The sequence below is a fragment of the Physeter macrocephalus genome, chromosome 20, assembly GCF_002837175.3.
Source record: "Physeter macrocephalus isolate SW-GA chromosome 20, ASM283717v5, whole genome shotgun sequence".
Classification (NCBI taxonomy): domain Eukaryota; kingdom Metazoa; phylum Chordata; class Mammalia; order Artiodactyla; family Physeteridae; genus Physeter; species Physeter macrocephalus.
The window spans coordinates 115,020,883-115,092,971 of NC_041233.1; the positions used below are offsets into that span (position 1 = coordinate 115,020,883).

The window sequence follows — 72,089 nt, forward strand, 5'->3', positions numbered from 1 at the left end:
GGGAAATTTTCAAGTATAATCTTGTCAAATATTTTCTCGGGTCCTTTCTCTCTTTCTTCTCCTTCTGGGACCCCTATAATGTGAATATTGGTGTGTTTAATGTTATCCAAGAGGTCTCTTAGGTTGTCTTCATTTCTTTTCATTCTTTTTTCTTTATTCTGTTCCATGGCAGTGAATTCCACCATTCTGTCTTCCAGGTCAATTATCCGTTCTTCTGCTTCAGTTATTCTGCTATCGATTTCTTTTGCATATTTTTCATTCCAGTTATTGCATTGTTCATCTGTTTGTTTGTTGTTTAATTCTTCTAGGTGTTTGTTCTTTAATTCTTCTAGGTCTTTGTTAATCATTTCTTGCATCTTCTTGATCTTCGCCTCCATTCTTTTTCCAAGGTCCAGGATCATCTTCACCATCATTATTCTGAATTCTATTTTTTTCTGGAAGGTTGCTTATCTCCACTTCATTTAGTTGTTTTTCTGGGGTTTAATTTTGTTCCTTCTTTTGGTACGTAGTGCTCTGCCTTTTCATTTTGCCTGTCTTTCTGTGAATGTGGTTTTCGTTCCACAGGCTTCAGGATTGTAGTTCTTCTTGCTTCTGCTGTTTGCCCTCTGGTGGATGAGGCTACCTAAGAGGCCTGTGCAAGGTTCCTGATGGGAGGGACTGGTGGTGGGTAGAGCTGGGTGTTGCTCTGTGGGCAGAGCTCAGGAAAACTTTAATCTCCTTGTCTGCTGCGGGGTGGGGCTGAGTGTGCTTCCTGCTGGTTGTTTGGCCTGAGGTGACCCAGCACTGGAGCCTACAGGCCCTTTGGTGGGACTAATGGCGGACTCCAGGAGGGCTCACACCAATGAGTACTTCCCAGAACTTCTGCTGCCAGTGTCCTTGTCCCCCTGGTGAGCCACAGCTGCCCCCCGCCTCTGCAGGAGACCCTCCAACACCAGCAGGTGGGGCTCAGAACCTTCACTCCAGTGGGTGGACTTCTGTGGTATAAGTGTTCTCCAGTCTGTGAGTCACCCACCCAGCAGTTATGGGATTTGATTTTACTGTGATTGTGCCCCTCCTACCGTCTCATTGTGAGTTCTCCTTTGACTTTGGATGTAGGGTATATCATTTTTGGTGAGTTCCAGTGTCTTCCTGTTGATGATTGTCCAGCAGCTAGTTGTGATTCTGGTGTTCTCACAAGAGGGAGTGAGAGCACATCCTTCTACTCTGCCATCTTGAACTAATCCTCTATACATTTTTTCTAAGTCCACTAGGGGGCAATACTGCTCTTGGCTTTCTAGAAAGTGTCACCACCTGTCCCTGCAGGTATTTTCTACCTCAGCTCAGAACCAGAAAGCCAACACTGCCAAAAACTGAGGTGCAGTTAGGGCATTCTAGGACCACCTGCGCCTCTGGAAACATTCTCAGTCCCCTCATTGGCCCCAGAAATTCTGTTACTAAACTGGACGGCACAGAGGTGCCGACATGCCTGTCCACCACCCGCGGATTTGTCTAAGTGCTGCAAGAAGCCCTCAGGTTCTATAAATCGACCACAAAATCATCCATAATAAGAAAAAAGATGAATAGTGTTAATAATAAATACTAATAAAATAATGAATGTTATTAATAAAATACTAATAAATAATGACTAACAATGACAACAAAAATTGAGGGCCATCATAAAGATAATAATAATACCACCACTATTAATGATAATAAAAATAAACCTTAAGGTAATGGGAGATTAGAGTACAGACTCTCCTGTATGACTGACCAGGTACTAATTTCTGGTCTCATGGGATATTTTGGCTTCAGAGTCCAAGGTCTGCACAAAGAGAAAAGAAAGTAAGGCAGAATGTTGCAGGAAAAGAGAATACAAAAACAAGGAGGAGGAGGACACAGGTGACCTTGGGAACTCTGGCACAAACCCCGGAGGACAAATCTCACAGGGATGTCCTAAGGGACAGAGATAGAGGGACTTTGGTCCTGAGCCTGCCTACCCCTCCACATCCACTGATTTCAGAAGTTCTACCCCGGGAACTGCAGGCGAGGAATGCAGGACCACAGACCCACAGCCGGAGCACAAGCCCCAGCTACACCCACAGGAAGCCCCAGCCTCACCTCAGCCCTCACAGCTGCATGCCCTCTGCCACCTCCTCCTCCAGAACCCTGGGGGTCCAGACAGCTGGCTGCTGTGTATCTCAGAGGTAGGGTACAGGAAGGTGTCAGTGACAGCTGTTTCTGGACCAGCAGGGGGTGGCATAGGCCAACGAGTGGTTCTAGAACTCTCCGAGCAGCTCGCTCGCTCAGGCTGAGGGTCACACCCGCCGCGCCTCTCAGTGCAGCACCATTTCCAGGTAAGCGCTGTTACCATTTACTGAGGCACTCAGGTTAAACTTACTGGATTACTCACATGTGCCCACTTTCATTATAAACGTCATCATGGCCCTATACTTCGTCTCTCAAACATTCTCCATCCTCTCTCTCTCTGTACACTCACATTGTTTTAGACTGGAGCCTCACCTAGGGTCTATTACTGCAACAGCCTTCTTCCAAGTAGATTGCTCTGTCAATTTAGTTACTCGTCCTGGCCAATTCCGGGGATGTTTTTATAAAATTGGAATCTAATTTTGCACAGATTAAGGTGTGCACTTCACCTTTCTGTGCTGCACACAGGCAGGTGCGTGCACACACACACACACAAAATGTTGTTGTCAGTCATAAAAGCCAAGCATGAGTTTTATTCTAAGACAAGAGCACTTAGGATACTCTAATATAAGAGCTAGAAAGAAGCTGAGAGGTGATATAAGTTGATATTTTCCAGAGTATTCCAGAATACATTTTAGAATTGGTTCCTGGGAAATTCGTTAAAAATGCAGACCTCTAGGCATTAGAAGGCATACCTAGACTTGTAGGCACCCTACCAAACTAACATTGCCTGGAGTGGGGCGACGTGTCTGCATTTTGAAGCAACTTTCCCAGTTGTTTTTATGCATAATGATTGAGAGTCTCTTGATTGCGACCCAACAGATCTCAGTCTGTACGGGCGCTATCAAGATGCAAGGGGGATGGCGCTCCTGCCGATGTCTGGACCTCTGGTGAGGAGCAGGCCTAGAGACTCGGAACTTAGACCCAGACCCCCTGCCTTCATGTTCAGAGGCACCTGACTGCCCTGCCAGTGTTGTACGCACTTGATGCGCTTTTGAGAGTAAATGACCACAGGATTCAACTTCCTCCTCAGCCCTGAGAAGCAAAGCCTGGTCTTAACAATAGGGAGCTCACACCTTATTGGGAGGTTAAGCGTCTGTTAAGCAAACTAACATACGTGTGGTTAGTATATCCTGAGCAGAGCACTGTGGGCTTTCGGACCAGGAGTGAGTGGGGCGATTAATCACGAGGAGGGCTAGCAAAGCCTGGGAAGTACTCACTAACACAATGTCTAGTCACTAACTAAACCAACTGGCTGCTGTACACAGCCCGACTCCTTGTAACTGAATATAGATAGCTCTTTGCTCGGACACTTTACCTGGAGCCAAAGTGTTTGTAGCTTATGTTCCCATTTAACAGGGTTTTCTGGTCAAAAGTGTGTGCCCACATCTCTCTAATGAACTGAGCGTCCAACAAAACAAGGATTCTCAGCCTTCTTGCAAAGGCCATTCTGTGCGCATAGAACATTTCTGTCCACAAGTACCCTAATGAGGTACAGGAGGGCACTTGATATCTGGCCAAAGACATTCCGCTGGTGCCAGGGAGCCACAGACGGAAGTTTTCTCTGCCTCTTGGAAATGAAGCCAAGCTTTCTCCTCTCTCTAGTCACGAGGACTGCCGTTCCCCCGCTTACCATTCTCTTCTTTACGGGCCAAGTCCCACCAGGTAACAAAACAAACTCTGCTGAAGCTTAGGTAAGAGTAGGGTGCCTGAGGCCTTACAGGGGTCCAGTGTTCACAGCAACATCCGCATCACCTCTGCCCTGAGCAGGGGTCTCGTGGGAAACCGGGGAAGTCCTGCAGCCACCTGACTCAGGAGTTCTCCACAGCAGCTCTCAGTTAGATGACATGAAGCCAAGGGCGTTTCAAGCGCTTGAAACCCTCTTTGATCCAGCACTGAAGATGAATTATTTAGGCAAGTTTACTAGCAGCTTCTAGATCTAGGTAACAAAAAAATGAGGTCCTTATTCTACTAAATCTTGGTCTCCAAAACTCCTCTACTTTCAGCAAAAATTAGCATCCTAAGATACTGATATAAGTGCTATGCCAAAGTTATAGGACTGGCGAGGGGGGTCTCCTTGAAAGGCTTGCTCTGAGTCCGAGAGACCTCCAACCCGCTGCCCCTTAATACGGTTGGCAGCCCAGCCTTGATGATGCCCCTGAAGGCTCCATGCCAACCTCGGGCTATCCTCTTCCTTTTCAACATCTGTTCTCCTAAAGTAGAACTTTAAACACAGGGGTCAATATGGCACTGCCGTGAGTGCACCCCCTGCATTCTGCATGCGAACGTGGATCACAGGTACAGGCACAGACGACGTATATCTCCAGGACATGTAGATCTAAGGAGGGATGAGCGACTTAACTGCTTTACATCAAGAGGATTGTCTCACCTTTTCCTGAGAATTCAGGGTCTCAAGGGTTGGGAAGGAGTAGGAAGGTAGACAGATGCGTGAACGGGGACAGTCCTCAGATAAAGAGCGGTAGTCTACTTAATACCAGCCCTGTTATCCATCTCAAATTCCTTGCCGACTGTGGGGTAGTGGATATATTTCACTATCTTCTGCATTCACACACATAGAATATTACTATTCTGGTTACAGGTAAAAACGCAGATGAAAACCTTGAATAGACAGCCTCAAACCCTTAGGACTAATGAGATCCCATGAGTTTCCTTCCAAAGCCTGCTCTGACCATCAGATCCTTCAAGGCTTAGCGCCTTAAGCTTTCAGTCCCTGCGACACTTCTTTTGTCTCTCTTTCAGTCTTGCTTTATTTCTCTCTGGCTCTCACTTATGAAACCTCTCCCTCAGCCTTGTGCCAGTGCCCTATTTTGAGGGCTAGCTGACTCTTCCCTGGACTATCTAGCAACCAAGGTTGCTGGCCTATGATTTCTTGGAAGTCGAAGGCCATCGTATCTTTTTTTCTTTGTATGCCTGCTTCCCAGTAAGGGCCTCACATTCAGTGGATGCTTAACAAATATCCGTTAATGATTGCTTTGTGAACAGTAAAGAGTTAAATTCAATTTAATGCATTTGACTTTCAGCTGAATTCAATGGACTTTTGTTGAATGTCTATGAATGCCCTATACTGATTTGAAGCTATTCAAGAATTGGCTTTTATGTTCCAGAATAGGAAAATCTAGAAGTGCTGGTTTTGAGACCTCTCTTAATGTCGGCAAAGAGCTTAAGAAGTTGTCAGGGGAAAGGTGCACTTTGTGACATACAGGGACAGCTCAGAATCAAGCCACTTTCGAAACTGAACCCCTCATTGTGTATGACCCCACCGCCGAATACCAATATATTAGGACGTAAGTCAAATACTATTCAATGCTTTTAACAAGGATGTTTGTTTAGCCTTTAAGAATCTTAATGTACGCAGTGATTCCTGCAGCAGATTGCAACCTCAAAGACCAGAGCCAGGGAGAGAGGCAGTGAGTGCAGCCTCAGGATGCAAGAAATACTGACATGGGCACTGTTTGCATATTACATATGTAGGAATATTGTTCCCTTCCCCCAGAAAAATATCCTCTCTAATAACTTCCTTGATGTATATTATCTTTTGGATCTGTATTTCAGTTCCACTTTTGAAAGACACACACATACACACACACATATAGAAAGAGAGATATCTCTAAAAAGTTTCTTCTACTCTAGGAAAACCAGCAGTACAAGACTAATATTAAATAAAAACTGACCTCTGTCATCGGTGTTAGGAGATAATGAGGATCGAGAAAGACCCAGAAGAGCTGGGGCGTGTGTGCCCTGGCATGGGGGCAGGGCTGCCCACGGCTAGCCTTTCGTTACTTAGATGCACTCGATATTGTCAGATTTTACAGCAATGCCCCAAATCCAAATTTTTGTGTGAAAGCAGATTTTTAAGAAATCAAATAACAATGAAAAATCCACACAAGACTGTTTCCAGATACTCCCTCCTCCCATGTAATTCAATAAAAATCCAGGGACACCAGGAAATAGCTACCACAACTCTCTTCCCTGTGCAGGCAGGGCCGGTTTCAAGGAAGTCTGTGAGCATTCCAAACAGCTCCTGCCAGGAATTATGCATTGACTCAGAAATCCAGGCTGGGAGATGTTTGGACGGCCGACCATGCTGCCTGCCCATGGTGCACGTACCTGAAGTCGACCCTACTACACCCAAGGAGCACTGACGCCCTTCTTAAGCTTTTTGTTTGTTTGGATGTTTTATTCTCGCTCTCTAGTTCTCTTTTGCTCTCGCCTCTCTTTCTGTCTTTGTTCTCACAGGGATTCTTAGTGAGTTCTCAATAAATAAAAAAACAAAACTTGCAAACACAAAACGTATTTTAAGAATTCGTACGATGTATTTTCACTTGGTCGTGGTTTGGTCTCCATCTTTCTATACGGCCTGGATGAGCTCCAGGTTGGGTGGGGGTACTTTTTTCTTACCTACGGTTTTTGCCTGGCCCGGCAGCCCTCCACCCTTCATCTGGGGACACTACTCGCCTTCCCCACTTGGAAAATGCACAACTTCATTCCATGCAGCCTTGTGGGGTCTCCCTCTCTATCAAAAGGGCAGATCACAGGAAACCTGCATAATCGGATTTCCCAGACTTCGCCAGCAAGCTGAATGTGGACAGAGCAACACCCAGATAAAAGACAATTTCTTCTCACACCCTTTTCAAAGCCAGTCCTCCGGGTTCCCTTTTTTCCACATTCTCACCAACACTTCTTCTCTTTTATCTTTTGACAATAGCCATCCTAACAGGTGTGGGATGGTATCTCACTGTGGTTTTGACTTGCATTTTTCTGATGAATAGTAATGTTGAGCAATTTTTCACATACCTATTAGCCTTTTGTATGACTTCTTTGGAAAAACGTCTATTCTGGTCCTTTGCCCAATTTTTTAATATACATATTTATCACAAAATGGTTACCACAATAAGGTTATCTAACACTTCCATCACCTCAGATAGTTAGAATTTTTGTGTGTGTGTTGCAAACTTTTAAGATCTACTCTCATCAACTTTCAGTTACACAATAAATTACTTACTATTAACTATATATACCAGGCTGTATATTAGATCTCCAGAACTTATTCATCTTACAGCTAGAAGCTTGTACCTTTTGACCACCTTCACCCATTCACCCCAACCTCACTCCCTGCAACCACCAATCTACCTGCGGTTTCTATGAGTTTGGATTTTTTTTAGATTCCACATATAAATGGGATCATATGGTATTTGTCTTTCTCTGTCTGACTTACTTCAGTTAGCATATGTTCTCAAAGTTTGTCCATGTTGCTGCAAATGATAGGATTTCCTTCTTTTTTTTCATGACTGAACAATATTCCATTCTGTGTGTATGTATATGCCCAATGCATGTTTCCCAACACCATTTATTAAAGAGACTATCATTTCCCCATTGAGGAGTCTTGACTCCCTTGTCAAATATTAGTTGACCATATATATGCAGGTTTATTTCTAGGCTCTTGATTCTATTCTATCAGTCTACGTGTTTGTTTTATGCCAATAACATGCTGTTTTGATTAATATAGCTTTGTAATACAGTTTGAAATTCGGAAGTTGTGATGCTCCAGCTTTGTTCTTCTAGCTGACGGCTTTGGCTGTTTAGGTTCTGCTGTGGTTCTATATGAACTTTAGCATTTGTTTTTTCTTTTTCTGTGAAAAACGCCATTGGAATTTTGACAGGAATTGCACTAAATTTGTAGATTGCTTTCAGTAGCATGGATATTTTAACAACATTAATTATTCTGGGACATCTATTCATTTATTTGTGTCTTCTTCAATTTCTTTCATTATTTTCTTATATTTTCAGTGTATAGGTGTTTCAATTCTTTGGTTAAATTTACTCATAAGTCTTTTATTGTTTTTGATGTTATCACAAATAAAATTGTTTTCTTAATTTTTCAGATAGTTCATTTTTAACATATAGAAATACAACTAAGTTTTGTATGTTGATTTTGTATCCTGAAACTTTACTTAATTCATTTATTAGTTCTAACAGTTATTCATGGAGTCTTTTAGGGTTTTCTATATATAAGGTTATTTCATCTGCAAAGACTATTTTAAAAATAAAACTACCATATGATACAATAATTCTGCTTCTGGGGTTTATTTTAAGGAAACAGAAACACTAACTCAAAAATATATTTGCACCGCCACGTTCATTGAAGCATTATTCACAATAATCAAGACATGGAAAAAACCTTTGTCCATGGAGAGATGAATGAATAAGGAAAATGTGATACACATTATATATATGGTGAAATATTATTAAGCCATAAAAAAGAATGAAATCCTGCCATTTGTGACAACATGGATGGATCTTGACGGCATTATGCCACGTGCAATAAGTTAAATACTGTATGATCTCATTTATATGTGGAATCCAAAAGAAAAAACAAACCGAAAAAACAACAAACTCATAGATACAGAGAACAGACTGGTTGTCACTAGAGTCAGGGGGTTGGGGGTGGGTAAAAAGGGTGAAACGGTCAAAAGGTACAAAGTTCCAGTTATAAAATAAATAAGTCCTAGGGACGTAAAGTACAGCATGGGTGACTATAGCTAATAATACTGTACTGCATGCTTGATAAGGGAGTAGATAAGTTGATAAGAGAGTAGATCTTAAAGTTCTCATCACAAGGAAAAAGTCTGTAGCCGTGCATTGTGATGGATGTTAATTAGACTTATTGTGGTGATCACTTCTCAATATATATATATATTGAATCATTATGTTGTATACCTGAAATATAATGTTGTATGTCAATTACATCTGAATAAAAAATCATTTCTTTTTCAGTAATCAACAAAATAAGAGGACAAAAATTCAGTAAGCATATAAAAGACCTGGACAATATTAACAACAAACTTAACCTAATTAATATTGTTTAAAAACTTCCCACAACAGCAGCAGAATAAACATTCTTTCTAAGTGCACACTTACCAATATAAACCATATTCTGGGCCACAAGACAAGTCTTGATAAACATAAAATTATCCAAATCATATAAAATATGCTCTGTGACCTTAATAGAATTAAACCAGAAATCAAGACTCAGTACTTAGAAAATTCCCATATATTTGGAAATTAAACAACACGCTTCTGGATAAAAATGAATAAGCATTTGAACTGAGTAAAAACAAAAATACGACATAACAAAATGTGTGGAATAAAGCTCCAGTAGCATTTTGAAATAAATGTATAGTACCCAAATGCTTATATCATCAAAGAAGAGCAAATTAAATCTAAAACAAGAAAAGCAGGAGATTAATGTAAATAATAAAAGAAATTAAACAGAAAATCAATAGAGAATAAAAAAGAAATCAAAAATTGGTTCTTTGAAAAGATGAATAAAATTTATAAATGTCTTACCATTCTGATCTGAGAGAGATAGATAAAAAGAACACAGATTACCAATGCCAGCCATGAAAGAAAGGACATCAGATCCTACAGATATAAGATGAATAACCAGGCATTATTAGGCATAACTGTATGTCCATAAATCCAACAAGATCAATGAAAATAGGCAAATTATTTTAAAGAAACAAACTACCAAAACTCACTTAAGAAGAAATAAATAAGAAAGAAGAAAAGACAAACTATAGAGACAGAAAGATAAGACATTGTCAGGGGCTAGGAACAGGAGACGCTGACCACAAAAGGATGTGAGGGGAATTTTGTAGGTAATAGAACTGTTCTATGTATTGATTGTCGTGTTGGTTATATACCTATATGCATTTTTTAAATCTCATAGAATTGAGCTAATTTTTAAGGAATAAAATTCAGATGTCTGTTGTGTAAGACATCTCAATAAATCTGACTTAAAAGACAATACAAATATCAATTCTGTTCCTGTCTTCTACTTTTATTGCTCCCTTTATCTGACTTCTAATAGCTTGTGTCTTCTTTTCATTAAGCTCGAATGTCATGATAGAGTTCACTTACAAGAACCTGCTATATTTCTCCACCCAGAACACGGCCTTCCAGAGTAACCACAGCTTCCACCCCCATACCTTTCCTGTACCTTTGAGGCCTGGCATCACTACAGGGACAGGCAGAAATCTGGAGGAGGTCCAGTCATGCAGAAAAGCCTACATCACCCTCTCTTATAGTTCAAAGTATAAAACAGTGGGCACTGATACTGGGCGATGGAAAAAAATCCCCTCTGGCTCTGCTCCTGATGCATTCATATAACCCGAACTGTTTCCTGGGTTCATTCAATGTCAGCTACCACCTGATGACCCTACAGCCAAACCTTAGCCCTAAGGATTGGTCCAAATGGCTAGAAGAAAAACAAACCCTGCATGAGGATATAGATGCTATAAGCCAGAGTTCTCAAATGGAGATGCTTTTGTCCCCGGCACATAGTTGGCAATGTCTAGAGATACTTTCAGTTGTGACAACCAGAAAGATGCTACTGGCACCTAGTGGATAGAGACCAAGGATGTTACTAAACATCCTACAATGACAGAAACGACCTTCAGGACAAAGAATTATCTGACCCAAAATGTCAGTAGTGCTGAGATTGAAAAAACTCTGCTACAGGCTTTGACACAATGGTAAGAACCAAAACCCAGAAGAGGATAAATATCTGGTCTCAAGAGCATGTTGTAGCCTTCCTAGGAAAGCCCTAATTGGTGTGAGGCATCCACCCACTTCCATAACTATCCTTCAGGATGGTGTGCGTTTAATTCATGGACATGCAGCATGTGAAAGTAATTCTCAGACACTCCAGCATAATTGGTGATATTTTTCATTCTTACATATTGTTTCTCTCCTGTTTTTGCTTCTCCATCTTTTTCAGTGCCTAACCACCTTCTGGCCCAATTAGCATCAGATCCCATTGCCTGAACGAATCTGACTTAATTCATCCCCAGTTCCATACTTCTCTTTGTATTTTGCCCTAGAACATTGTTTTCCTAGACGACTTAAAATCTTAAAGTCAAGGAGGGACTTCCCTGGTGGGGAAGTGGATAAGACTCCCACATTGCTAAGACTCTGCACTCCCAAATGCAGGGGGCCAGGGTTCGATCCCTGGTCAGGGAACTAAAACCCACATGCATGCCACAACTAAGAGTTTGCATGCCACAACTAAGGAGCCCACGTGCCACAACTAAGGAGCCCGGCTGCTACAACTAAGGAGCCCTGGAGCCGCAACTAAGAAGCTCACCTGCCGCAACTAACAATGAGTGCAACCAAATAAATAAATAAATATTTAAAAAGTAGTAATCTAAACTATGTATACTTTAAAAAAAATCTGTCAAGGAAATTACAAATGCATTTACAACATAATCACTTGAAACATCTGCACATCAAAGAAAATCTGACTGCTCAACCTTTATAACATTGCACCCACTGTGGCGTCACTTCCCCCAATGTCTCTTTGTTCCAATTTCCTTGATACTATGCTCTCCAGTGATGCTGGGACCAGGGCTGTGCAAATCACATTTCCCAGACTCCTTTGCCGATTGGCTTCAATGACAGGCCCTACAGGGGGATGCAGAGCTTGGAGAGGGGGAGGGACTTCCTTCCTCATTTCTGTTCCCGTCACTGCTGCTACAGCAATGACAGGTTGCATCCAGGAGAAACGGTTGGCCCCAGGGTCCACCTTCTCATGGCATTCCAGGACCAAGTTCATCATGTCCTCAAACAGATGCCAGCAGGAGCTAGTTGATGCCCCTTCTTCATAGATCTGAGGGGTGACCCTGAAAGGTCTCCCCTTAGAGCTGCAAAGGCACCAGGCACAGCTGCACAGCATGCCCCTCCTCCGAGGCCTGAGGGTCACAGGACTCCTTCCCAGGCTCCTGGTTGCTTCCATTTTGTTGTCTCACTGAGTGGTGTTATCTACTTCCTGCAGTTATTTCTGGGTTCCCTCAGCATTCTCTTGGAACAAATCCTGACATAAATCCCCTTTGTCCAAAATACTAGTATATTCTAATTGACTGGATCCTGACTGATAGAACTGCTACTACTATTGTTTCTCCTGTCATTGCTACGGTTACTACTGCTATTATCATCCTAGATAACACATCTAGGTAACACGTCTAGTTACCTAACCATAAATGGACAAAGAGTAATGCAGATGACATTTCCTCAATCACAATTGATAGATCAAGTATTAAAAATACATTAAGACTATAGTGCACCTAAAACAGCAATTTTTAAGGTAAAATCTACAAACACTTTCAATTCTAAACATCATAAATGTGAAATATAACTCAGTTTCTATTTTCCACGTAACATAAAGAAGAACTGACTACATATGAGTCCTCTCAGAATCCTGAACAATTTTAATGAAAATAGCATAGATAAGTATGTTTGATAATAATGCATGTAACTGGAATTTAATAACAAATGAAAATTAAAATAAGAAAGCATAAAGTAATTCAAAAACATTTTAATAACTAGAAAGGAAATAATGAAAATACTCCTTATACTGGTTTACTGATCAGATAAGCTAACATTACTCCTATAGAACATGTGGAATTATTATGTAAGACGATGTAAAATGTAAAAATTTTTTTTCTCAAATAAAAATAGATAATTCTTTTCTTATATCTTAAAGTTAAAACGGTAGCAAATGACAGGGAAAAGTTCTGTATTAATTAATATTATGGCTAATTATAGACATGAATTTTAGAGCCATTTCTATCAAGTCTTTAGATTTTGACAGCATATTTATATATTTTATTTCAAGTTACATTGTTCTTAAAACTGTAATAGTACTTGCCCTCCAGTTTTTTTTTTCAGCATCTTTATTGGAGTATAATTGCTTTACAGTGTTGTGTTAGTTTCTGTTGTATAACAAAGTGAATCAGCTATACGTATACATATATCCCCATATCCCCTCCCTCTTGCGCCTCCCTCCCACCCTCCCTATCCCAGCCCTCTAGGTGGTCACAAAGCACCGAGCTGATCTCCCTGTGCTATGCGGCTGCTTCCCACTAGCTATCTATTTTACATTTGGTAGTGTATATATGTCCATGCCACTCTCTCACTTAGTCCCAGCTTACCCTTCCTCCTCCCCGTGTCCTTATCTCTTTCTTTATGAAAATGGTATTTGGTTTCCTTTTAATTATCTGATTCTGGTTTAATTGTTTGCTTGCATCACTGTCTCCCTGCTAGGCTCGAAGTTCTTTTATTGTAAACATTATGTCTTTTTACAGTTTTTTATTTTTGAGAATAATGTCTGACAAAGCAGATGCTTTGGGTTGGCGGGGGGCCGGGGGAGAGAGGAATTAACCAAGAGTGAGCAAAGTTGTGAGTGACTCAGAAAATGTAAGAGGTTCACTTATGTTCATACCCAAAGAAGTGGTGGACAGTCTTCTCTTTCTGGCACTCACATCTCAGAATCAGATGGCCATACACCATTATCTGAAGCTTTGGATGAAGCAATGAAATGAAACAAACAAGCAAAACCTCTAAATGGATATTTGTTTGCTTTCTTCTTTTGTGATTATATAGCTCCTGATGACATGAGGTAGGATCTGTAATTGAACCTTATCATTGTTTCTGCTGAATTCGTCATTATGCTTATAACCAATAGCAAAAGATAGATAGATAGATATGTAGGTAGATAGATATAGATAGATGATAGATACAGATAGACATAATAGATGATAGATTTAGTGAGATGATAAATATATATAAATATAGATAGATTATAGATGATTGATAGATACAATAGATAATAAATAGATAGATAAATGATAGATAGATATAGATAGATAGGTAGACACAGACAGATAGATACAGATATACAGGAGCTGAAATGTCTCTTACAGAAACATTTATCATGGAGTATTCATTGTTTTTCCTTCTTCCAACAATCAGCATAAAGTTGACAAAGAACCATCAAGTGTTTGTTTATCACAGGGAATACTCTTGAACTAATGATTGCTTCATATTTATTCTTTCCGTTTCCCTCATTCTCGCATTCTGTTCTCTCACTCATTCTCTCTCCCGCCCATCCCCTCCCCCGGCCTCCCAGCCCCACCTCTCTCTCTTACACACACACAAACTCGGACACATAATCGTATGCAAGGTAGATAGGGTCACTTTCACGGTTACTTTAAATGTTGTTACACATTTATCTCTTTAACATATGGCTGGAAAAGACCTGAAATACAATTGTAACACCCTCATGATCCTCCCACCTGAACTTCACCCTATTGAACCATGTTTGCTAGAGAAGAGATGCATACTTGTATTATTCGCTATCTGTTGCTATATAGCGTATTACCAAGAGTCAGTAGCTTAAAACAGTAAACAGTTACTAACGTAATCTATATGGTGAGACAGATAAGTGTCTCTGGCTCAAGAGCTCTTACGAGGTTGCTGTAAAATTGGGGGCCTGACTGGAGCTTCATCTGAAGGCCGGGGTGCAAAGGAATCTGCTTCCAAGCTCACTCACTCACTCATGCAGCTGTTCACAGGCTTCACATCTTCACTGGCTACTTGCCAACGTCGTCAGTCCCCTGCCATATGGGTCTTCCCATAAAGGAACCCAGCAGACCATGCGGATATCCTAAATCTGTGGGAAACGCATAACACTAACTTCTGCTTTCTCATCCATTGAGTTACCACCACGTTGCATACTTTTGTCCCTGGAGATTTCCGGGGGAAGACTGAGTTATTCTCTTTTTGTTCGGCTCCACTAACCATGAACAAAGCACAGGTCCAGGGAGCATCGTAAAAGGCCACGGACCTGCCGCACTCAGTGACCCCAGGCTCCGACCACGTTGATGCCGCTTCCCTTCAGCTGCCGTTCATCCATGAGACTCCACGTGCTTCTCTCCATGCTCCTCTTCTTGACTCTCTTATCCCCAGGTAAGGTGGTGGCTGATTACCTGGGTCTGCAGCTTAGACGGCTACTGGGCAGGTCAGACAAGACCCTGGAATCAGTCTCAACAGATTCGTAAACCTAGAATCAACAGCTTCCCTGGGGTTACAATGCAGAAGGATAGGAAAGAGATCATTCCTTTGCCATTAGCCAAACTGCCTGATGAGGTCACATTCCACTTCATCCTTACTCTGTATCTCGGGATGCCTAGGTACAAAGGGAGCAATTTATTTGTAGGCAGGTAGATCTGAAAGGATTGCATTTCATCTGCATCTATCAGTTTAGTTATTCAGTAGGTCGGAAAAAGAGACGGACAGAGTCTTATCAACAGGGGCTAGTGCTAAGGGGTGTCCTGGGGAACTCTGTCCTATAGGTGTTTGTCTCCTGAAGGAATGGAGAAATCAGCACAACGAGTACAACTCTCGCTATGGGAGAGGTATATCCATAATTGTAGGAGCAGGGTGAGCATTTTTTAAATCCAAACTAGACACTTTTGGAAAGTGAAAGAAGCAGTCTTATAACTGTATTAGAACTAAGGCATAAACCAGAACTGTCTCATCTAAACTGGCCACTGGGCCACTCTATGTAAATGGCACAGACCCAGAATAGGGTTTCAGAAAGAGAATTACGGTTCCCAGGGAGGGGTTACTGAGAAGACCAAGTGCTGGTCCACATTCTAGGAAGGGATTCTCACGTTAAATAGCAGTCGCACGGCATGGGTACTCCAACATAAATCTAGTCTCGCAAAAGGAGGCAATGGGGGAAAACACATTTTGGAATACTGACGCACGAGTTATGTAGGAAGAAAACGATTGGGCTGGGAAATGGAGACAGCAACACAAAATGTGATACTCTGTGACCATGAACGCTTAGGGCTAAGACTGTCAATTAAAAGCTATCAGGCTCAAACTCGTCATTTTTAGATAAGATGACTGAGGTCCATAGAAGTACTTCACATTCTATAATTTAAGTATTCACACCTGCATCTGAAAACAATGTCAGGGTTGAGGAGGCTGATAGTCAATTCCGTAGACAGAGTTTAAGTAGTCTGTAGGTCATGTAAGACTAGCTGGTATCAGTGGGAGCAAACATATTAAGAAGACACATACTGGACACAGTGATCTCTGCACTTCTTTTTTCATTAAAGAGGAATTTGTTTAGAGTATACTAACTGTCAGGCTCTGTTCTAAATTTCCTATCGGGTAGTATGATATGAATGAAGACTCTGACTAAAACAGAGAAAAATTTCCTGCCTGAATGGCGCTTCCAATGTTAACCTTTTATGTTGTTCACACGCTGCTGTTCTTTATCCTCTACTCAATTTACTTGCACTCTAAGGACAGACTGACCCAAGTGGCGTGGACTCATTTCCTCTCGACGGAACGTGTCATTAACAAGTCAGACCTGTGTGGGCGTCTCCACACCCCCTGGCCAGGGAGGAGCTCTGAGACTCAAGCAGTACAGAGGCTACCTTCTGGCTCCTTCTCTGCTGGTTCCAGCCCATGGCCCACCTATTCCTTTTCTTTGCTTCTATGTCTTCCTCTTTTACTTTGATCCCTCCTTCTGAGTCCTCTGTGGAAGAGATTCCCAATTTTCAGTTTCACCTCCAACTTTTCAACCCCAAATGGTCATTTGAAAATATCTGTTTATTCAGTTTTCAATAAAGTTATTTGTCAGTCATCTTATATCTGAATATACTATCTTCCAGTCACTTTTCTGAGTTTTAGGTCTAAAACACACGTAAGCCACATAACTACTCACAAGGATTTTAAAGTTTTATGGGAAGAGACAAAAAATGATACCAAAATAAGTACAAAGTTAAAGCATGACTATTTGGAAACACGGGGTTACAGAGAAAGAGAACTAATTCTTTTTGTGGAATTAGTCAAAGTATAAACGAAAGACGCACAACGTATAACACCAACTTTACAAAAGAAATCATGATTGTATATATTTATAAATGAAAAATGATTTGTGAAGTGAATCTGAGGACTAGAGAGGAGAGTGGGGGGACTTCAGACAAATGAAATAACAGGAGGAAAGATGCCAGGATGTGATGGCCATGGTACATTGATGGTGGTGGGTTGTAAGTTCAGCACAGTGATGTTAGCTGAAGTGATCACGCCTGCAGTCTGGCAAGGAGAATCAGAGGCAGCCCATGAGTGCCCTGATGGCACATGCTAAGGGAGGAGGGGCTGTATGCACTGGCTCGTTCTCATAATGGAAGGGACAAACTCGTCTGAGTTTAGACACATCTTTTTGGGCAACGAAGAAGACGGACAGGAAGGGACAGCCTGGAAGGGAATGATCACTGGAACTGAGCTGAGATAGAACAACTGGACGGTAAACTCTGGGTTAAGAGAAGGTGACACGTGAAAGGAATATGGAAGAGCTATAACTGACTATATTTAATGAATAAATGGATGCACTGGGTTCCTGAATAAAGTAAAAGGGCATTCGCCAAGAAACTAAACACAGTGATGAGAATGTTTGGTTTTGTGTTTCTTTGTTTTTGAGATTCGGACAGGAACAAAACGAGGTCCACTTTCAACATCGTAATGCTGTGACTAAAATCAGGTCATAAGGTTTTTTTGTTTGTTTGTTTGTTTTGTTTTGTTTTTCATAAGGTTTTTTTGGGGTTTTTTTTTTACAAGTTTTTTCCAGGCTTATTGACAAATAAACTTTGTATGTATTTAGGGTATACAACATGATGATTTGATATACATATATATTTGCAACAAGGTGGAGGAACCTGGAGACATTATGTTAAGTGAAATGAGAAAGATAAATACTGCATGATTTCACTTACATGTGGACTCTAAAACAGTTAAACTCAATAGAAATATTGAGTAGAATGATGGTGACTAAGAGCTGAGGAGTGAAGGAAATGGGGAGATATACATATATATGTGTGTGTGTGTGTACGTGTGTGTATGTGTGTGTGTGTATATATATATATATGTATATGTATATATACATATACATATATATATATATATATGGAAATACATCTCCATGGAAACTTTACTGCATTTACCATTTTCACTGCCTACAATCATCAGTCCCCTATGTGTGATAGCATACTGCAGTGACCTCAAATCATTATTTTGAAGGTCAAGTTTATTGGCGAGAAAATGAATCCTTATCTGGAAGAAAATGTGGTTCACACTAGCAGGCAATGACTTCCATCTCCGATCCACTGACATAGTGTCTGGTCAAATGTATATATGCTGAATAAGTATTTGTAGCAAGAAAGAGTGAAAATGGCTCTTTTTTTTTCCATTTGTGTTATTTCACGTGAGGATAATATGAACTGTGACTCATTCTGTCATTTCCAGTCCTTTAAAGAGAAGAGTCTGTAAAACTTCAGAAGAAGTTGAAGATAGTCTGGAAACGGAAGCTAACATGTTCTAAGAATAAATATAAGACCTCTGAGAGGTGCCCGAAAGACATACACTGTCACCTTTGTGATGTCACGCCCCCTCCATTTTAGTAGGACCTTATGACTTTGGATTTTAGTTAACTAGCTTTCTTTGAGAACCCAGATCTCTGAGGGGCTCTTAAAAACTGTCATCTACAAATTACCCAGCTTGCTCTCTGTCAGGGCAAGAACATAATTATTTGCTCACATGGGCGATTCCAACAGTCCCTGAGGATCCAAATATGTTATTTATTCCATTAACTTGTACTCACTGTGTCTGGCCTTCCTGATCTTATTTCATAATGAATTCATTGCTTTATACTCAGCCTGCCATTTTCTTATGGTCTCATTTGAGAATGTGTCTCTGCTACCAACCAAAGCTACTGCTCTGAAACCTCTTCCCTTCTATGTCTCAGTTCCTGGGTTCCAGCCTTAACCAACTGGCAATGTGGCAAACCCGAGTCAGTCCCCCATTAGGACTGGTGACAATAGCACTGACCTTCCGGAAAGCCCTACACCCACCAAGCTGACCAACACAGAGGGCCTACTGCTCAAGCTTCAGTTCACAGACTTTTTTCCTTGAAGAAGGGAGTATTTTAGGAAATTGCCCTACCATTTTTCAGAACAGAAATATTTCAAAGATATTCTCTAGGGTCTATTTTTTCTATAACAGCAGTCATTTGAGAGCATTGAACCTGTAATCTTGGCAAAGTTTAAATCTTTCTTTCAACCTGATCATGTTTGGTTTGCATCTTTCAGTTATTTCTCAGTTTCTGATGCATTGATGGTACCCTGTGATTTCTGGCACCGCTATAGATTCTCTCAAAACGCTACTTACATCATTCCAATGGCATCTGGGGAGTTACAGAAGGAGAGGAAAAGCAGTAGGCTCAAGCCATCACTGACTTTCCTTCTTATGACTTTTGGCATGGTTCAAAAATTTCAGAACTATATTCATGTAGTATTGACTGTGGCCATTCTTTTTGTGTTCAGACAAACTTTAACTTGGTTAAGGCAACACTGTCCTCTTCCTATTTAAAAAATAATGTTTATCAGGTGTCAGTGTTGATTTTCTTTTCCATTCTCCCCTTCAAATACATATTTAAGTTACTTGATTAAGTGGGTATATTGTCTATGTCATTCTGTCACAGTAAACAGGAACATCATCACCAAATTTTAATCTAAAAATATTGACTTATTATTCTTAGCTAGGAATGGCCTCGATAGGCAAATATAAATAAAATTAATGTGATGACACCAAAAATTATCTTATTTAATAGACCCCATAATTATTAAATAGACCTTGAGTTATTTCTTGAGTGGTAAAACCTTGACACTATGCAAATTCTCAACACACAGATGAATCCAAAGTGAAGCTATTAACTGTCCGTTTCCTAACTCTTGTTTTAGGCGGATTTTCTACTGGAAGGCCAGTTTATTTTGAGGACTGTGGCATCAGCTCTACCACTAGAGAGTTATTTATTAAATTAACTTTTCTACCATACAAGTCATATGGAGGCTAAAATGGTCTGGACACAATGACCAATTTTCAGCTAATACCCTTTACTTTTTAGATACAATTGAAAGGATTATTTAGAATGTCCACAAACTTACTTTTCCTCTAACTGATACACTCCATGATGAAAATTTCTCTGTCCTTTGAGTTAGGTAGATCACATCTACATTTGGAAAGAAAAAATAACTTCTGCTTCTTTCTGAGCTGATTGAAACATGAAGAGATTGAGAGGTTTTCTATTTGTTTAGAATAAACCTGTACCACGACTGAGTACTCACAGGCTCTTTTTTCCTGAAATCCTCCCCTACCCCTTATCTAAATGGACAGAAGGAAAGAGGAGGTGAAATGTTAAACTTTTTTTTTTTTTTTAAAGATTTATTTATTTATTTATTTTTGGCTGCATCGGGTCTTAGTTGTGGCAGGCGGGATCTTCGTTGAGGCAGGCGGGATCTTTTGTTGAGGCGCGTGGGCTTCTCTCTAGTTGTGGCACGCAGGATCCAGGGTGCATGGGCTCTGTAGTTGTGGTGCACGGGCTTAGCTGCCCCACAGCACGTGGGATCTTAGTTCTCCGACCAGGGATCGAACCCGTGTCCCCTGCATTGGAAGGCGTATTCTTTACCACTGGACCACCCTATTTGTCTATTTCATTTTCAGCATTCACATCTCAGTTCAAATGCTATATCCTCAGAAAGCCTTTCTCGGTCCATTTTATCATCTCCATCCTCCAGACTATATCCGGCCCATTACTGTATTATTGTGTTCTAATCACTTATCACTTTCTGAAATTACCTTACCATTCTATTTTTGTATGGTCAGATTTTCCTCACTGAATACAAGTGCTGTGAGAATATTTCTGCCATTTCCGCTGTTCTATTGCTAGTACAAAGAAAAATGCCTGGTGAATAGAAGACATTTGGCAAATATTGGTTGAAGATCCATATAAAGGATTAAAATAATAAAGACACTGGTGTATTTAGAACATATATTTTGTCCATCCCCTCGTTGTTTCACTTTGACATTTACCAAAGTTATTTCTGAAGCCTAAATTAACAAAATGCCAAAAACATATAAGAAAAGGAGGAAGGGGTTTGTTAATATTTTGGCTGTTGGGTAAAAAGGAGTCAGTGAATGTGATGAAGCAATTGAATGGACCCTTTGTCCAGCTTCTTTTCTCCATGTAGAAATGCTCTTCCTAGAACTCTTCTACTCTCACACTTAAGTTTACAGGTTTATATTCCATTCATGGACTAATGATCTCACTGACTCTTCTTCTGCAGTAAGAAGTGGTTTGGCTTCTGCTGAAAACCACTGTCTCAATCTCTCTGGCCTTTGCAGAAGAGACACCTGCAAGATAACAGAGGATATAATTGGTGCCTGCCGAAGACGGTGGAAATGCTGTCGCCAGTGGTGGATTCTTCTGCCAATTCCAACGCCCATTATCTATTCAGATTATCAACCACCCATTAAGCATAAATTGAAATGAAACTTGGAAAAGCATCAAAAGGAAACGTCTTTGTATCTAAAAATTTAAAATATACATATTAAACACTGCCAGCTTTATTATCAACTTCTATCATCCCTTGTCAAGAAAAATAAATAAATACATATTGATTTCAAATTTACCCAGATACTACTTCTTTGTGACTCATTTGCAGATCCAAACAATCTCTTTAGAGGTAAGAAAGCCCATTTATTTGATAAAGTTTTAAAAAATTTGCCACAGAAAGATCAAAAGATTAACCAACAAGTTGCAAAGATGAAAATATAGTTATATGCAACATAATTAAACAGATGCACAGAGAGTACAAAGGAAATGCAAAGGTCAAATATAGAAGAAATCTAGAAAATATCAGGGAGGAGAGGAGATGTAAACAGGGAAAGGGGAAGAAAATTGGAATCAGGCAAGAGGAAATAATCTGGGATGATATGTAAGGATTGTAACTGCATGGCAGATAACTGGAAAGAGATGAAAACAAGGAGAACGAAAGGCTGAAGACCAACAGAAGTAAGTACCCTAACAAATAAGACCTCAATTAACAACAACAAAAAAGATTTTGATATTCTACTGCTATGAGGAAACATTGTGATCATTTAGAGATTCTCAATATTTTACTCCTCAACACAAATAATTCCCTTTTATAGAACCTAAACATTTGACTGTAAAAAACATAGTAACCTCTTCCAAGGGTATGCTGTCAATACCCCTTTTAAATAGATTTTTGATGCTTCACAACTTCTGCTACAACTTCATCTTCCTCCCTAGTGTCATAAGGTCTCACTTTCCTTTCCTGAATGTCCTTAGGACTTGAGTAAACTATATACCTCAAAGCAGTTCTTAGAAGGAGTCTTAATTTTCAGTCATATATAAAACCTCGATGATTAAGGAAATGTGCTTTGGTAGTAAAGACTCCCTTTCTCTCTTCCTATAATGCAGTATTTATGAAGTCTTTATGTTTTTTTAAATTCTCAGAGTATGGATATTTCCCATAATAATTTGGTATAATCTTTACTCGATTTAGGGCAAAATTGACCTTAAAACAGCAGAGGTACACTGTAGGTGAGGAACTAAGTGTGTAAGTGGTGAGAGAGCTTGATGGTTTGCTTTCATTTCTCCCTCCCTACCTCATCTCCACCATCTGGCGAGAATACGGATAAACACTACACCTGAGTTACATTCAGTTTACAAAGACTATGTCCTTTTTGGATACAGGTGAGAAACTGGGACTCTCTACCAAGTCAATCTAGCCCCTGTATTACTGATCTATACCTGGACTCCACAGAATTGGGTGCCTCAGCTTAGACTAACTGCCTGTGAGTGCTCTTGAGTCTAAAAGCTCAGAAGAGATCCTTAATCTGGCTTAGTTCATTTAAAACACTATGGCACCTATTACCTATAATTTGGAATTTGCCGGCAAGTCTGATTGTTTTCCTGATTTATCATGGAAACATGATGTCTTAAATAACTAATGAAAAAATACCTGAAAGACTGTTATCCTAATGGATGCAATCATAGTTCTGGGGTGCGGATGGGGGATTATAAGAGAATAGCAAAACCCTTACAGATATGTAGGAAAGATTTAAAACCTTGAAAGAACAGCAGGCTTCGGCTACATTACAAGCGCTGTCAAAACAGGATGAGCAGACTCTCTAGTCCCTAGAAGAAGTAACCTCACGGCGTGTTCCAAAAAACTCTGGAAACACTGATGTATTCGTCATAGTTTTTCTCTTTTTTCTCTTGCCAAATATAGAATAATCTCCTGACTTGTGTCTGTCTCCCTACAAATACCTTTTAGTTAGTCATGTACAGTAATAAAGTCTTGTCTCTGTCATCTTTAATCATTTTTAATAAAAATATCCTCCTTATACTTAATTTACATCAGCCCTTAGCATCCTGTCTAAATCCTTTTGACGGTTGGACGTGCCACACTTGCTTTAATAATTCAACATGTTGGCTAACTTCCGTGGGAGAGATTGTGTGTGTGTGTGTGTGTGTGTGTGTGTGTGTGTGTGTGTGTGTGTGTGTGTTTCATGCTTCCAATTCTTTTGTTCAGACTTTAAATACTAGAATAGGACTATCTGAAGAGAGAGGATCGTCATAAATATTCCAGGAAGCAAACCTGCAGAACAGCAGGTCCCAGACCCCCTCTTCTCACACAAAGTCTAATTGAACAACTATACCCGGATGAAAAGACCTTTATGAGAGTCTGGAGTCCAGTCAAGGGATCCAGGCGCAGGTCCCATCCTCCAGACACACCTGGGCAGGGCTGGGGCCTCCAAGGCTCTCAGCAGCCCCGCCCCCACAGCTTCCTGCATTGAGGTGTACACGGGCCACTCTCCTGAGCTATAACTGCATGCCTGGAGTTTGGGGGAACCATGCGCATATGGCTCCACTGGGCTTTGCCCTAAAGGGGGGCTGTCAGTGGTGACCGTGCCTCAGCAGCAGTTCTCTGCCTGGGACCCACAGCTCTCTAGGGCATCTTCTGAAATCTAGGCAGAGGCAGCCATGCACCCACAGCTTTGCTGTGCACAGCACACACCACATCAAGGACTTCTGGAGCTGTACCTGGGGCTGCTGAGGACCACAGCTGCAGGGAGAGAGTCCATAATGTGAGGTGGCACCAGGCAGCAGGTGGCCCCTCTTTTGAAATCATTCTAACCCCCAGACCTTTGCACTCTGGGATGCAAAGCGATTGGAGGGGAAGCCTATGGTCTCTGAAAGTAATTTTTCCATCAGACAGTAGGTTCTGCCTTCTGACATCAATATCCTATTTTTGGTTATTGAGATGGTTATATAAGTTGTTCCTGACTTCAGTCTCCCTCACAAGAAGACAAACCAGCAAATATCCACAGATTAGACACCACTGTGAAAATCTTAGAACAGGGGGTGAGTCTGAAGAAATTCTCTGGACCGCAAACACTGAGAAGGATGGTATTAGAAGGGTAAATGAATTGCTACACTCTAACCTCATCACCCCTCCCTGAGGCTGGCACAGCACCAGACCAAGAGAGCCCCCGTGGACCTATGATTCTCCAGTGGGAAAAAGAGAGCCTGATGTGACATCTAGCTTCCCAAGCATTGTGGCCACTTCCCAGGAGGCCTTCAACAGAAGGGCAGAATTCTCAACAGAAACTTTTCAGACCAGGAGAGGATGAAATGATATATTTATCCCACTCTCAACAATGGATAGATAGGTGCACATGTAGCATTTTCTCAACTAGATGACATGTTAGGCCACACAACAAGTCTTGGCAAATTCAAGAAGACTGAAATCCTACGTATATTCTCTGACCACAGTGGTATGAAAGTAGAAATCAGTAACAGGAGGAAAACTGGAAAATTCATGAATACATGAAAATTAAACAATACTCTCCTGAACCACCAATGGATCAAAGAAGAAATTAAAGGGGAAATTATACATATATCTTGAGAGGAAAAAAATGGAACCACAATATACCAAAACTTATTGAATACAGCAAAAGCTGTTCTAAGAGGGAAGTTCATAGCAGTAAATGCCTGTATTAAGAAACAAGAAAAAACTCAAATAAACAACCTAACTCCATGCTTCAAGGAACTAGGAAAAGAAGAATAAACCAAGACCAAAGTTAGCAGAAGGAAGGAAATAATAAAGACTAAGGCAGAAATAAATGAAATAGAGAACAGGAACACAATAGAAATGATTAACAAAACTAAGAGTTGGTTCTTTGAAGAGATAAACAAGACTGACAAACCTTTAGCTAGGCTAAACAAGGAAAAAAAAGAGACAGGATACATATCAACAAAATTATGAATGAAAAAGGAAACATTACAACTGAGACCACCAAAATACAAAGGATCATAAGAGGCTACTATGATAACTCTATGCCAAGAAACTAGACAACCTAGAAGGAATGGATAAATTCTTAGAAATATACAACCTACCAAGACTGAATCAAGAAGAAATAGAAAATCTTAACAGACCAATTACTAGCAGGGATATTAATTCAGTAATCAAAAACCAGATGGCTTCACTGGTGAATTTTACCAAACATTTAAGGAAGAATTAATGCCAATCCTTCTCAAACTCTTCCCCAAAACTGAAGAGGTGAAAATACTCCCAAACTCATTTTATGAGGTCAGCATTATCCTCATACCAAAGCCAGAAAAGGACACTAGAAGAAAAGAAAACTACAGACAAATCTGCCTAAAGATACAAAAACCTCAATAAAATACTAGTACTAAATTGAATTCAGCAGCACATTAAAAGAATCATTCACCATGATCACATGGGATTTATCATTGGGACGCAAAGATGGTTAATAACATGCAAATCAGTAAATGTGATACATCAAGTTAATAGAATGAAAGATAAAAATCATGCAATCACCAAAATAGGTGCAGAAAAAGCATTTGACAAAATTTAACATTCATTCATGATAAAATCTTGTTAACACCTTAGGTATAGATGGAAAGTATTTCAATATAATAAAGGCCATATATGACAAACCCACAGCCAAAATCATACTCAATGGTGAAAGGTTACAAGTTTTCACTCTAAGATCAGGCACAAGACAAGGGTGCCCACTCTCACCACTCTTATTCAACACCGTACTGGAATTCCTAGCCAGAGAAATCAAGCAAGAAAATGAAAAGCAATTAAAAGCTTTTAGAATTGGAAAGCAACAAGTAAAATTGTCTCTATTTTCAGGTGACATTTTATATATAGGAAATCCTAAAGAGTCCACCAAAAAACTGTAAGACCTAATCAATGAATTCAGTAAAGTTGCAGGATACAAAATCGACATGCGAAAATCAGTATTATTTCTATACACTAACAAAGAATTATCTGAAAAGAAAATATAAAAAGAAAGTCTACTTAAAATAGCATCAAAAATTAAGATAATAAAATGCTTTTGGCACAGAAACAGATGCAGAGACCAAAGGAAGAGAATAGAGAGTCCAAAAATAAATCTCTGCATATACAGTCAACTAATGCTTGACGAGGGAGCCAAGAATACTCAATGGGGAAATGACAGTCTCTCCAGCAAGTGGTATTGGGAAAAGTGGATAATCACATGCAGAACACTGGAATTGTGCCCCTACCTTATACCACTCACAAAAAATTAACTTGAAATGAATTAAAGACTTAAACATAAGACCTTATACATAAAACTCCTAAAAGAAAACCGGGAAAAATCTCCTTGACATTTTCTTGGCAACGATTTTTTGGATATGACACCAAAAGCACAATCAACAAAAGCAAAAATTAACAAGCAGGACTACATCAAACTAAAAAGCTCTGCACAGCAAAAGAAACAATCTACAAAAATGAAAAGGCAATCTACACAATGGGAGAAAATATTTGCAAATGATATATCAGATAAGGGTTAATATTTATAAATATATAAAGAACTCATACAACTCAATAACTAAAACTAAATAACCCAATTTAAAAAAATGAACAGAGGAACTAAACAGAGATTTTTCCAAACATACAAATGACCAATAGGTACATGAAAAGAGTCTCAACATCACTAATCATCAGGAAATGCAGATCAAAACCACAGTGAAAGATTACTTCACACCTATTACAATGGCTGTCATCAAGAAGATAAGAAATAACAAGTGTTGGCGAGGATGTGGAGAAAAGAGAATCTTTGTGCATTGTTGGTGGGATGTAAAATGGTTCGGCTACTATGGAAAAGAGTGGAGGTTCCTCAAAAAAGTAAAACTAGAGTTACCCTATGATCCAGCAATCCCACTTTGGGGCATATATACAAAGGAAATGAAATCAGGATCTTGAAGAATTATCTGCATTCCCGTGATCATTCCAGCATTATTCACAGTAGCCAAGATATGACAACAACCCAAGTGTCCATCAGCAGATGAATGGATAAAGAAGATATCGTGTGTGTGTGTGTGTGTGTGTGTGTGTGTGTGTATATACACAATGAAATATTATTCAGCCATGAGAAAAAAAATGAAATCCTGCCATTTGCAACAGCATGGAAGTACCTGGAGGGCAGTATGCTAAGTGAGATGAGTCTGACAGAGAAAGACAAATAGTGTGTGATCTCACTTTGATGTGGAATCTAAAAAGCCAAACTCATCAAAACAGAGGGTAGAATGGTGGCTACCAGGGGCTGGGAGTGGGGGAATTGGGGAGATGCTGTTTCAGGGTACAAACTTATAACCAGTAGACAAGTAAGTTCTGGAGATCTAATGGGCAACATAGTGATTATAGTCAACAACACTGTACGATAAACCTCAAAGTCATAGGAAACTACATCTTAATTGTTCTCGCTACACAGAAGAAACGATAATTATGTGACCTAATAGAGGTGTCAGCTAACACTGTGGTGGCAGTCACACCGCAATACATAAATGTATCACATCAACATGTCGTACACCTTAAAGTTACACAATGTTATAGTCAACTGGATCTCAATTTTTCAAAATAGATAAAAGAAACTCATTAGTTAATAAACATGTAAATGATCAAAAGTAGTCATAATAGAAGACATAAAAGTATATAAAAATTTTCCCTAAAAAGCTGATATCACATATAAAAGTTTATAAATGAAAAAATAAGTAAATTTAGATAAATGTGTCATTAAGCCATTGATCATAGGTCAGTTAACTTTAGATAAACTGGTTTTAGGTCAATTGGTTATTGGCCAAAGGCATATACTTAGGCTTTCTATACTTTGTTTCTATATGGTAGGGTAGGGGGAAAGGTTAGGGATCTCTTTAAGCTTTTATTTTTTTACCAAAAAATTTATTCTTTTATTTATTTATTTTTAAAATTTTTTTGGTCATACCATGCACGTGGGACCTTAGTTTCCTGACCAGGGATTGAACCCGCACCCTCTGCATTGGAAGCTCGGAGTCTCAACCACTGGACCTCCAGGGAAGTCCCTCTTTAAGCTTTTGGCATATAGTGTTTAGACAATACATGGCTATTGAGGAAATACTGTGCTCTTTATCTGACTCTCCTGATCTCATCAATCTTGTCATATGGGACAGTTATACGAAGGATTAATAACAGATGAGAAAATTTTAGTTTTCAGTGAGAACTAAGTGTATTTACCTTTCAGATGCTACTAAGAACATAGTACATATGTGATACCGGCCTCTCTTTTAAAGGAATATCTTAAAAATACAGCTTTTTTTTTTTTTCAGAAATGGTCCATAGGCAATTATTTTATCCCTCTTGTGGAAAAGAGTTTGCTGTGGAAGAGCTCCCTTGCAATTCAGAGGACTTTGGTAACAAGGACTATTACACTCAGTGACCCTTTAAAAGATGACTGGCCAAAGATACTGACCTCTGAGAAATTTGAGAGCCCACAGAAAAAGTAAAGGATTAGCCCATCTGGTCTCCAGTAGTTAGGTTAATTTGTCACTAAATTAGGGAGTTCAGGGCTTGGAAATATTCCAGCGGAAGCTGTTTTATTTTCTTGCTTGTTAAGCTTCACTGACTAAAAGGAACCTCAGTCTCCAGAAGTAAATAAAAGGCCCTGAATCCCGCTATTCCCGATTACCCACTTCTCTACCGGGCGTTCAACCATGAGACTCCATTTACTGCTTTCTGCTCTCCTTCTCTCTTTGACTATAATACCAAAAGGTAAGATGGTGAATAACTGTAGAGATAGGTTTCTTAGGAGATCTACTCGGATGCGTAATTATACTGTGGCCATCTTAACTCAGACCCTAATGCACAGTCTCAGGGATGCAGAAGTCCAACATGAACATCTTCCTTAGAACTGATGAGGCCAAAATTGTGAAGCGGGACAAGGATTTCCATCAACAGAAAATGAGTTCCAAAAGCTCCATGATTAGAAAAGGGGGCTCAAACCGATGTGGAAGTGGAGAAGCTTTGACATGTGACATCGGGCTCAGCATACAAATCGAGCAGCTTTTACAAGGGCCCCCTCCAAAAAGGAGAGTGAAAATGGCGACTACTGGGTCAGACTTGGTTAGTGAATGGAAGTGATGCAGTCTGTTGGTGAGGGAATATTTGTGAATGGTAGAAATTGGGTGCATGATACAGAGCTCAACAAAAAAAGAATTATATCAAGTTATTAATAGGGAGCAGAGGAATTTGGAAAAAGCATGGATTTGGGATGGCGCGTCAATGGCAAAATTTTAAGCATAATGCAAAATAGGAAGGGAGCATTTTAACAACCTGAGTTACATCCTCGGTGCTCATGATGGAGAAGTTGGAATATTAAAGTGTAGACTTACAGGGAAAAGGGAACACGGCCATTTTCAGGCTGATTCATTCAGATCCTTGTAAAAACTAAGATTGTTTTCTCCACTGCTGATGTCAGGATGTTCACATCCCTCAAAATAACATCTGTGTTCACTGAACATAGATTAAGTCTGGGTAACTCTCCCTCTTCCTTGATTCATCTATAAGATTCTTTCAAATACAATCAAAGATATGTATGTATGTTGAAATGTTTGATCTTTGCCTAATCTATGAATATCTTGGGATCTATCTGATGTACAGCTGCCCCCTCTTGAAGGAGTTCACGTACTTCTCACCTGGCCCTCAATTCTGTCAGAAGAAGACACACTTGTAGCGACAGCTAATGTAAAATTATAAGATGTTAATGACTTAAAATTAGAAGGCAATTTAATGGTTAAGTCTTTAATTTTACCGATAAGAGAATCCATGTCCACATAAAGAATATGATTTCACTAAGGTCACATAGGTAGTGGCAACACTGCAGCTGGAACCAAGTATTTTTAATCCGGGTCAGCAGGGTCTCCATCGATCTACGGGTGTCGGTATGCCCATTAAGTGGTAATCCTAATTTCTGTCAGGCTGCTTACCTCAAAATCCCCTAACGAGACATTGAAGAACCTAAGGAGATTTTCAAGTTTCCTCTTTGGGAAGCTACAATGTCTCGAAAAGTGTTACTTCACTTTCCTCTAAATTCTTTTTCTTCAGTGTTTGTGGTAGGCATGTTGGATCGGCTTAACATTCTGGCATTATTACTGGGATGACTTACACTAGTCTTTAGGTTTTCCTGATCTTTGTTCTTAAAATCATATAATGGTGATAATCAGACTGCTGAAAGCACTCGGTTCAAGATAATTACGTGTGCATGGCTGATGAGTGAATTTTTTTTTTTTTTTTTTTTTTTTGCTCATGCGTGCTGCATGGCTGATGAGTGAATTTTTTTTTTTTTTTTTTTTTTTTTTGCTCATGCTTGCTTTCCACCACCTAAGCTAAATTCAACTCAACATAAATGACTGTCTCCATCCAGCGTCATACACCATGTTATGGGCCCTTTTTTTTAAGGTTAAGGAGGGATACTTCTGGAAGTAAAGATCGAGCCAAAAGTCACCATTATAGTGGGAAGGTGATATGGCAGTGGTTCATTCTTAGAGTGGAAAACAATTCAAGAAAAAGGTTGTCCTAGAGCAAAGGCCAGAAATAACTGACAGGAAAACAGGACTCCAAGAAATCTAGGCCTAAGGTTTAGAGAAGTTCCTGTGGTAATAACAAGACTGGACACCCATAAATACAATTGTACATACAAGAGTGGGGGCCAAATAGTTAAAAATAGGCTGGAGCCAAGAAGTTTTAGAAGGAATAAGAGACAGAAAGTGTGTGTGCCGTCAAAGAATACTTAACTGCATTCAATGGTAAGAAATGTGCACTGAGCATCTGCTACTTTCCATGGGCTGTGTGAGATACCCAGGATACAATGGGAAATGAAAGGAAGACTGTCTTCCCGCAGTAGAGAAGATAGACATTAGGCAAATGATTACAAATGCATCTATAAGTTATACATTTTAATAAGTACAATGAAAAGGAACAGAGTATTCTGAGTGCCTGAAACATGCGGTCATTGTCAATCTGCAACATCCAGGAAAAGTTCATTGAGGCATATGCCTTTTGGCCTGACAACGGGAAGATGAGTGTTCATTGATGAACCCCTTGCAAGGAGACCTCAACGCTCCTGGAAGAGGAAGAAGCCAGCGCGATGCCCCCGATGCAGAAGAAACCATAGTGTGTTTAAGGAACTGCAAGAAGGCCACGGCAGGAGAGCACTAGTTTATACCAGAAAATGTGCCAAGCATCTCACGGAATTAGGCCACAGTAAAAGCTGCATGGCACCAAGGCTCAACCTGCAGGGACGCTTCAAGAACAGGGAGGGCAAGGCTACTAGACTTTGTGCCGGGAGTGGTGATCACGAGTACCTCCATCGCCAGGGGTGGGTCTCAGTTCATGCTCAAAGTAGGAACATCTGCGGGTTCTAGGCGGCCTACGAGCCTGATAAGTCTTTCCTTTTGTTTCACTACTTCCACTATTCTTTCTTCAGAGTTTCCCTTCCTGGTTCTGCCATGGAAGGAGTTTCAAGTTTAGAGCAGCTTCCTTCTTTTCTAATCTTGAGATAATCACTCTTTGAGGTACACACATAGAATGAAGCCTGAGAAACCACCAGCAACTGTGTGGTAATAGATAAACGGTTATCAATAACAATCACGAGAAATTAGGATATCAAAATTCCTAACCTTTCAATCCGATAATGTCTGTGGTCCAAAGGTAAATAAGTCTGATCTATCTAGGTGGATTCTCTAAGTCATAATCACGTTTAGACTTGAAAATATGCACCGTCCGAAATCTCTGTCGTCCTTTGGATGAGGCCCCTTCTACGGTGTCCAAAGGACGTTCCTACCCTCTAGGCACCACAATTCATACTCCATTAAAGTAGGGTCCAAAGTATAAGACGAAACCAGCAAAGGTGGTGAGGAAAGTGCATCCCTGAGGGTATGAAGGACTCACAGTTCACACTGACGAACCGCCAGGCAAAAACCGCCAGGGTCCAGGATGATAGATGTGGGACAGGTAGACAAGGTTGCACAACAAACGCTACTTCAAGACTAATCTGGAAGGTGAATCTGGAGGACATGATGCTAAGTGAAATAAGCCAGTCCAATAAGATAAAGACTGCATGACTGCCCTTACCTGAGGCATCTAAAAATAGTCAAACCCGTAGAAACCTGGTGCAGAATAGCGGTTTCCAGGGGCTGGGGGAAGGGAGAAATGGGGAGCTGTCGTCTGATGGGCTTGAAGTTTCACTTCTACAAGATGAAGGAATTCTCGAGATCTGCTGGGCAGACTTGTGCCTCCGGATAATGGTACCACGTTGTGTACTTAGAAATGTCAGAGTGGAGATCTCACGTTTAGTGTTCTTACCACAGTTTAAAAAAAAAAAAAGAAAGAAAGAAAAAGTGAAGAGCAGGAGGTTACTGGGGTTGGTAACAGCGTTGGGCTCCCCACGAATCTGACAAGAACCCTTTGGAGGCATCATGGCGACCCCTTCCTCCAGATCAGTCCTCCTTGGTTTCTCCCAAATCAGTTATGCCAAGAGGATGGATTAAACAAAGATCCTATAATCTTGCACAGGAGGGAAAAACTCTCAATGGCCAGGTGTCTTCGGAAGAGAATACATGGCAGCCACACGGAAAGGTCACGATACCTTACTTTGGCATGTGGAGATGCACCGCGTGGGACGCCTCTATGTTCATAGCCAGATGCGTCCTTGAAACATACTCTGCCTCTCACTATGCCTTGCCCGATATTAAAAACCCTTGATTTTAGCTTCGTTAGAAAACCTGAAAGTCTCACCAAATGTTACGCTAAGTGCGTGGGTGACGTTATCGGGGGAGAGACCGACAGCTGGTAAGAGGACTGCTGCACTGCTGGGTACGGAGCCTGCACTCTGTGTAGACAGGCGTGGGGTGGGGTCACCCTCGGCCCTGTCCCCGAGAGCGGCGGGACCCTCGGCCCTGTCCCTGAAAGGCAGACGCGCCAGCCTCCAGAACCAGCAGAGCCGAGGCAGCACCACAGGATGCTAGCCAACTCCGCCTCATGCCATTCTCTTGTCACACGAGGCCCCGAGCCCGCGGATGGCTACCCTGAGAGTCAGATCCTCCAGCAGGCGGAGAACACAGACTCGCACAGGTTCTGTAAATCCAGTTACAAGAGGCTGCGCTGGTGTACCTGGCTGTGGATATTTCTCTACTGGACGGTGAGATAACAATGAGGGCCTGGTTTAAATACCGCCCCCCCCCGCCCCCGCCGCCAAACAGAGGTTCAGAGTCCCAAAGGGCTCAAACTCTCAGTTAAGCGGTAGAAGTTAGGGACCAAAGAAGCCAGCCAGTCAGGGTTAGGACACTGTTGGACAGTAAAGACAAAACGGGACACGGGTGAGTTAACAGGACAGTTCAGGAGCCAGCTCCTCCCTATTGCTGGCCGCGAACAGAAGTGTCCTGTTGGGTAACAGCCACCATGAGCCACGGGGAAAAGGACCCTCGGCTGCGCTGGAAACGCTGGAGCAGGGGTGCTGGGCTGCAAGGGAACGGTACTGAAGCGTACCTCCGTTATGTGCTTTTCAGCAGCCCAAGGAATCGGGAAAACATACGGGTGTGTTTAAGGAAAAGCACCTTTCAGCTCTGAGAGAAATTCTCTCCATGTATCTGCATACACGGGGCATCGAAGAACACAGAAAATCCGGTTCCTGCACAGTTCTGAAATGGGGGAATTAGGCAAGGTGAAATCTGAAGGATGGCTAGACTTTCCACAAGAGGAGATGAAATGAGGACAGGTGCCATACGATAAGGATGCTGTAAATGTGGATGCGGAGGTTAGCACGGGCGAGGGGGTAGAGGGTGGATACTTCCTCTGAAGTAGTCTGTCTCAGTGCAGGTGTTACTGGCATTTGGGGCAGGACAACTCACTAGGTGGGAAATCTACCAACCCTGAGCCTTACCCACCAACGCCAAGGACATCTCCCCAGTCATGGTAACAACAAAGCACCCCACACGGTTCAACACGTACTGCCCTAGATAAGGACAACTCTCCAAAAGCTTCTAGAAACCAGCCTGCCCTTTCTAAGATGTGTATAGTCCCACACGCTTAGCACCCCTCCTTCAAAAAGCCACTTCTTTTGCCTAAGGGATTTTTTCATATAGGTAATATCATTTATTCTATCTCGAAGCCATTCTTCTGTAAATTTATTGCTTTACGTACATTACCAATAATTTGATGGTGAATTAATGAGGTTGTTATATCTCTTTCTGTGCAGCAAGTACTGGCCTTATTCCAGGACAAAAACAATGTATTCTTCTGCAAGGGGTGTGCAAAGATGGAGGATGCACCAGCACGGATGATACCATTGGTGTATGTAATGATGAAAAAAAATGTTGTAGAAGGTGGTGGATACTTTTTCCCTATCCAACGCCAGTTCCCAAATGAAAATCTTGATGACAGCAAACTGTAAGCCCTTCGAACTCTAGAACACATGGATGAACTTCACAGACTCCTGTTTGACTCAGAACTCCAGAACCCGAGGACAAATTATACAGACTCCTCTTAAACGTGCTTTTCTCCCTTGACTGGAAATAAATGTCCTAATTCTACACATACTCATCCCTGGGGAACTTCTTCTTGATGCGCATGCAAACCTCTTAAGAACTACAAGACTGAACTAAATAACAGAGGTACCTCACACCCTAAAGATGTTTAAACAGCATATGACTTTCTTAAAAAAGAAAAAGATAAAATTTTTAAATGTGAAAAAAATGATAAGGGTATGAAATAGCAGTCGGTAGTGTTTGATTATCTAAAGGGGGACATCAACCTTTTTCCTCATCTGACTCTGACCAGAAATTATTTTTGTTATTTAGAGAGACCTACTTGGGTGGCGTGGTCAAGGTCTGTTCATCACACGGTCCTGCCGTGTGCCCTCAGCAGTAGGCTCGCTGCCAGCCCCGGCCGGCCAACACGAGCTGAGGCTGGTCTCCCCCACCCACTTCACCCGGGCCCTGGGGGCATGAAATGCAAGAACCGCTCCCTGCAAGGAGGCTCACAAGGAGACAACAGAGTGCTGAGGACTCAGCGTGCCCTGCTAGTTCTTGCCAAATTCGCCACGAGATAATTCCACTTTCTGGCTGGAATCATTTCCACCAGAATAATAATTCTGGATCATCTGTACTTTACGGCTAAGAAAATGAAAGGGCAAGAAAGAGGGCAAGGACATCACAGGACATGAGTTGCACAAGGATGGAAAAAAATCTTTGGAGTGACGCCAAATGACTCCACAAACGAAGTTCGAGGCTTTTTGTTTCCTCAACCGTAAAGCTGGTCTTCTGTGGTCCATCAGAAGAAGGTGGGTTATCTCACCTTCTAATGGTCTTAGGATTTATGTTTCTATTTTTTATGTGGCTATCAGGTGTCCACAAGACCATATGTTTCTTGAGTACAAAATCCGCCTTTATTCACATCTGCATGTTCCGTGCATCACACGGTCTCACAGAACACACAGTGTTGACGTGTGCAGTTCTTGAAGAAACTGTAGTTGCTTTGCTTACCAGTCATGTGACTTTGAACTATTTATTTACCTTCATCTTCCTTAAAATTCTTCTCCAATAAATGAGTGAAATAAGTCTAACCACTGGGCTTGTTGTAAGGATTAAATGAGATCATGTACACAAAGCGCTTGGTATACACATGGAGAAACCCAGAAAAGCTTGCCGCTAATATTATTACTGTTCTCTTGTTGCTAAAATACCTTAAGGAAATAAATCATTGTACTTAGACAGGCTTGTTATTATACGATGCATAGCTTACCAGTTTAAAATAAATAAAATGGAACTAAATAGATTTCATGTTGAAAGAATATATGGATAAACAACTATTTCTTGGTATGTCAGAAGAAACCACGGCAAATTGTTAAAATTTTATAGTTTCTATTATAAATACCATTGTTTTCTGATATTTAAAGCTTCATTTCTTTAATTAATATGTCTCGTGACCTCCTATGAAAACTGAAATTCAAAAAGCACGTTAGGAAAAATATTAAAGGAGATTTTCATCAGGATTGATAATGACGCTTAAATACTGACATTTCGTTAGCATTAGACAATCCTTTCTAATGACATAATAGATTAAAATAAGTAACAATATCAAGGAAAGGACTTTTTTTTTAGGTGACAAAGGGAGTTGGAATTGTCATTTTATTAATGGCGTGATGGATGGTCAGCATTTCTGAGAAACAATTTCTCCCAAAGCCTCAGTTCTCTATTCTTTCTGACCTAGAGATTGTATAAAGATTTTAAAGGTTTCCTTTAGGCTTTTTATTTATTATTACTTAAAATGTTGCTAGACATATTACTCACCAAATGCACATAAGAACTGTCGGTTTCACACCTAGAAACACTTACAAAATACACTTTGAAGTTATTCACCATAGAAAAATCTAACTGCAGTGAAATAAGCCACAATTGAAGCGAGTGTGCTTTATCAAGAAGATGTTAGCTGGAACATTAATAATACTTTCAAGGCGTCTCTTCTTTTTCAATTCAAAGGCGCTAACCTGAAGGCGTACGTCCTTGTCTAGGTGAGACCTGGACACGGGCCATCATCTCAAATGAGCAGTAACAAAACATCACAACTTGCTGCCACTCACAGGCCGGCCCAGGTGCACAGCCAGAGTAGGAGGCAATCCCTGTTCGTTATTTTACGGGTAAGATGTTAACATTTTTATCATAATTCAAATATGTTTTCTGGAAGAGGTAACATTATCCTTCACTAATATGTTCCTGTATCTTAAGCTAGCAGTTAGCTGGTCTATCATTTAACACGCGTTGGGAGGAGTATTACAGAAAAACAGTCAATTTAAATCCGAAGATTTGAAATGCGGCTAGTGTGCCTGAGAAAATGAAGCTTTATTTTATTTTAATTACTTTTAATTTAAATAGCCACATGTGACTAGTGCCTTCTCCAGCAGAGCACAGCTTCAGAGCTCTGGACCGGTGCAGAGTGACACAGGGATGAAGCGTGGTCTTCAGGCCAGGCAGCTTGGGTGCAAATCTCAACTCCCTGACCTGCCAGTTGTGTGACCCTATTCTGGAAAATGAGGATGACCATACTCACGTCATTGATTGTTATGAGGATTAAATGAGTTTGCATATAAAAAGCCCTTACGGCAGTATCTGCACTTATCACGAGAGCAACGCTCAGCCATCCCGGGTTCTTGGGAGTGATGAGGCAAGAGGGAGAGAGCGTTGTGAGAACACTGGGTAAGGAGCTCTAGCCGCTTTCTAGTTTCATCCTAGAGCTAGCTTTTCCAGCCTAATGCCATTACTTTATTCTTCCTGCGAGTGTAAAGAGCTCTCTCAGAACAGGCACTGAGAATCACAACTTAGGACATGGTTTTCCACGACTAAACTTACACTGGATAAACGTGTCATCACACCCTGAGGAACGGTTGCCAAAAGCTGTCAGCTCTCCGGTGAATCCTCTGGAGGCGTTCTGCTCCTAGGCGTGCCCGTATGATACCTTCGGAAGAGAATGGACGATGAGAGTAACTTTGAGGGGTTTACTTGGAACGATGGGGGAAGGTACAAAAGAAAAGGGCCCTGTGTTGGCTAAAAGGATACAATCTCTGGGGTAGCCTCAACCCTCCATGGCAACAAAGCTGGAAAATCTCCGACAAAAACAAACCCCTCCTCTCAGCAGGGTTTTCTCCACAGAGAGTGAAATACCACAGATTAGAAATTCAGTTGTGTTGACATGAGTCCTGTTTCAGAATTGGACTCGCCTTGGGAGGATGAGAGGGTGCCTTTAAGTAACTCCTCTTTTGCTGTGAATCAGTTTTACGACGTCGTTTTCTTCTCAGCCCTACCTGTGGTCAAGCCACCAGGAAGAGGGGGGTTTTGCGGGCACCGGAGAAGAGACTGAGAAATCGCGCGGCTGGGGGTGTCTTTCAGGCAGGGGAGACACCTGCCTGTCTTAGTGTCGGTGTGTGGAGCCGTGAGACCTCTGAAATAAGGCGGGATGGTGACTTTGGAAAGAGAGAGTCACGCTTGGAAATGAAGCGTCATACCTGGAGAACAGCCAAGTGAGAAAATGTTGCTCTGGTAAAGCCCACTAAAGGCCGAAAGAGCAGTTCAGCGAAATGCTGCACCGACTGGCAGTAACAACATCATGAATTGCCTTTTCTTTTCGCTCCCTGACTTTTCACCTCATAAACCCCCACACACGCCTCGGGGGACCGTTCGTTGTCATACCCCTGCTTCGCCTTCCGCCAGACGCCCTCCAAACCCATCTCACAAGGCGGATCGATCTCTCCCGCCTTGTGCTCTCCACACACGAACCTACCTCTGTGGACGTCTTCACTCATTGTAACTTAGTTCACAAGTGTCTCAATTCATGGAGCTCTTAATGCCTCAAAATTATTTCTATGGCACCCTGGACCAAAAGAAATGCCTAACAGTTTCGGTTATCAGGTCCTAATAACTTAAGTATCTCTGCCCTGACAACACAGTAACCATGTGAAAAATAACACGCGCACATCGAAAGAAAAAGTAATACTTTCTAACTTTTAAATAGCCCGGTTACTGACTAACGGCGGGTATGCGCCTGCTGGGCCCTGAACAACTTCTCAAATCCCGGGCTCAGACGGGACACGGCCACCCTCGCTTTCCGTGTGGCTCCTGGCATCGCAGCTGCGCAAGGTCTGACGGCACCAGGAGGAACGCAGCAGGCCTAATGCTGGAGTCGAGAAGTACCTCGAGGTGGTAGCTTCGGCAGAGTGCAAAAGACAAAAGGTCAGCATGTGCCTTTCCCCTGAATTTTTACAATACTCCACGGTGCCCTTGGAACTGGCTGGGGAGCGCAGGGGGCCTGGTCACGCAGCGGCCGACCAGAACTTCAGGCGCTGTAAGAACGTCTTCCGTTCACCACAGACCGTGAGCCTCCTGAGGGCACCAGCCGTGCCTGACTGGCAGCTTGTATTTGCAGCTCACCACCTCATGAGTTATGAAAAATTGTTGAATCTATGGGCGAGATGAGCAGGAACCGGCCGTGATTTTCGGGTTTTATCGCTGCGATGGATGCTCCGTGAGAGCTTCTCTGTTGCCTTCACTGACGGCCCAGAGAAGGCCGCTGCTGCTTTGGTGCAGAACAAGGAGGCTGGAGGCTAACACGTCAGGAATGTGGCCCAAGGGAGCAGAGGGGGCTTCCAAGGGACTGGCCTGCGAAGAAACGCAGACCGCTGGAGACCGAGTATGATGGTCACTTCCTAGCAGGTTTGGCCTGGACAAACAGGGTACTTTCTCTGACGCTGTAAGGAGCGTGCCCTCAGTGGCAGAAAATATTTCCCAAGCGACACCATGTGTTGTGCACAGAGGATGTTCTCCCGCTGAACGCTGAGCGCGGGAGGGCCGGGAGCCTTCAGCCCAGGGGCCCAGCCGGACCCCCACCCATAGGTTTCCTGCTAGCTGCTGGGAGAGTTCTGGTGACTTATCTTCGTGGTGATCACCTGTAGTCTACTGTTCACATTCCTGGTTAACATTTAAAACAGCATTTCCTGAGTTTCTTCTAGAAATATTACTGTTCCAGGAGAGGTTCATAAGCACGCCATGAAACATAGATTAACACATTTGAGAACCCCGCGGTACCAAAATCCACAATAAAAATCAGCCTATTAAAAGCTTGGAATTGAATTAATTCAGGATTTCTCAAAGCTTTTGATGTATTTTAATGTATATAAAAATACATAATAAATATAATAATTATTATTATAAATGATTATTGAATGCTCAGCAGGTGTTGGGCTTGGAAATACTTTTTTCTGTAAAAGGTCAGATGATAAATATTTTAGGCTTTGTCAGTCACGTACACCCTCTGTCATGAATCTTGAATCTTGTTTTTGTTTGCTTGTTTGTTTGACACAACACTAAAATATGTAAAAACCATTCTTAACTCTCAGGTTTGAAACAGTTTGTTGTCCCCTGAGAAAATTCAAACACCACCAACTTTCCACTCACGTGGAACTTACTTTCTCTCTTGTGGGAAAGAAAGATGGTAAACTAATGACTAACTAAGCCTAAAATATAAACATAAGTTCTATAAAAAATATAAGTGCTATTTTCCAGAAAGCTGCTCGAGGAGACAGGAGTAGAGGGTGTCACTTTACATATGGTGTCAGGGAAGAGGTTTCTGGGAAGCTGCCCTTGAGTGGTGCCCTGAACGAAGTGAAGGTGTGAGCCGTGTAAGTGCCCTGGGGAAGGACGAGAAAGGCCCCGCGGTCCCGCTGAGTTTAAGGACGAAGAAGAGGCCAGCGTGGCTGGGGAAGAGCTGGCGGGGCCTGAGCGGGAAACAGCATCAGAGAGGCCGCGTCAGGCTTTGCACAACACAGTGAGGGTTTCGCACCTTATTCTGACTGTCACGGGAAGCCTCTGGATGGGTCTGTGCAGTGCAGCGACCCCTCCGATATTTGACATTTATCACGGGAAGATCACCCCCGCTGCCGTGTGACAAGCAGACAGAGGGGTCGGGGGCAAGAGCTGAGTCAGACAGACAACAGAAGCTGCTGACGGTGGAAAAGGTGCTGAAAGTGGTTTCCATTTATAATATACTTTGAAGCGGGAGGAATGAAATTTTCCAACGAATTGGAAGTAAATTGTAAGAGAAAGGGAGGCACCGAGGATGCCTCTCGAGCCTGTTGGCCTCAGCAATCCAGCGGGACATGGAGGGACCAAAACTGAAACTGGTCTGCAGGTCAGAACTCCACGTCAGGTGGGTTAAGCGTGAGACACCCAGGGACATGCAAGTGGAAAGATTAGGTGGGTCGGTACACACACAAGTTTGGAACTGGGGTGAGGTCAGCACTGAGATACATATTTGGGAGGGAGCAGGTATTCAAAGATATGGTCCTGAGTGAGTTTACTTAGAGAGCAAGGATAGGCACACCAGAAGCCTGCGGACTGAATCCTGGGACACCACCCTGTTTAAGGGTCAGGAAGAGAGAGAGGATTCAGCAACTGGTGACCGGGGAAAAGGAAACCCAGAGAGGGCGAGAAACCAAGAAAGATGGTTCAGGAAAGAGGCAGTGACTCTAGAATTTTTTTACAAATTCCCCCGTGAAACGCCTATTAACACCTAGTTACCAGCTGTATTAGTCTGCTAGGGCTGCAGTAACCGAATAGCACAAGCTGGGTGGCCTGAACAACAGACGTTTATTGTCTCACAGCTCTGGAGAATAGCGGTCTGAGATGAGGGTGTCAGCAGGGTTGCTTCCGTCCCTGGCCGTGAGGGAGAATCTGTTCCAGGCCTCTCCCTGCTTCCGCTGGTCTGCTGGCCATCTTTGCCATTCCTTGGCTTGCAGAAGCATCACCCCGGTCTCTGTCTTCCTGTTCACGCGGCGTTATCCCTGTGTGTGCGTCTGTATCCAAATTTTCCCCGCGTATAAGTATGCCAATCACACCAGAATGGGGGTCTACCCTACTCCAGTATGCTCTCTTGTCAACTGATTACATCTGCAATGACCCCATTTCCAAATAAAGTCACGTTCTGAAGTACTGGAGGTTAGGACTTCAGCATATGAACTTTGGAGAGATGCTACTTAGCCCGTAACACTACTTTTGCATGAAACACCATTTGGGAATAGATGGTTTGGACATATTTAATAAAGCCAACACTTGGCAAATGTAGCAGTAAAAAAATGTTCGCCAGGATATTATAATTTATATATAACTTTATAAATAGAATCTACTTAGATATCAATGCTCTATTTTCTTTGTTTATTGAGGATACTAACAAGCTGACTTTCGGCATTTTAACTGAATGCCCAACCTTGTTTAGCTTTAGTTTAAGTCAAGTTTGGTTGAATTCGGTTACACTGAAATTTCCTGAGATAACAAAACTATCAGATGTTGATATTTTAATAATAAATTATCTAGAACGTTCTGGATTTTTTTTCCTTATGAGGATAAATGTTTTAATAAAACTTTATTATCCATAATTGTTAAGATATCCTTTGTAACTGAAGAGTTTCATAACTGTAATGCTGTATGTTCTAGGAGGACTAGAGATAAATGTCAAAGGTTGAAAAGACAAACTGGTTTTTATACAGATCTCTGGAATGACATTTTGAAATAAATCCTTCATTTCTATCTAGTTTATTACAATCTCTCTCTCCCTTACAAGTCTAATGCACTCAAAATAAAACAATTCATTAAAGAATCAATTTGGTTAATGAAGTCCCTATTAGATTTGAATAAATCAAACTGATACATTCCTTTTAAGTCATATTTAACGAACACTTTGTCAGTTTATTAAATTTTTAAAAACCTAAAAATTTTAAAAAACTTTAAAATATGACACAGTTTGCTGCAGGAGATACTGTATTATTTTAAACTCGTACGCCCAATTAACCCAGAATTGGCATACACCGTGGGAAACTGTATCTGATACAGAACAGGTGGCAATAAGACTGAAGGAATAAAGCATCGGGCTCAGCCAAGCGGACTCTGCCTCCTAACCCTACGTGCCTCGACAGAACTCAAGTCAGGCGTCACTACTCCACTCAAGAAAAGACAAACTATGACATCTTGTGGCTAAAAGCCTTTTTCCATTTTTGACAATTTTCAGTCTCCAAGACAGCCAAGAAGCTGCAGCTTTTCTAACAGAGTACAGAGCATTAGGTAAAAGAATTGGAAATATATAATAAAATTGAAAATACAGGTTTAGCTTGCATACTAATGGAAGTGAGAGATTTTAAAATAAAACTCATTAAGATGATTCTGGGTTCCTTTTTCTAGAAAACTAACATTTAACGTGATTCAGAATTGACCACCTAAAGTAAAATAATGAAAATAAATTGGAAATGGGTAGTTTAAGTGATGCATATGTAATCTAATATATTTATATGTGGTAAACCGACAGCCCCAGGCGCCTCCCACAGCTTCATAATTCAGCTAACAGAAATCATTAGCACAACGCCCACATGTGAAGCAGCCAAAAAAACCCATTTCTAAGCCGCAGTTCTTCGGCTAAGATTCAAAACAACAAAAGAAGAGGAAAATTGTCATTGCTAACTCTACCTAAAACAGCTGTGCCATTCTGTCATAAATACATATGAGCCCATCACATTTACTCAAAATACTAAAGAAACAGAAAGGCTTACGTTTGCCCCATCCCCTCATGAATTTCTCAGCCTGGATTAAAGCACTTTTATATCCCAAATCATTATTTAGGAGAACTACTAAAGACCATCATTTTCTTATAGGAAGAATGAAAAGAAGTAGGAAGTTCCGGGTGGTGGGAGGGATAAACTGGGAGATTGGGGTTGACATAGACACACTACTATGTATAAAAGAGATAACTAATAAGGACCTACTGTAGAGCACAGGGAACTCTACTCAATACTCTGTAATGGCCTATATGGGAAAAGAATCTGAAAAAAGAGTGGATATATGTATATGTAGAACTGATTCACTTTGCTGTACAGCTGCAACTAACACAACACTGTAAATCAACTACACTGCAATAAAAATTTTAAAAAGAGGAAGTAGGAAGTTCCAAAAAATATTTATTGTATTTTGTAGACAGAAGAAATTGAGGAATCAATGAGAATCATGTAATTTTTCTCATGCTTACTTAGATCCAATTTTAGTCTGAGAAATGCTTCCAGTTTAAATCACATGAAGTCCTACTGGGACCCCCCGACTTTAAAAAGGATCCCGTCACCCTTATTCTATTTGAACTTTTTCTTAGTCCACCACATCTGTGAACTTATTGAAAACCCCCTCAAATCACTGGTGGAGCAAACAGGTTAGGGGGAAGAACATAATGAACAAACAGTAGCATGAGTAATTACAGGTTTTCCTTGTGGAAAACTTACTGCGTGGAAGGCACCATTCCAAGTGCTTTACATGATTTTCACTTTTTGTTTTCCCTTCAAAAGACTGTATGTGGTAGATACTACCCTTGTAGAACAATAATCAGAGAGAGACAAATACCATATGGTATCACTTATACGTGAAATCTAAAATATGACAAAAATGAACCTGTCTACAAAACAGAAACAGAATCACGCACACAGAGAGCAGACTGGTGGTTGCCAAGGGGTGGGTGGGCGAGAGATGGAGTGGGAGGTTGGGGTGAGCAGATGCAAACTCATATATACGGGAGGGATAAACGACAAGGTCCTACTGTAGAGCACAGAGAACTATATTCAATATCCTGGGATAAACCATAAAGGAAAAGAATATAAAAAAAAGAATGTATACATATGTATAACTGAATCACTTTGCTGTACAGCAGTAATTAACACAACACTGTAAATCAACTATACTTCAATAAAATTTAAAAGAAAACAAATTTAACAAAAAATAGTAATAATTAATATCAAGGCTGCAAAGAACAACGAGTTTATTTGGGGTCTTAGGAAGTGCAATTTGGGAGACAGATTCAGGTAAAACAGAGTGTTCTGGGGAAGAGGAAGAGGCAGGGGCTTACAAAGGCAAGAGCACAAGATTGTTAAACTTGTTGGGTAAGAATTATGATTGAGTCTGACGCAAGAGAGGGAGTATCTGTTCTTAAGGGGAGAGGCTGACAGGAGTTCTTTTAGGGTGGAGGTCTGATGAGCATCTTGAGGCTCTGGGACTTTGGGCAGATTGGTTCTGTGTTAAGACAGCAAGTGGTCAGAGGTCAGATCCCATCTGGGCCGAGACATGCGTTAAGTCACACGCTCTCCATGGCCTCCAGCTCCGTCTCAGAGAGCTCTCTCAGCCACACCGGCTCCATCTTGATTTTCCTTTCACACCCTCATTTCACAGATGAGAAAACGGAGGCACAGAGTAAGCATCTCCACCACGGTTGCAGGGCTACTAAGTGGCAGTGCTAGGATTCAAATCCAGCCAGTTTTCTAAAGACGGCTACCCTGACTCAATAGTAGAGGGAAATACCAGTGGCTTTGAAACCACGCAGGAGCCTGTGGGACTTGGGAGCACAGAAACCTTGCAAACCGCTGCTCGTCAGGAAAGGGAGGGGATATGCAGGGAAGAGGGAAACACCAGTGCAGCCTGGGGGCAGGGTCCTGCTTCCACCCAAAGGGATACACAGAACGATATCTTTGAGCTCCTTACAGAACTAAAACCCCTCAGTGGAAGATGTCAGCATCCTTCATTCCAGAGAAGACCACCTGAGGCCAGACTAAAGGAACCAGAGAAGCTCATCCAGAGATTACCTGAGGCCAAATTAAAGGAATGCAGGTCCTGTACACACCCTAACCTTATCAGCAACCCCGCCCTTGAACCACTGCTATAAAACTCCTCACCAGATCCTCCTGGGTTGGGACACACAGTTTTTCAGGGCCAGAGCCCACTGTGTCCCCCTTTGCCTGGCAAAGCAATAAAGCTATTCTTTTCTACTTCACCCAAAACTCTGTCTCTGAGACTCAATCTGGCACCAGTGCACAGAGGCTGAGTTTTCAGCATCAGTTTCCCAACCTGGAGACGGTTCAGAGACAGACAGCAGTCGTAGCTCAAAGAGGAAACCACAGACCAGCTCTCAGCCCCTTCACGTCCCCACAGGCTTCGTGTGGCATCCAGTATGCACCTCAAGTATCCTAGAGAGTCAATGAGCTCTTTCTCTTAAAATATTTGCCCGAAGACCACCACTCCATTGCTAATAAAATGTCTGGTGAGATAAAGTATAATTAAATTGCATCAGTCCCCATATTTCACTTGAAACCCTAAAGTTTTCAGGGAACAAGCATGTTTGATGGTTTGTTTTCCCAAACATTGTGATCATTTAACAGATAAACTCTGACCTCCGAGAAAGATGCAACAGAAAATCACATCTTACGGTTTTTTTTGTTTTTGTTTTTGTTTTTGTTTTAGCATGCCAGGATGTCTTTTACTGTTCCAAGGCCTGTCACCCAATGCCCAAAATATCCTTTAAGGAACTTTCATTTCAATTGATTGATTTTTTTTAAAAAACAAATGTAAGTTGTGAAGGAGTCACAGATCCCACAAATTAGTGTGTTTACTCTGTGCAGTCTGAGGAATTTCGGGTTAACTGAGCAGAGTCTGCAGTTTTGGGGTGCAGGTGGTAGGCGGGCGGGGAGGCTGTGGAACCAAAAATGAAATGCTTCAACGTGTTTTCCAAAATTCTTGAGCATAAGGATGCAGGATTTAGTACTTTAACTAATGGGATTAAATGGCTCAGCTTGGAAATGGGCAAACTGGAATTTTTCACAGCAAAGTAGACCATTCAGATTCCACTTTCCTTCAGGGCAGAAGAGTTACAGGAACTCATCCCTGTGTCCAGAGCGATGACACAGAGTGGATTTTGTTTACAGTAATTAGAATGGAGAGAAAGAATTTTCAAAGACTGGGCAGCGATCGAGTGGCAAATCAAAATCACCAAAGCTCGAAACACTCAAGCGCTACCAGGGCAAATGCCTTCTAATTTCCAGCTTAGAAGGGAAAACCGCCTAATGGCGAGCAGATGACGTTCTTGTCGGGGCCAGAAAGAAGCTTCGTCGTGAAGCAAGTCAAGTCCTTCCTCTCCGGCTGTCATCTTTACCCCTTCCTGTCCCAGAGTCCTCAGTTCCACCCTTAGAAACCCTCTCACACCCCTCCTCACCCACCTGTACCCTACCCTAGACCTTGCTCTCCTTTCCCAAAGTTTCTTGCAGTTACTCTAAGAGAAACCTGAAGGCCTGGGATCATGTGGCCTCCAGGCCTGCAGAATCAGACGTCCAATCATTGTGCTAGTCCAAGTTGCCTCCCGCTAATGCTTCTCTGCTTGAACGTTACACATGCCAGTAACCCAAAGTGGCGTCCTGGGTTCTGGAGTCCAGGGTGGGCTTTGGGAGTGGGGAAGGGATAGGGACTGTCAGATCCAGCAAATACAAATACAGGATGCCCCTGTTAGATTGGATATTAGATAAACAGTGAATAATCTTTTAGTATAAGAATGTCCCATGCATACGTATGCCCCATGCAATATTTAGGACATAGTTATACTAAAAAAATTATTCATTGTTTACCTAAAATTCAAATTTAACTGTGCATCCTGCCACAGTTTTGTTTGGCAAGGGGGGGTGTCCTTCAGTGCTCTTCAATTCCCCAAACAGACAAAACTACTGTCCTTGTTTTGCCAGCTCTTGTCGCTAGAGGTGCAGGTCAGTGAAATGGTTTCGTTACAAAAGTTTATGGCACACAAAACTCAGAATGCACACTTCTTTCCAAATAAAGATGGAACATCATACTTATCAACAAAAGAGGCCCCCGTTCCAAGCGATTTACTCAGCGTTACAGTAAATTTGCATTCATTCACGTACGTGTTCCCACTGGGCTCCATTTAGAACGTATGACAGGCATTTGCAGCTCAGTTACCAAATTCCGAAGTCGTAAGACGTACGTATGCTTAGAATTTGAGGTTTCTGAGTAACATCAGTTAAGAGCTATGTTAGTTTCGTGGTGGTCCTGTACTCAGTTACCACCGACCCCGTAGCTTACAATAGCAAAGTGTACTGTCTTAGAGTCCTGTTGGTTTGAAGTCCAAAATGAGTCTGGCCAGGCTAAACTCAAGGTTGTCGCCAAGGCTGCACCCCTTCTGGAGGCTCCTCGCTCTGTCTGGCTTCTAAAAGAAGCCCCGCACGCCTTCTCACGCTGCATCACCTGACCTCCCTCCGCAGTCTTATCTCCCTCCGGCTCTCTTCGGCCCCCGTATCCCATTTCCCTCCTAAAAGGACCCTTGTCATTGCACCGGACCCATCAGGATAACCTCCCTGTCTTAAGGGCATCTGGTTAGTACCCTTAATTTCATCTGCAACCTTAATTCCTCTTACCATGAACCCTAACATATTCACAGTTTCCAGAGACAGGGACGTGTACGTCTTTTACGGGCCGCTCTTCTGCCTCATCAGAGCTTTGACTTACGCCTCATTCTACAGAGAGAAAGGAAGTGCAGTGTGGTGGTACACTCTCATCGCACATGTAGTTACCATAAAGGCCTTTAATCTCTGACTCGTTAGTGAGCGTATCTTTATTGGCAATCAATGGTAGGTGCTTTCAGAATATAAAACACTTGAACAAATCACAGCCCCTGACCTCAGAGGGCTTACACGCTCTGTGTTCATCACGCATGGACCCGGTACATGAGGGAAGAGCTTCAAAGCCAAACAAGAATATTTCTCAAATCTTTAGTTGGCAACCCAGCAGGACAGAATAAAATGTAATCATTACCACTGTAATAAAAGAGAATAAGAGCAAACCAGCAAATTATGACTGTATAAATAAAGCACAACCATATATTGTGGAGCCATGATCATATAGCTATTAAGAGAAAGGTGTTTAGGCTTTAGGAAGAGCTGGTTTCAAATCCTGACTAACACTCTGGAATCAAGTAGTTATAAAATCAAGTGTTATAAAAGTCTCAGTTTCCTCTTCAATGAGATGTGAATAATACCTATTACGATGAGTTTTGCATGAAGAATATGTATAGAGCTTAGAGCATAATGTGGCTCCTAGAAAGTGTTCAATAATTACAGTAATTATAAACAATAAAAGCTGAAATTTAATGAAGATTATATACCACAGAAACTTATCACTGAACTCGTAGCATAAAAAGAAAATGTAATAAAGGAATGAATCGTTTTTAAAATGCCTCAGTAACCTAAACTCACCAACCTAAAGAAAACCCAGCTGAAAACTGAAGTGCCTGATATTTACACCAATTGCATTAAAGACTCTGGGAATAAAAGGGAACTTCTTTTCCCCCCACTGTCTACAAAAGAAAATGATAAAAATGATTTTATCAAGCAGAAGCAGATCTTTCCAGGCACTGATGGAGTACATCCTGGCATATACAGAGTGGCCTTAGCTGGTAAATCATATTAATATAATAGAGTCCTAAGAATGGAAGTTCTCCAAGTAATTTCCCATTCAAACTTGTAAACTCGTATCTGACCCAAGAGAGGGGGTGTGTGTGTGTGTGTGTGTGTGTGTGTGTGTGTGTGTGTGTGTGTGTGTGTGTGTGTGTGTGTGTCTATCAAGAAGCAAAGTTTCGTGATAAGTAATAAGTCAATAGAAAATTAGGATTTTGTCCCCACTGTCACCTTGTTCTAATTCTTTCTTCATAAAAGGTTCACATGTGTAAAACTGCTGCTTACATTTTATATGCCCACCCTCATGAAATTATGCAATGCAAGGACTCCACGGTACATGGTTAAGAAAATGACGTTCAGAGAATAAACGAAGTCGTTTGGGTTGGTAGTTGGAGCTTTTCCCCACTGACATCTCTGTATGGTGCTGCGCTGCTTTCTTCTAACACGCTTGAACAGTGTCTGATCTCACCGACAAGCACAATCTGCTTTCTTTGCATCCTACAGAAAATGAATCTAGCTAGCCAATTAAAAGCGTAGAATGTCTGACTTACTTCTGCAGAATCTAAAAAAAAAATGATACAAATAAACTTATTTACAGAACAGAAACAGACTCACAGACTTAGAGAATGAACTTACAGTTGGGGGGGGAGGGATAGTTAGGGAGTTTGGGACTGACATGTACACACCGCTGTATTTAACATGGGTAACCAACAAGGACCCATTGTATAGCACAGGGAACACTGCTCAGTGTTATGTAACATCCTCAATGGGAAAAGAATTTGAAAAAGAGTAGATACATGCGTATGTTAACTGAATCACTTTGTTACACACCTGAAACTAACACAACACTGTTCATCAACTGTACTCCAATGTAAAATAAAAAGTTAAAAAACAATAAAGATGTGGTTTTGGGCACCAAAACAAACAAACAAACAAGAGTAGAATGTCAGGCCACTCGAGATAAGGCAGCTTTAAAATTATTGCCTCATTCAACGCCGATATGCCTTAAAGACTGTGGTAGGTGGGTCAGGAGAAGAGAGCGCAAGGGAAATGGGCCTGCGGAAGACGGTCAGACCCACCCGACGCGAAAAGGACGTGGCCCGTCACGCTCCGTCCAGGAGGCAGAGAAAGGGAGCCTCAAGCCGAGGAGCACGGGGGACTCTAGAAGCGGAAAAGGGAAGGAGGTGGATTTTCTGCCAGAGCTTCCAGAAGGAACGCAGCCCAGGCGATACCTTGATTTTAGACCAGAGGGACCCACGTTGGACTTCTAACCTACAGAACGCTTAGATAACAAATGCGTGTGGCTGTTAAGCCCCTAAATTTGCGGTCGTTTGTGACGGCAGCAATAGAAAACCGAAACGAATATTAACTGAGAGACGTTAATACACTGAGGTGAACCCTAGAGACAGGAAGGGTCAATCCAGTTTATCCAAGCCTCTCGGTGAAGATTCATTTCTCGTGAGGGCTGCCAGATAAAAGACACGACTTGCAGTTAAATATAAAGTCCAGGTAACCAATGAATATTTTTTAGTGTGAGAATATGCGATATTTGGCCCATTTTCACAATAAATTTCCCACTGCATCTGAAATTCAAATCTAACTGTGTCCTGTATTTTTACTTGTTAAATCTGGCGACCTTATTTTTAATACACGTATGTGGGACATTCCGGGGATTACGTCTGCTCAACAGAACTGCTTCCTGCCCACCATGCCGAAACCCGCTTAACGATTCTCCCCCTGTAACGTTGGGTCTACTTTATCATGCACAGACTGTCTTTCTCCATGAGAAAAGGGTTGCCTGGTTTCCATCTCTACTCGTGGTATTACTGCCATAAATTGCAAACAAAGGTCAGTGGATTTTTGCTAACTGTGACAAGTCCTAGAATCATCGGGAGCCTCAAATGCTTTGTCCTCCTTGGATTTCACCCAGTTTGCATTTCTGCGCTGCCAAAATACATGAGGACTATCCGAGCACCACTTAGAGAGCAATATTCAGGCTCCCAACCTGGGCATAAATATGCTTCCTCTGCTTGTTTTAAATAATCTCATTCCCACAGCAGCTGTTGATTCTGCTTGCTGAACCGATCAGCAGATTGTGTGGCAATGCTGTAAATTTGAACAAACTAGCCTGCCTTCTCCCACAGCACTTTCCTCTGCCTGTTGACTTACACTTATGAAAATCATGATTCATGCATAACTGTACATGTAATAGTTGAATATTTTCCAAAAGAATTACACAGTTCCTTTCAGTGGGTTCTCATATGGCCAAGGAATGGGTGAGGACAGAACTTCTGTTTCTGTTGTCAGAAAGTATGATGTGGTACATGCCCACTTATTACAAATTGACAAGCTTCTATTCTCATAGTATAGAGGCTATGGGTGGAAATAATTTGTTCCTCTTTCAGCAGGATATAATGAGGAAGGTAGGATGTTAGTTCTAGACAAGACTTGGGGGTATAATGGTAAATTTATGTTAGAGTTACATCATTCCATTAATACACTTGGGGTTTATTCAAAGAAGTATTTTTTTTTAATGATATAAGATTTTTAATATAGATTCTTCAGGTAGCCTTATCATTTGTAATGAAATAATTTTTTAAATACATGAATAATGTCCAGCCATGAATAATGTCCATTTCTGTTCACTGAGTTTTTGAATGATACCAGTGTTGTTGCCTCTTTAGAGTTTTGGGAGAGATTCTAAACAATACTAGATAAAATTTTCATTCAACACAGTATAGTTTTTTTACTATATTGCATATGTGAGAAATACCATATGCAGTATAATGATAACTCTTACTATATTATTATCTTTTCCTTTGGAACAATACTAAGGTAGATGGTGGCAGTTCTAATATTACTGTAAAAGATAAATCTCTTGCAAACATAAAACGTTCTAAATGCCATTTTTACAAGTGAAGGAAAAAAAGATCCTAAGAAGATAAAGATCTTGCCTAAGGATTTATGGTGGGTGATAAGGTTAAGGGTTTATTATAGATAATAAGGATTTAAGGTGTACGATAAAATACAAAATAGAAACAATGCAGATTGTACAGCAAGAGAAGAATCATAAAAGGTTGAGAAATGAGGGTAAAGACTTCAATACTGTAAAGATAAATATCTTGTTTGAAGTGGTCCACAACTTTGGCATTATGCTTTCTAGAAGCCAAATAACAAAGTGAAATATTGCCACTTGCACTTTTTAAAGAATCAATTGAACTGCTTGCTTAGGAGAAGCACAGATATTACTGGTACTAATACAAGACATGAACTCCTGCTTGGGTTCTTCATAAAGGGAACACCATGTAACATATAAGCCAAACATCTTATAAACTGCAGACAAGAACCAAGTCCAAAACCCAGATCTATAGATTTTCCACCTCATTATGTAGAGATGTTGGTTTACGATTCTTCTCACCAAGACTGGAGATTCCCTATTATATCATGAGTTTCTTCCACCCTTCAATCAAGATGATATATATGGTTTTTCTAAGAATGACAATTCCCTCTGATCATAACTCAAGGAAACTTTTTATTATCTGTCTTAAACTTTTTTAAGGTTCATCTAGACTGAAAGCTCCCAAATGATGAGTCCCAAGCCTGGAATATAATACAGACAGAGGGCAGACACGTTTGAGTGATGAATTACAGACTACTGTCTTAGCGTTAGTATAAATGGGAAGATCCCTACTGAGATGTGGGCCTCAGTGTTTTGCACAGATACATACGAAAAGCCGCTGCAATTTGGCAGGTGTGGCATTAAGTTTTGGTAAGCGTTGACGTTTTCGGGAAAAGTGAAGCTGGACTGGTGGTAGCGGGTAGCCTTCTGTGAACCAGCTTTCCTTGGCGTCCTCAAAGCTGCCTTGAACGGAGTCCTGCAGCTCTGCACCAGCGGTCTGCTTATCGATCTACCGCACTTCCAGGTTAGCGCTGAATACAGCAGGAAGGCACTTCACACCAAAATTTAGATAAAGTGCTTATTATCTTGATCCCATTCAAGTCATTTTAAATGCAAACATTAAATACTTGAAGAAACAGGATTCCGTCCAAGGCCAAGTTACTGGTTGAAATAAAAATCCAGCGTCTTGCATTAACCTAGGGTTTTCCTCTGCTGTTCCACATAATTTTTCTGCTTTGTACCAGGTAGAAGTTAACCTACATTCACGCACAGAGTTAAAACTGGGTTCACGCTCTGAGGTATGAAGCTGCCGAACAGTCAAAGATAAGACTAAATTTTACTTTCCCAAGAACATCTCTTGGATTCACCCTGTCAGAAGGAAGGTGATTTATTTTAATATCTACAGCCTTTTATTACTGTTTTTCATTTTGAGAAGCATCACATCTCCACAAAAGTATAGGGAATAGTACAATGAAACCCCACGTATCCCTCATCAAGTGACAGCCGTCAGCAACCTGTGGCCACGTTTGTCTCGGCTAAGTCTTCACCTGCTCTCTTTCCTCCACACAATTATTGTGAAGCAAATCTCAGAGATTATGTTATTCCACTGATAAACATTTCAGTATATTTTCTCTAAAAGGTAAGCACTCTTTTATTAAACACCACCACAATCAATCCTGTTATCACACGAAAACACTTCACAGTGATTCCTTACACCATCAGATACCCTGTCAGACGCCAACCATACACCACTAGATGATCTCATTAACGATCTTTTACACGTGCTTTGTTGCAGGGCTTTTGACAAATATTTACTGCAAAGCCAGTTTGGTTCCCCGTGGTGTGCAGCGCATCTGACATATTTTATTCATTCATTCAATGTAATGCTCTATCAAGTGCCTAATATATGTCCTTGGAATACATCCGTGAATAAAACAGACAAAGTGCCCGCCTTCTTGGAGCTCATACTGTAGGAGGGTGAGATAGGAAATAATGAATGAAAATAATAAAAGTAAATGTGCCCATTTGTTATAAGGTGAGAAGTGCTTTGGGGAAAAAATAATATTACAGCTGTCTGAGGGTTATTTGGTCATCGTGGGCAGGGATGCAATTTTAAAAAGGTAATCGGAGGAGGCCTGATTGCGAAGGTGTTATTTGAGCAAAGACTTAAAGGAGGAAAGAGAATTAACCCTGCAGATACCTGGAGGAAAAGTGTCTAAATCAGAGGCCAGCTCAAAATCTCTAAGACAGGATATGACTGGCATGTTCCAGAAACAACAAGAAGGCTAAAATCTGTGACATCATTTAATCAAAATGAGTGAACGCTTGAGGAACAGGAAACAGCCACAGGAAAGCATAAGTAGAATAAATGACCTGCTCTGCTCAGTGACCATGACGAGCTATACTCAGGAAAACAGAAAAAGCATCAGATTACACTTTATAGAAAGGCTGAATTATGGACATTTTGAGATGGACACCCAATGGTTAACCTGTTCAAGCTATCAAATCTCTAAAAACATCTAGAGTTATTTAAAAAAAAGTGGTCTCAATTTTATATATATTTATAATTTAGATCACCATATTTATTGCTGCCTATGTGGCATTTTCCTGAACAATCGCATTCGCTTGGATGGTTTCACCTACTTTTTACATGCAATGACCACCAAATGTCTATTTTCGGCAGCCCAGACCTCACTCTGTGCTGTTAGCTCACGTGCACACCGTGTACTGACTATCGCCCTTTGCACACATTTCATATCAGTGAACGTCAACAGGACCTTCCCCAATATCAAAGGCAGAAACCTGGCCTTCATCTGGTTTCCTTCCTTTGCGCCTCTCCCCAAGTCCAGGCGGTCCTCAAACCCTGCCGACTCCAAGTCCACACTCTTCCAGGATACTTCAATCACCACTTGCGACGGCACTCCCTTCTCTTCTCTCTCCCCCGGACCATGAAATCAGCCGAAGCGCCCTGCCTAGCTGTGCATCTGACCACTGCAGTTCCTCCACCTCCCTCGGAACGGTCACCCACCCCTCCAAAGAGAGATCCCAGAACCACAGCCTCATTTGGGCGGGAAGAGAGAGGAAGAATCCTAGCGGTCACAGAAAATCACGACGGGCCACAGATAATCCTGTTGGGCCCGTTCCCCCATGCCCGGCCCATTAGACATGGCGCGGTCACACAGTCCAACCAGTGAGACCCACGTGGAAGCACAGTAAGGACTTCTAATGATGGTTTCCTTCAACGACGAAGGGACACATATGGTAAACATTCTGATTATGCTATTCCCTATTGAAATATCAAAAGGGTGACCTCCTCATACACTGCTGGTAGAAGTCTAAATTGTTTCAATTTTGCCAAAAGAAAATTAAGTGATACAACTAAAAGAATACTGGTAAGAATTTTCATCGAAAATACTATAATACTTAGAGCTAAATTTTATCTCTTCCCATATATCAGGCCCTATGCAATGTGTCTTACATTCATAGTCTCATTTAGTCTTTAACCCGATGAATGAGATATTATTGTCCTGAGAAATGAGGAAACTGTGTCTTAAGGTAATTAAACGCTTTCCTCAATTTCACATAGTCAGTACGCTAGAAGAGATTTTGAAGTTCATAATAAAGTAATTATTCTAAAGAAATGATACAAATAGACATAAAGGAATGTGCACAAAGCTATATGCCAATTGTTTATCATGTGAAATTGTGAGAGAAGAAAATGAAAACCCAACAGCATTGAGGAACTATTTAACTAAATCAGGTCACATCCGAATAGAGGGCTAGTTGTAGACTTAAAGATACCAAAGCAAAATTATGTTCAGGGAAAAGATACCTGGGTGATGTCTTCTTTTTTTCTTCTCTTCTCCTTTCTCTCTTTTTTCCCAGTCCTCTCAGACCAGCAACCATCACCCAGATGGAGGCTGTCACGGCAACGGGCCCCAGGTGAACGGGGGCTGGAGCAGGGCTCACCATCCCCGCTCCTTTCGGCCACCTGCGGGCCACAGCATCCAGGCCAGGTGCAAACTGCCCCGAGGTTTCCTTTGGAGGAAGGTCAGCCTGCACCTCTCCTCTCCACCACTGGGAGCAGCACTGAGCCCCCACCCTGAGACTCTTCAGAGCGCACTGCCCTCTCTTAACATGAGGGGGGAATGGATATTTCATGGCTGACCAGGAGGAGGTAGGTTGGCCAAAGACCTCACTACAGGGGAGTGAGAGACCCCGGGGGAGCAGACAGGACAGCTAGTCCCAGAGCTCTCCCCGCACGGGGCAGGCACATGAGCACCCAGACTGGGGGCTCGGGCCAACCAAGCTTTCGTGGGAGCCCTCTCCACACCCGGCGCACGGAGGCTGGAGGCACACTCCAGATGACATGCCTACACCATGCTCAGACGCCCAGCTGAGAAGGGCAGAGGCCAGCAGAGAGGAAGGAAGAGAGTGTGTCAAACATCTGCCGGCTGCCTGGGGTCCGTCCACACCCTGGACCCAGGTTTCTGGTGGGAAGCGGGTGAGTAGGTAGAAACCCCATGAGATTCCCAGACTTAAGTCAGAGATCTGCTTGACAATGATGGCCTCTCTTTCTGCTTTAAACCTCGGGGTTTGGGCTTCCCTGGTGGCGCAGTGGTTGAGAGTCTGCCTGCCGGTGCAGGGGACACGGGCTCGAGCCCTGGTCTGGGAAGATCCCACATGCCGCAGAGCAACTGGGCCCGTGAGCCACACCTATGGAGCCTGCGCTCTAGAGCCCGTGAGCCACAACTACTGAGCCCACGAGCCACAACTACTGAGCCTGCGCATCTGGAGCCTGTGCTCCGCAACAAGAGAGGCCCGTGCACCGTGATGAAGAGTGGCCCTCGCTCGCCGCAACTAGAGAAAGCCCTCGCACAGAAACGAAGACCCAACACAGCCAATCAATCAATCAATCAATAGAAATGCTGTAGAATTATTAAAAAGAAAAAAACCTCGGGGGTTAGTTCTGTGAAACACTGCATAAAATTATGTTCCACATGACCCGTATGATCAATTATATATGTGTAACATATAATTGAATTTAAATATATAAACACAAATATCAAATATATAAATGTGATACATGTATATTTGTATGTAATAATATATTAAATATATTATAGAAAGTATAAAATTATAAAAATGTACATATGAAATTTATATATGTATATATACATAATATATGTGATAATATATAAGTATATAAACATATATGTATGGTGATGATGTTAATTAGACTGATATTAAATCGAAAGCACATTGATGTATAATATATACACATCATACCAAACTTATATAATTTAATTTACATACAATTTAGTGATACTTATGTAGTGTGTATATAATTACATATTATAAAATGTTAGATGTGTGTGTATATTTATATTATATAATGTATTACTGTATTGAATATTTATATATAAGATAATATATGCATAAAAATGCTTATATGAGGTACGCACATGCTGTACGTGTCTATATGTAATATTTCATATATTGTGCCCAAATATACCGGCATCAGGAAGGCTGCCCTACGTGTGTAACGGCACGTGCTCCACACTCACACAGAACGTGCCTCTGGACCGCGCGCGGACGAGGCGCTTCCCGCCGTGAGGCCCGTCAAAGGCGCTGGTGGGCCCTGCCCACTGCCGGCGGCGCACCTGCACACCTGGGACGCCGCAGGCCCGGATGCTGACCCCGGGCCCGTCTACCCGACGCCCACCTGCCCTCTGCCTCCGCGTCCCCAGCCCGCCCGGCTCTGAGGACACTCTAACCCGGGTCCCCAGAAGGGAGTCGCCGCCGCAGCGGGTCCCCCCGTCCTCGAGGCCTGCCAGGCGACCTGCGCAAGGACGGGTGCCGAGGCAGAGGCTGCGGGGACCTGGCTGGAGCCGCGACCCACCCGGGGCCGGGGGACGGCGAAGGGCCTACCTGGAGAGCCGGGCCGGCTCCGCGGACGCGTCCCCGCCGTGTCCTCCTCCGGGGGCGGCCGGGGGCCCACAGCGCGGGAGGAGCTGGGCGCTGACCTGGGCCGGCTGGGCCCGCCTTGGGCCCGGCCGCCTGCGCTGGACCAGTCCCCGGCCTGTGGAGGCCGCACTGCCCCTCGACGGATGGAGCGAAACCACTCTGAGGCCCGAGGCAGGGGCCTCCCGGGCCCAGCGGTCCAGCGGAGGCCTAGTCCTGGAGACCCCGGACCACTGACGCCCCAGGCGCCCGACTGGGCCTGCGCATTCCCATCGCCGAGCGGCCTGTGCCGCGGCGCCACCTCGCGGCCGATCCCGGGGCTGCACCTTCTGCTGACAAAAATATTTAAAATTTTACTACCGTAGAGTGATTACTTCTAGTTGGTAAGATTCGGAATGACACAGACAATATTGGAAATTTGTAAACAATCTCTCCAAACTCCTGTATGACAATGTGAAATAATTTCACATATGTGAACATCTGATGCAAAACCACGTGTACGGACCTGAGACTCCCATCCTTAGAAAGGCCTGCTTTCCTAGCCTGGCAACTGGGCGTTGGACTAGGACTTCGAATTCCTTACACGGATGTGGAGCTTTACGTAAGTGACAAATATGGCTCACTCTGACTTAATTCTTTGTACAAACAAATGGTTTATACCAAGTGCCCCCTTTCCTTCCGGGAGTCTGGAGTTTTGGTACATGCCTGGCGAAGGTGCCTATGTGCTCTGTACCCGGCAGAAACCGTGAGTTTCTCCAGCAGACACACCTGCATGTGTTGTCGCAACGCACTGCTGGAGGAATAAGTTAGTCTGCGTCCTGTGGGCTGTGCCACATGTACCTTTTCCCTGTGCTACCTCTGCCTTGTAGCCTTTGGCTGGAATAGCCTTTACCTGCAAGTGTAACTACACGCTGAGCTCTGAGAGTTCTGAGCGGCGGGGCCCGTGAGCCATGGCCGCTGAGCCTGCGCGTCCGGAGCCTGTGCTCCGCAACGGGAGAGACCACAGCAGTGAGAGGCCCACGTACCGAGAAAAAAAAAAAAAAAAAAAAAAAAATGCCTGGGTGGCTTCGAACAACACAACATACATTTATTTCTCACGGTTCTGGTTGCTGGGAAACCCAAGATCAAGGCGCAGGCATATCCTGTGTCTGGTGAGAGCCCACTTCCTGGTTTGTAGAGGGCCATCTCCGTGTACCCTCACCTGGTGGAGACGGAGTGCGCTGGCTCTCTGCCGATTCCTAGCAGGCTCCATCCTCATGAAGGAATCACCTCCCCAAAGCCCCACCTCCAAATGCCATTACATTAGGGATTAGGTTTCAACATAGGAACTTTGGGGGCGCACAAACTTTCAGCCCATAACCATACCGAAGGAAGAATAATACTGTGAAATGTCCGTATTTAGGCACAAGAATGAAAACATCAGAGAAGTTGTAGCGCACGCCGTCAATTTGGTGGACCACGGTGGACCAGGGAAGGAGTGGTGACAATGAGTTGGGCAAAACAAGCAAGTTTATCGAGTCAAGGAGGACGGACTTGCCACTGCCTTTGAAAAGTAGGAGACCGTGACCTTTAGGAGTGAAGAGTTCAGTTAGTTTCCAAAGGCAGATTTCAAGATGTAATCAAAGGAAGTTCAAGCTGGCATTTCAAGACATTTTGTGGTAAGTAAATGCAAGACAGAAAATGATAGTTTGACCCCTGACTCTAGGAGTATCTACAGAGATGCGTAAGGCGCTGTGGCTGCAGTCCCAGATGAGGCTTGAACCAAGTGTGCTTTCCAAGCGTTGCCTCCGTCTGCGTCCTCCTCTCTTGAAATCTGGCTTTTGCCTTCACCACACGAATGAAATTGTTCTGGAAAAGATGACCCTCGATTTCTGTGCCTGAGCGCTGTTAAATCGTTTGGGCTATCTTTGTACACCAGATATGAGTGAAAACTGTAGGTATCAAAAATTAAAAGCGGGCTTCCCTCGTGGCGCAGTGGTTGAGAATCCGCCTGCCGATGCGGGGGACGCGGGTTCGTGCCCCGGTCTGGGAAGATCCCACATGCCGCGGAGCGGCTGGGCCCGTGAGCCATGGCCGCGGAGCCTGTGCTCCGCAGTGGGAGGGGCCACAGCAGTGAGAGGCCCGCGTACCGCAAAAAAAAAAAAAAAAAAAAAAATTAAAAGCGTAACTAAGACGTTCCACCATTTTTATGTAAACTTTGTGTCTCTAAATAGATGCATGCACAGGGAACTCTGCTCAATATTATGAAACAACCTAAACGGGAAAAGAATTTGAAAAAGAATAGATATATGTATATGTATAACTGAATCTCTTTGCTATCACAACATTGTTAATCAACTATACTCCAATATAAAATACAAAGTTAAAAAAAATAAACAGGCGCATGCATAACCTAGCTAACAAATTCGGCAGAAAGAAGCTTACATGTATTACACAAATGATTACTTAGTGATGATGGGTGTGATCTTACGGATTCTTTAGGAGATCTGTGATACTCATATCTGACAGATTTTTGATAAGGAAAAAAGCTATTTACTAAATAATACATCTGCTTGCCTGACATGTTTGAGGAGCACACCTTTCATTACATAAGTATATATTTTTATCTTAACACCAATTATGACTTATTAGTTGTGACACAAATTAAGCATCTAAATAGGAAATACTGTCACTCTTAGTGATGTCACCTTGAGCTCCAGCTCTCTAAGTCAGCCATGCATTTAAAAAGCAAAATAAGTAAGACTAAATAACACTCTGGCTTCTGTGGATGAAAATCAGGCAAATTTTCCAAGCAATATTTACTGGTATCCCGTTTAACTAAGCCACTTCTATCACTTACAGCAGAGTAATTATTTTCAACATTTTAAATCTGAGAACTGAAGCTGTTACTAGGTGCATGAACATTTCAGGATGCTGTGTCTTCCTACTGAATTGATCATTTTACTATTATAAAACATCCTTGATTTTCCTGAATAAAACTGTTTGCCTTAAAATCTACTTTGATATTTAAATAATCATGACAGCCTTCTTTTGTTTAGGTTTCTGTGGCATATCTTGTTTGATCATTTTGCTTTTGATTTATCTGTGGCCATATGTGTGTGTCTTCAAAAATAGTCTATAGTTGTGTCTTGCTGTTCTTTTATTTTGTTAATCCACCCTGAAAAATGTATTCTTTTATTCAGTATCTACTCTATGTATATTCAGTTTAATTGCTGATGTGATTTGGATTTAACCAACCATCTTCCTCTTTGTTCTCTATTTGTTTCATCTATTCTTTGTTCTTTAATTCCCTTTTCTTGCTTTCTTTTGGATTAGTCAATTTTTTTTTGCTATTCCATTTAGTATGTTCTTTTAGATCTTTTATTTTAACTTTTATATTATTATTTTAGTGATAATGCATCCATGACTTATAAGAGTACCTTAAATTAGAATTTTATCACTTTCCATAAAATACAAAATCTTACCACAGTTTAACTATATTTACTCCCCTGCCTTTTCTTTCATTGTTTTTATATAGTTAACTCTATATCTTGTAAAACTACAAGCATAGTTTTAAACATAGCAATTATTGTTAAGTGGTTACTATTTTTTTCATATTTTCCCACATATTTTCCCTTTTCCAGGATTCTTTATTTCTGCCTGTAGTTTTGTACTTCTACTTGGAATCATTTAAGTTCTATCTTAATCATTTAATGTTTCATACAGTGCAGTTCTAATGGAAACAAATTCTCTCAGCTTGTGGCTATCTAGAAAAATAATCATTTTGCCCTCATTTTTGAAAGATATATTACCGAGTTAAAATTCTAGGTTGACCCGTTTTCTTTTCTTTTCTTTTTTTTTTTTTTGCGGTACGCGGGCCTCTCAGTGCCGTGGCCTCTCCCGTTGCGGAGCACAGGCTCCGGACGCGCAGGCTCAGCGGCCGTGGCTCACGGGCCCAGCCGCTCCGCGGCACGTGGGATCCTCCCGGACCGGGGCACGAACCCGCGTCCCCTGCATCGGCAGGCGGACTCTCAACCACTGCGCCACCAGGGAAGCCCGACCCGTTGTCTAAGACTAGTAAACTATTGTATCCTAGTTTCCATTGTTTTAGTGCAAAGGCAGCTGAGAATCTTACTGTTGGTCCCTTATTAGGCCTCTGCACCCCAACCCTGGTTGGTTTTAAAGTTTTCTCTTTGTTTTGGGTTTTCAGCAGTTTGGCTATATGCCCAGATGTGGGGTTTTCTGTTTTTATCCTACCAACAGGGTGCCGGAATCCTTCAATCTATGTGTTGTATCTCTCATCATTTTGGAGAAATTCATGCTGTCTATCTTTTCAATATTGTTTCTGTCGCTTTTTCTCTCTTCTTTCCTGCTGTCACTCCAGTTACACCAAAAAAGGCAGTGTGACTGTCCTACATGTTTTCTACGTTCTGCAATACTTTAGAAAGAAGCAAATAACTGCTACCAGTTTTGATCCGTAGCTAAAATAAGTGATCCTCCTTACCCAGTGCAGTATCTTACAACATAGCATAGATTAGAAGACACTTTTTGTAAATGCAGAAATAACATTTGAAAGTGCCATGTATTTCAACATTTCAATCCAAGGCAAAACATTTAGAAATACGATCTTGCTGTACAATTCCTTTATAGACAGCTATAAAGTGGATGTTTTTATTTTCTAATATTGTTATACCTAATGTTAAATGCATATTAATGGACCAGTAGGCCGCAGTACCATAGACTGGCGGTTGACTTTATGTGGCATAGCTAGCTCTCTGGGTGTGTTTTTCCTCCATCCCACAAGCCCAACCTCGTATCAGGGACAATTTTACTCTCATGTTTTGAAGTCATGAGAGGAGGCCGCCCACATCTGTAACTCTACAGAGGATTCATTATCTAACGCTCCTGAATCCTCATTTCTGTAACTTCTTTCTTTCCTAGTCCGGTATTCAAGTTACAGTGCCCTCAGAATCCTTATTCCTTCCTTCCTTTATCAAAGCCCAGAGAGAGGAAAATCATAAACGCTCTCCGACTAGAGTAGAAATCAGCAGTTCTCAAACATTTTGGTCTTGGAAACTCACTGCACTCCTAAAAATTATCGGGGACCCCAAAGAGCTTTCATTTATGTGGGTTAAATATATTGATACATACCATATTAGAAATTTAAGCTGAGAGATTTGTTTAAAGTCTTTATTTCACAGTTAATTTAAAACAGCAAGGGGGGAAAGCAGGGGGGGTGGTGATGCGATGAATTGGGAGATTGGGATTGACATGTAGACACTAATATGTATAAAATAGATAACTAATAAGAACCTGCTGTATAAAAATAAAATCAAATAAATTTAAAAAATTAAAAAAATAAAACAGTAATGATAAACTATTGCATGTTAACATAAGTAACACTTTTATGAAGAAAAATTGTATTTTCTAAAGTTAGAAAAAAAAGTGACAGGAGTGACACCGTTGTCCATTTTTAGCTAATCTCTTTAATGTCTGGCTTAATAGAAGAGAGCGGTATTTTTAGATCTGCGTCTACATTCAGTCTCTTGTGAGTTTACATCTTGTTACCTCTGGCAGACTCCTCTCAGAGAATGGGAACCTTAAACGGCAAATAATGTCTTGGTATTATTATGAAAATTGTTTTAACCTTATAGGCCTCTGAAAGGGCGTCATCAACCCTTCAAAGGTCCCTAGTCCATGGTTTGAAAACTGCTGAGCTGATGTAGATATTAAGATTTGTATGGCCAGAAGATATTTAATTTAATATACATTCTAATGCCATCACTTTAATGAAGACACTGGGAATTAGGAGTTGAGAAATTTTTATAAGTTCCCTCAGCGACTTGCTGGCAGAAGCAGAACTAAGACCCCAGTCTTTTGTTCCCTCCGGCATTCTTCACAGGAAGTAAATGGAATATTCTTGGTAACGGGATTAAAGTAGAGTAGACAGAGGCACAGAACATTAGCAGTGCAACCTCGGGCATCGGCGGAGAGACTGGGAGATATTTTTGCAGCAGCAGGCCTCTGCGGCATCTCCAAAATCACACCACTGAGAAGGTCCCACACTTTCTATCACATCTAACTCCAGTAACCTCCTGCCCCATCTTCTGCTGTGATACAAGCATGGAGAGATTCTGGGAGAAAATCATCATGATGAGGAAAACAACGGCAAAAAAGTCTCTTGATGTCTGTTCTCACAGCTCTAAAACATCACGTTAGAACAGGAGTACGTACGCTCCCTACTGGTAGTGATGCAGATTGACGGTCCCTGGCTTGGTCCACTGTTATTAGTACAGCAATGGGATCAGGTCTGGGTGACCTTCAGTGCCCCCAGAGCCTACAGGCTCTTTCCCCACCAGTGCCTCAGAATATAACTCACCAGGAGTCAAGAGCGGGACTCCGCAACGGGATCACAAGCGCCCCCAGCAAGACGGGGAGAAGCCCCACCTGGGACCTCCACAGAGTGGACACACAGGTTACCAGGCAGAGTCCCTGTCATGTTACATGATAACGTAGTAATAACAGTGTGCATCTGGGAGTCAGGATGCTTGAGTTTATATCTAGCCTCACCTTTTACAAATTGAGTGATTTAGAGAAATTTAATTAAATGGTAACTTTAGACCACACTCTGGAATTAATAAATAGCAGTCACTGAGAGGGAATTTCAGCCAAGTAGCACACACATGTTTTATAGAGAACGCAGAGTACAACATCATGGTAATATACTTTGGGAAAATTTGTTTGAAATGAACGCAAACATGTTTGTGTGATAAAAAAAATAATCACAATGCTTTTCTTTTAAGGCCAAATTTACCTTAAGAGCTACACCAGGTTCTTCCCAATATTTCCTAACAAGAGTTTGCAATTCCTTCGTACCTGAAGATAAAACCCATTCTGAAACTTAATAAGCAATTATTTGTCTTTGGAAGCATTTCCCACAAAGAAGATTACTGGTTTAAGGTAGATTATGTGCTAGTTTATAGGATGAACAAAAGCTCTGTAACAATCTGGTTAAAAATATTTATGGTTAATTACCTAAACATATAGATTAACATGGCTATATATTCAAAACAGTGTTGAGAGAAAAAAGCAAACTGTATAAACTTATGTACTGTGTTAAAAATACATGAACATGTATTAAATACCTATTAAAATACGACAATATATAGGAATGATGCAATTCTCTTCACGGTAGCAGTTAATTCTGAGGAGAGCAAGAGGGGAGAGGGTTAATTCTGATAAGGACAGTGCATGGAGATAGCCTCAATTACTATTTTATTTATTTATTTTAAGGAAGAAGAATTAAGAAACTTTTTTAAGTATCCTCTATATAATTTTCCAACTAAACGTAATGGTTTAAGTATGAATGAAACACGTTATAAATTAACATTGGACTAGCAGTGAACATCAGTTACTCACCTATGCTTACACTGCACAAAAACGCGTACATTTAAGTTCTACATCAGGTTGCTAACGTCAGACACAGCACTTCCTCCAGGAACCTTATTTTATTTTTTTAAAGATGATAAAGATGGCACATTATGCTTTGACAAATCCGGATGACGAAGTTGTGTATGTTTAGTATAGCTATGATTTTCTCTCTTTTCATGTAGATGAAAATAAACGTAATACACAAAATTAAAATAATGCATCTAAAAATGGAAATAACCTCACCCCCAGATGAAACCAATGAGTTGTCATCAAACTAACTTGAAGAATGTGGATGAATAATGGTGACAACCATTTTGGGGGCATCTTTCCAGTAGGGTCTGTAGAGCACACATGAGGCCCCTTTTGAGCTCCAGAAGAGTGGAGCATCAAAGGGGTTGGGTTCCAGTAGCACCAGATCCCTGGATTCTAAGAGAAGATTGAGTGAGTGGTAGAGAAGGAAAAGCAACACCGAAGAGACAACAGCCCTGGGCCCGCACCCCGATCCATCACTGCACACCATTCACGCACAATACGATATGCCTGGGGTGGCCCTGGAGAAGCCACAGCCTTCAAGGCACCTCTACTGAGAAATAAAGAGACAGACATGTGGCTGCCTGGGATGGTACTCGACCTTTTTAGCTTTCCAGAAGTACCTGCATTAATTGCTAAGAAGGGGACCATGAACTCTTCCCCAGCAAAGCTAGATTCCAAGCTTTTGGGGTTGAACTCTGAATAACAAACATTCAGAGAAAACTGTTGACTTCCACTGGATTCTATATAAAGTCTATAAAGGCAAAAGTTTCACTAACAAAATAGAAACATAACAGAATTTTCATTTAAAAAAATAGCTAAAATATAGTATTTTGAAATAGATACAAAGGTACTCCAGCCTCTGGAATCTCTATGTACGATTCAGTTGAAACAGTTTCCTAAAAGGCTTTGATAGTTTTCAGGAAAAAGTTGCCCTTAGAGGGTTCCAGCAAACCTCATCCCAAGTCACTCAAACTACCAAGGTGTCCCGTCTCTGAGCTTCAGTTCAGGAATGATCTTCTCTTTGGGCCATATCCCAAGTCATGGAGGTATGAGCTGAGTGTGATGGTTGGGTGACTGGGGAGGTGTACTGGGTTTGTGGAGGAGGCGGAGCAGACAGCGTAGAAAGGGAGCTCCGGATACCCGGAGCGGTACTAGACTTCCCCTCTCCTGCATGCTGCTCTCTCATAGACTCTTAAGTTTCAGATCTCCAGGCGAGCCTCTAAGGCAAACCTTACAGATTACTACAGGCTAAACTAGGGACCACACTCTGCACTGGCCATGGGAGCTACAGTCTATCTTTGTCCTCCTTTTCTGTTTTCTTCTTTTCCCCTCACACCTCTGACAGCTTAACATGGCAGAACTCATGAATAAAAGCACCAAGCTGATTACTTTGTATTTTCCTGTCACAGAAATGTCGTCTACGCAGTCTCTTGGAAAAAATGGATGTAAATTCCACAAAGGAGCAAGCCCGTGCTTAGGAAGCTCTTTGCAAACTCATTAAATTGATGGCTTTTGGAGAGGGATCAAGAAGAGAAGCCATGCTGGGGAAAAAAAGTCAAGAAAGTATTCAATGTAACCTGCTTTCCAGGATAAGGTTTTTACTGTGTACACTGATCAATGGGGAAAAAACACATAAGGTCTGGAGGAATGTACTAGCGATAAGTATTGAACTGAAATTATAAGGTACAGAAAAGGAGGGAGGGAAGGAGGGAGGGAATCAAGTTAAAATGCATTTGACAAAATAGCCACATACATAATATATACCCTTAGAAATACAAACTCTATAACATATGAAAAATGCCAAATAACGCAAAAAGGTAATGAGAACCATTACAGGGCCATCCTTTTGCACGTTGAACATCAGCTGTTGTGGTGAAGCAGGCAGAGATGGGAAGTTTAAGCAGAGATGGGAAATCAAAAATGTCAGAAGAATTTAACTCACAAGAGGCTTATTTCCGATTACAAACGGTCTAAACCAGGGAGTAACAAGTAACCATTTATAAAGATGTTCTCCTACCTAATAAAGAATGTAGTAAAGGAAAAGGGGGAGCTTTCTTCAGCTTTAGGCAGAATGTGGAGTACAACTGATCCCCAAATGTCTGTTTCACTTCAGTTTTTCATTCTGTCTAAATATCAGCAGAAGTTTAACATATAAAGGACCACGACAGGTCATCAAAATAAGACACATCCATCTGTCACAGGTGTGCATTTGAACTTGGAGGCACAAGGCATGTGAACGGAAAGTAATGTACTGTTGCTGAACGTGTTCTATCGCGACGGTGCTGAGAGCCACCAGGTGTCAGCCTCTGATAATTCTCTGAAAGAGGCTCACGCTGCCTTTTTTTATTTTTCTCTGCGACAGACTTTCTGTTCAGCCATTTTCTCCATCCATAAAAAGAGTGAATGAGAAATCGTATGCCATTAAAAATTATACATCTAAAAATGTAAGAAGATCAGCAATTCATTGGATGTGACTACTTTTCCAATCACAAGTTTTATGATATGTTAAGCAGAGGTCTTAATAAAAGTATCAGCGTGCGCCCGCGCACGCGTGTATGTCATGCACATTGCCATGTTATGAGAAGGAATCGCTTCAAACATATTCTTAACCCCTTAAGCTCTTAACGAGTGTTCCCCATCCGCTGCATCATGGGAAAAATGAAGATGTCTGATGATTTCTTTCCTGTTTTTACTCTATTGTAAATTTAGCCCTTGCTACATTTTGTGAGTATTTTTGGATCTCTCAACACTTCTGCAGAACTATTGCTGCCTTGAGGGCTAGAAGAGTCTCTTGTCCATTTCGTGTGCAAGGTAAAATCAGTGAATTTGTGAGTGAATCAATGTACGGATTAATTAACTCATCATAGGGAAATAATTTCAAGAGCCAGACCACTTCTCTTAAGCCAGACCATGCGTTTTGAAGAAGGTGTGTTGGAGAATACATATCATTAAATTTTCTTGGACTACAGATATTACGGATCTGCAGCTAACAACTAAGGAGTTACGATTTGCCTTTTCCCTTGTCACTTTCTCTCAACACCTGACTTTGGAGAGAGGAGAGCCAGAGAGGATTTTCTGTCTTTCCCAACTGTGAACAATACAATCAAGTGAGACCTACCAAAGTCCTCTCCTTACAGTTGACAAAGGAATATTATACAAACTCTGTGTATGTGTAGGCAGCAGTTTTGGGGAAAAGGGCACAGAACTGGGGAATTTTGACACTTAACAAAGGTCTTAAAGATTAGTTATGCAATGATTTCCTGTTGTGAACGGGCTACAGTTTGGGTGTATTTATCCTTCAGTTCACTGGGTGAGATCACTCTTTCAATCCCAATTCTAAAACAAGGTCTCCCCTTTTCTCTGAGAAACTGTAGCTACAGACTGAGATTGTAAAATCTATTCATTTAGCAAATGTCTATTCAGCCCAGCTCTCTGTGAAGCACTGTGCTAGGTTCCATGGGGGGATACAAAGATGTATTCAAAACAGTCCCTGTTCCAAGAAGCTTAAAATGAATCATCTAACTAAACTGCAACATATTATAGTCTTAATGGTCCAGAATTCATTAATACTTGAAACTCATATAGCACAATTAGGCAGAGGATATTGAATCATCTTGCAAAAAATTCTCATTGGTACATTTAACATATAGAGAAATCAAATCTTACCAGCTGACGTTTTTAGATGAGCTAATTGAAACTTTTAGAAGAAAATGGCTTGCTTCAGCCTATGGAATAAGCTGAGGTTATATAACCATTCTCACTAGCAGGCTGCTGGTACTCTGTTCTAACTCATAAAATCTTGATTGAAAACAATTTGTTAAGCAACAGGTACAACAGAAAATGCAAATTCTTTGGTATGTCTACATTCAGTATGACTGTTAATATAATAATTCTGTAGTTGGCTCCTGGGCACTAAATATTTGGTGGTGGAGAATTTATTTCAGCTTATCTCAGAAGGATATGTAGGATCTACCTCTCCTTTTACTTCAAATCTATGAAAGTGGAGCCTTTCCCCACTGTTAGCTGTTTCCTCACTTAATCTATTCGCTTTTTAGTAAATACATTAAAGGATGGTGCAGAAAGAGCTCAGGTGTGTCCGTGTGCACCTGGAAATATTTTCTCCCTCTTGCTAGTGAATGGAGGGCTGGCAGGAACAGATCTGTCACTCAGACAAGAGAACAGATTCCACAGCCATTTAGTTTTCAATCCGCCTTCACATCATGTTTATGATTTCGTGAAAAAATATCTAGTTTCTTTAACTGAAGGCTGAATTGAATTACCTCACAAACTTTCATCCTAATCAGCCGATAACTCTTCGTGTACCACAAGGAAACAAAAATCACAGATTCACAGGGCTTGTACACGAAAGCCTTGAGTAGGCTTGTAGCTTGTCGTTTATTCTTTATTTGTGAACATTTTTTAACATGATATTGACAAGATGTTGGATAAGACTCATTAATGCTAGTATATGACAAGTGTATGTGTGCGTGTGCGTGCGTGTGTATCCATTATTTAATAAAATAGAGATGAAAGACTGGTGAAAATAAGCAAAAGAAAATGTTTGGAAAAATAACCAGCTATCAGTTTGAAGATAAATAACTAACCAATTAGTTACTGAGCCTGGAAAACCAACCATATTGAGCAAAGGATTCATCTGAAAGTGGTCAAGCTTGTGACACTATTCATTTTATCTATGTGCTTCAAATATTCTCAGACATTTGAAAAAAAAGTATCTAAAGGAAGCACTGATAATTTTATTTGTAGAGGAGATGCTTTGAGATGTATAGATAATATTTTTTTAAAGTTGATTATTCAACGAAAGTAAAAACCTTTCAAACACCAGTTTAACTAACTCACGGACATCCAGTTTTATAGCTCCTGTAGGGCCCCCGCAGAACCAGGGCAGGACAATTCAAAGGAATAAGCCCACCAAATCTCTGTACTTTCCTCTCAATTTCGCTGTGAACCTGAAACTGCCCTAAAAAAATAAAGTAAGGTACACTGGGTGGGACTTCTACTAAAATATTGAAAAGAAATGGTAATAAAGACGTTCTTGCCTTTTCCTGATCTTTGTGCAAAACATTTATCTGTCACTATTGTGTGATCACTGCTATGGATTTTTGTAAATCCTCTTTACCAACTTGACGAAGTTCCCCTTTATTCTTAGTTTTCTTAGTGTTTTGATTACAAATGGGTGTTGCATTTTGTTAATTGCTTGCTCTGTATCAATTAAGATAATAACGTTTCTTCTTTTTTTGGGGTGTTAATGTGGTGAATCGAAATCTTTGATTTTTCAAATGTGAAACAAACCTTGCATTCCTGGGATAAATCAGACTTGGCCATGTTTTTTGTTTGTTTTATAAATTTATTTATTTATTTTTGGCTGCGTTGGGTCTTAGTTGCTGATTTTTCAAATGTGAAACAAACCTTGCATTCCTGGGATAAATCAGACTTGGCCATGTTTTTTGTTTGTTTTATAAATTTATTTATTTATTTTTGGCTGCGTTGGGCCTTAGTTGCTGCGCTCGGGCTTTCTCTAGTTGCGGCGAGCGGGGGCTACTCTTCGCTGCGGTGCACGGGCTTCTCATTGCGGTGGCTTCTCTTGTTGCGGAGCACGGGCTCTAGGCGCGCGAGGTCAGCCGCTGCGGCTCGCGGGATCCAGAGCACAGCCTCAGCAGTTGTGGCACACGGTCTTAGTTGCTCTGCGGCATGTGGGATCCTCCCGGACCAGGGCTTGAACCCGTGTCCCCTGCAATCGCAGGCGGATTCTTAACCACTATGCCACCAGGGAAGCCCAGACTTGGTCATGTTTTACTCCTTTTTATATATTGCTGGATTCATTTTTGCTAAAATTGTGTTAAGTATATTTTCATCTATATTTCATGGGAGATGTTTGTCTTTTTTTGTTTTGTTCTGTTGTTTCGTTTTGTAACTGATTGTGGTATCAGAACAATGCTGGCCTCTTCTTCTATCAACTGGAAAAGCTTGCTCAAAATTGGCATTACTTATTTTTTAAAACAACTGCATGGGCTTCCCTGGTGGCGCAGTGGTTGAGAATCCGCCTGCTGATGCAGGGGACACGGGTTCGTGCCCCGGTCCGGGAAGATCCCACGTGCCGCGGAGAGGCTGGGCCCGTGAGCCGTATGGCCGCTGAGCCTGCGCGTCCGGAGCCTGTGCTCCGCAACGGGAGAGGCCACAACAGTGAGAGGCCCGCCTAGCACACACACACACACAAAACTGGCATTACTTATTTTTTAAAACAACTGCAGTCTTCCATTTTCTTTGTGGGACAGTTTTTAACCACAAATTTAATTGCCTCAATTGACATAGGACTATTTAGGTTACCCGTTTCTTCTTAAATAGTTTCTTAGTAGCTTCTTAGTGCCTGTGTCTTTCAAGGAATTTGTACATTTCATCTTAATTATCAAATTTATTGACACGTAGTTTTAAAAATATTATCCTTTTATCATTTTAACTATAGGATCTATTGCATTGTCCTCATTTTCTTTCCTGATATTGGTAATTTATACCCTTTTTTGGGGGGGCTTCTGGATAATATTTATCAATTTTATTGATCTACTCAAAGAACCAACTTTTGAGCTCATTGACTTTTCTCTATTTCTACTGTTCTCTACTTCAT

At 41.6% G+C, this 72,089-nt stretch overlaps 3 protein-coding genes across 3 annotated transcripts; all 3 read left to right on the forward strand.

Moving 5' to 3' along the window:
• Positions 1-4,031: 4,031 nt before the first annotated feature.
• On the forward strand, positions 4,032-6,347 carry DEFB108B (defensin beta 108B). Its single transcript, XM_024115785.1, is given in 3 exon segments — positions 4,032-4,098; positions 6,183-6,214; positions 6,216-6,347. Coding segments are annotated over 3 exon segments (231 nt in total).
• An 8,607-nt stretch (positions 6,348-14,954) lies between these two features.
• Positions 14,955-21,442, forward strand: LOC112062147 (beta-defensin 109-like). Its single transcript, XM_024115758.2, has 2 exons — positions 14,955-15,009; positions 21,237-21,442. The coding sequence occupies exons 1-2, from the start codon at positions 14,955-14,957 to the stop codon at positions 21,440-21,442; spliced, it is 261 nt and encodes an 86-aa protein (XP_023971526.1).
• Positions 21,443-29,002: 7,560 nt separating this feature from the next.
• On the forward strand, positions 29,003-34,712 carry LOC112062149 (beta-defensin 130B-like). The gene is made up of 2 exons (XM_024115762.1): positions 29,003-29,060; positions 34,543-34,712. The coding sequence occupies exons 1-2, from the start codon at positions 29,003-29,005 to the stop codon at positions 34,710-34,712; spliced, it is 228 nt and encodes a 75-aa protein (XP_023971530.1).
• Positions 34,713-72,089: the final 37,377 nt, after the last annotated feature.

Bases quoted from the DNA above. Each gene is read 5' to 3' on its own strand.
- LOC112062147 (XM_024115758.2), top strand. From the start codon at position 14,955: ATGAGACTCCACGTGCTTCTCTCCATGCTCCTCTTCTTGACTCTCTTA. The intron at 15,010-21,236 runs GTAAGGTGGTGG...CTTCTTCTGCAG, and splicing joins CTTGACTCTCTTATCCCCAG to TAAGAAGTGGTTTGGCTTCT.
- LOC112062149 (XM_024115762.1), top strand. From the start codon at position 29,003: ATGAGACTCCATTTACTGCTTTCTGCTCTCCTTCTCTCTTTGACTATA. The intron at 29,061-34,542 runs GTAAGATGGTGA...CTTTCTGTGCAG, and splicing joins TTTGACTATAATACCAAAAG to CAAGTACTGGCCTTATTCCA.